Source organism: Mastigoproctus giganteus, chromosome 7, assembly GCF_048544385.1.
Source record: "Mastigoproctus giganteus isolate SK-2022 chromosome 7, ASM4854438v1, whole genome shotgun sequence".
NCBI classification, from domain to species: Eukaryota; Metazoa; Arthropoda; class Arachnida; order Uropygi; family Thelyphonidae; genus Mastigoproctus; species Mastigoproctus giganteus.
This window is the reverse complement of record NC_143581.1, coordinates 23722581-23783528: the sequence shown is the minus strand read 5'-3', so window position 1 is coordinate 23783528 and position 60948 is coordinate 23722581. Positions and strand designations below refer to the sequence as shown.

General features: G+C 37.5%; 1 protein-coding gene across 1 annotated transcript; it reads left to right on the top strand.

Moving 5' to 3' along the window:
* The first annotated feature begins 246 nt into the window (after positions 1 to 246).
* Positions 247 to 24111, top strand: LOC150082651 (cytochrome b-245 light chain-like). The gene is made up of 6 exons (XM_090378727.1): positions 247 to 464; positions 4448 to 4517; positions 7017 to 7082; positions 8734 to 8814; positions 16754 to 16835; positions 23900 to 24111. Exons 1-6 carry the CDS (start codon positions 392 to 394, stop codon positions 24029 to 24031), a joined length of 504 nt encoding a protein of 167 aa, XP_090234853.1. The 5' UTR covers positions 247 to 391; the 3' UTR covers positions 24032 to 24111.
* The last annotated feature ends 36837 nt before the right edge of the window (positions 24112 to 60948 follow it).

Here is a 60948-nt window from a genome sequence, read left to right as displayed (position 1 = left end):
GTTAGAAACAACTAATCATTCAATTATTGAAATCACTCGATTACTAATCGTGTTATTGCGCTCGCCCTAGTTGTTGCCACTGTATATTACTTTTTTTGTGGGTGCGGGTGTGTCCCCTTATAATGAAAGTTTTTTAAAGTTTGGATGTGTTATACGCATGCGCCGAGAGTTGGATCTGATACTTAATAGCATTTTCTTTACTGTGCTGTTTATTTATACTAAGATGAACTTTGTTAGATCGTTTTCGTTAAGTTTTCTTGCCACCTTTTTACAGTTGCAGTTAATGCCAGATCTGCCTGAGATACTTGCCTTTTGTTGAGATTTCTAAATTAGTGTTTAAATACCATATTAGAAAAATAAATGTTTGGGTTTAACGAATTCTTGAAATCAGATGATGGTACAGAAAATGAAAGTGATGACTTGGAGCACGTGGGCCAGTGAGCAGGCTGTAGCAAGTTCATATAGTTAGTCACTCATCTACAGTTTTTGAAATTTGTATTTTTTCTAGGCAAAATGAGCTGACAATAAGTTGCATGATATTTTGAAATAGCATGTCTACGCCTTTAAAAAAAATTAGGTAGCAGTACACAATACCTCGATTGTTATACTGTATCAGGAATGTAATAGTTTTCTGAGTTGGGCCATATTACCCCGGTTTCAAAGGGTGGCGATAAAATATCGCCAGGCATATAATTAGAGTTATTATGGGAATGAATAAGCGACGGTAATCTATGAAATATTAGTTGTTTTTATTGAAAATGTCAAAATCACAACCTGGCAATCACTGCTTTCTCCCCGCTTCTCGCCATTTTGGAGTGTGTACCGTTCTCTGTAGTCGGCCGAAATTAATTACGATGATTATTTATACAGTATATATTAAAATTACAAACAACATAAGATTAATATGACAAAACTACTGAAATTATTGCGTGAGAGGTAAAAGGAAATAACATAAGAACACCACCTATATAAATAAATTAAATACTCTACTTGTAAGACTGTGAAGAGATGGGAAATCTGGTAAGAACTGGATGTATCCATCTTCAATCACCACGGATGGACTGTGATATGCATAAAAAATGAGCTGGATATCATCATTCTTCCCTTTTTTGGTGATTCCTTTCTCTCTCTCAGGGTAACTGGGGAATTTTTTTTGGCTGGTGGAGCACAAGCCTCAGTCTTCCTTGCACCATATGGCCAATAATAATAATAAAAATATGAATACACATTGTTAAAGCAATTAAAAAAAACGAGTTCTGTTTATACTCCAGCATGGTCAGAAGAATCAGATCATACACACGTATAGCTTTCTAATCATGTTTCAGATTTCATCACATCTTTGAAATAGCTATCTGGGAGTCTTGACTTGAACCTGCTGGTTTAAATATTATAGTCAGAGTTGGTACTTATGCTGGAATGCCCAGGTACATTGGATGCTAATTAAAAATTTGCAACTCAGATCAATTCCTTGATACCTAGCTATTTGAACCTGATTTATATAACCCAAAAATGAGTGTGAAGACATCCATCTTGCTATTCTCAAAACCATGGTTTTATTCTTAAACAAATGTGAATGAAAGCTGGCATAATATAAAAAAAAAATCCAATAAACACTGTTTTTAATCATTCATTGCTGTCAAGAGCAGGTTACTTGGACACACTATGTGAATCTTCTGAATTTCACATTCTGAAATTGGTGCATGTCGAAGCTGGTGACTTATTTACCTGGTTAAGATCATAAATATATACCAACCTTAAATATATTACTATTTCCAAATTATCTGAAAATTAGCTCATAATTATCTGAACACCTTTGTTAAAATGTATACTTTAATTCTTACACTTCCATATATTTTGTTTAAAAATGGCATCAAAGTCCCTTAATAAAATACTAGGTCTAAATATTCTCTATATTCATTACATAACAATCAAAATACTGGATACAGTTTACCTATATCCAACCATGAAACTTGCTAATAGTAAATACTAATATGTAAATGCTAATAAAATTAGCAGTTACAAGTATGTGTAACTGATAAAGTATATTATTTTAGTTTTGTTGCCAAAATTCTTCAAGAATAACCTGTACAGGCCCAAAAATAAATAATTTCAGTTTTAATTGCTGCCTATTATCTTTATGATATCTAAATTTATATTAGGATTCATCCATGTGTGGGTGAATGCATATACATACAACAATATGTATATGTAATGTGCTGACAGTAAAATTTTGTAATTTAATTTTGGAATGCTGTTTTTAATGTATTTTTATTTATTCTTTTTAATATTCATTTCAATTAAAGCCTCTCTGGCCATGTGAACACTCTCTCTTCCTTGACAATGTATCATCTTTGGACAAGCAGCCAATAAACTGATATTTATTTATATTCAATCTCTCAGATACGTATTTTTTATATCACTGTATCCTGAAATGGGATATAATTCTAGAAACTCTCTCTCAGGTAACTGTTACTCATATGTTGTATTTTAGTAACAAGAAAAATAAATAAGTGCATGCATAAAACAGTACTTCAAAAATTCATGCAAATATGCTGTGCCATTAACCTGGTATTATTAAAAGTGGTTAATAATAGTGCAACACAACTGAAAAGTACAAGAGAAATGACAAAGATATTTTCAACAGAGCTCTGATCAGTAGATTCCTCAATTACCACTAAAGGACATTAATATTGGCAAAATGTTGCAAGGCACAAAGTATCAGCCAAAAAAAAAAAAAAAAAATTACTTATTTCATTTGCCCATTCGTTCTAATAATTTTGTTTGATCTTTAAATTTATTCAAACTACCCACTTCCATAACACTAGGTGAAAGCTTATTCCAATAGTTACTCTAGCTTAAAGCAAATTTCTACACATCTCTTTGTAATCCTTTTTCTTTGAATTTATACTCTTTGTGTCTGTGTGTCATCTGCAAAAGAATGCAGATTCTGTCAACATTTAGCTTATTTAACCCTTTTAAAGCCTTAAATGCTTTAATTAAATCAACATGGAGACGCTTAGTTTCCAGATGCTGTAATTTACAGAACCCTAGCTTTGTTGGTAAGAATATTCTTTTTTGCCCCAACTAATTTTATTGCCATCTGTCTGCACCCTTTCCTAAAATTAGGTTTCCAAACCTGTATGCAGTATTATAGATGTGGCCTAAACTATTGCTTTATACGTTGGATTAATCACTTTTTTGTCCTTGCTGACAAAGAATCTGTATATCATTTACAGAGCCTCCATGAACTGTTCTAGCAGCTTTTCTGCACTACCCAGAGAATTTCACATTTGGAGAGATTGAACAGTTCTTCCTAGGTGATTTTTAACACAAATAATAGTATCTAATACTACAAATATCAAGACCAAATGGTCTTTAGTTCATCACAAATGGCAAAAAAATTTAATAAATACCAATACCTCAAATATTTATATATGAGAAAAGAGTGAACCAATTTCATTGCACATGACATTACGTTGTAGCAGGAAGACTTGCTGAACACCCAATTTGATAATTTTTTCTGGGCAGTAGATATTATTGCTCTTCAGCAGTCATTGGTACTGTAGTGACTGAACTACTAGCCAAAAATAAATTAATAATCTATTCCTGATATAAGCATAGAAAACAAGTCATATGTAAAAATTTGCCATTTATGCTAGTAGATAATTAATATTAAAATCTCTAATCAGTGGTACCCTAATAATTTTAAATTTAGCAGCATGGTGCACAGGTATAACTGGAAATTGGTGAAATAACGAACACTTAAACCTGCATGGAGTGTAATCTGCCTTTAATTTCTTAAAACAATTGCAGATTATTCTCAAATGTTTGTACTTCATGTACCACATCTTCTGTGAACTCCTGAACAGATCATAATTGAGGAATATTTTAGTGTTATGATGTAGTGCTTTGTTTGTGTGAATGTGTATGAAGTATGATCAGAAAGTACCTGGATTGCAAAAGTGTCACTGTAAATTCATTTTACCACCCCTGAAGTAGCCCCCTTTGAGAATTAATACCACTTCCTGTACCATTTCTTCAGTAACTCCTGTTAAGCAGTTCACTGAAGAAGTGGTACAGGAAGTAGCTAAAAATAATCTGTAATTCTTTAAGAAATTAAAGGCAGATTACACTCCATGCAGGTTTAAGTGTTCGTTATTTCACCAATTTCCATTGCTAATGATCTGTTATGCTATTTGAATTTTACCAGGTTTATCTGTTACTACTTGGTTGTAATTGGTTACTACTTATTTAACTTTGTTGCCACCAGCATAACAGTAACATCAGCTTCCAGGATCCTTTGCCAGCTGAAAGCTAATGTTAATTTTCTCGTGATTTCAATAACAATTTGTCAAATTTTGTACTCATTAAATAGGAAAAACGGTTGCTAGGATCTGTTTTAGTTGATATTTTAGTAACTGTATATATTATCGTTTTTCTTTTTCAGTTTTGATAATTGGATCTGGAGTGGGTTTATGTGGTATATTTCGCAAATGGCCTATTGCTCTTTATGCTATGTATCCTTTTTGGCCATAACTGAGGAATATTTTAGTGTTATGATGAATATTTTAGTTTTATTTGTGCCAGTATGTGTGAGATATAATCATAAAGTACTTAGATTATATCAAAAAGCAAAGCAAAAAAGTGTCATGTACTGTAAATTCATTTTACCACCCCTAAAGTAGCCCCCCTTCAGAATTAATTGAGTAGTAAGGGATTCCACCACTGTTCATTTGTTAGTATGTCTAGAGCTCACTATTTTTTAGGCAAAGCTCGGTTTCAGGCTGTACTGAAAATAATTCATATTAACAAACATTTTTTTTGTCCATTTTCTTTATACAAACTGCTAGAGGAGTGGATTCTGGGAAAGGTAAAGCACTTTTCTGCACAACATTTCTGATGCAGAAATTACTTCTTACACTTAACAAAAGTAACTAACTTAAAAGGGCTAGTAGTTATATCCCATTTATTCAGCCAGTTAGTTTCAATGCACCCTGTAAATTTTCAAAACGCATGAAAGTGTTTTATTCCAAAAAAATTATAAAAATATTTCAACTTCATGTATATTTAAAATGGATTGCTATATCATCATTCAAAATAATGTTGTTTAATTAATGAATGAATGCATTTATCCCCATTTAATATTTTCTAACCACACCGTATATGATGAGTTCATTACATATGTTAAGATAGGTTAGGATAATTTGCAAAGCAACCAGTTAATACGGTGGTTTTCAACCGGGATGCCACGGCAACTTAGGATGCCGCAACAACATTCCAGGGGTGCCACATAATTTGGGTTTAAGTTACTTAAACTTATCTTTTTTTAAATTTATATATTTATTTCCTTATAAAAAGGTATACAGTATCTTTTTAATTTTGTAGTGATCTATAATTGATGTTTACTTATTACCTCTATATAAAGAATGAAATTATTATATACTGTATATATATAATTTGTATCATGAAATGTAATTTTCCTGAGTAAGGGTAAGGGTGCCGCAAAATAAAATAAATTACTTAGGGGTGCCGTTATCAAAAAAAGGTTGAAAACCACTGAGTTAGTAGAATACATTTTGATTTCTAAAAAAAAACTTATGGTGCAAGATAGGAGTTCTTAGGTGCTGTGGCCACCTAGTGCTTGGGATTTGTAAAGTCATAGGGATAACTAGTGGTGAGCATAATTGAATGATTAATAATCAATTTCAATAATAGAAATAATTGATTATGTGCAAATTAATCTATTATGAAATCTACAACAATAATTGAGTATGGCATTTCCGTAATCAATTATATGCAAATTAGTTGATTATGAAATCAACAACAGTAGTGATCAAATGGAACTATTTTTTGCCCATATAGTATTATTGAATGGAACTATATATAATTTTGGATTGAATATGTAACTCAGTGGTCTGTGGACTTCATTTTACCCTTCTGATAGTCATGTAAAATTATATTACTTCCAAGTGAATGGATTTTGAGTAATAAATAGCAAAAAAATATATATATATATTTGTATATATTATATTATATTATATTATATTATATTATATTATATTATATGTGTATGCATTCAGTGATCACTGAATTAAGACCACCTTCCTAATACCATGTTGGGCCACCATTCACATCGATAACAGCTGCTATTTGTGTAAGTATTGACTCCACCAGAAGTCTGAAGATACGTATAGGGACCTGCAGACACACTGTCTGTAAGGCTTTCCACAGTGTTGAAATAGATGATGGTTGCATGTCCACATGCCTCATTTCTCATTCCAAAACATCTCACAGGTGTTCAATTGGATTGAGGTCAGGTGAATTTGGAAGCCAAACAAGATGGGTGATGTTTTCACTGAGTTCCTCAAACCACTCATGCACAGTGCAAACCTAATGACACTGACACAGTGCATTATCATCATGGACTCTTATCTGGGAATGGAGTTTACTGTGATTCTACTTGGGAAATACTAAAATTTTTCTCATTTTTTTTCTGTTTGTTGAGACTATGCTCAACATGCCCCCCTCCTCAAGGGTTAAACGTTATTCTCTGTTTATGGCTACTGTATATGTGTTGCTCTGCTATTTTGCCATTTGTTGATAGCATTAGCATTTAGGTATGCTACTCTGTAACAACCAGGATAATGCAGGTTTGACCTTTGACGATGCCTTTCCATATCCCAGCCCTTGGATCTAGTGTGGTCCTGAATTTGGTTGCTCACATAGACCAAAAGCTTATATAGTTTATCATACAATTCAGAAGCCTTTTTTTTTTTCGACCTGTAGTATCATGAATTTCTGATATTTCCCTTTGGATATGGACTTTGCTTAACACCCTATATATAATTTAATTTTAACATAGTCTGGTGAATATTTGTGTTTAATTCAACTTTAACTGTATTACAGCAAAATTAAATTAATATGATTAACTGATTTAAATTGCTGATTAAAATTGTCTTTCTTACTGTCCACAGAAGCATTGTACATATTTTTGTATCTCCTTAATGATTTTGCAGTCTTGTTGGTATTGCTGTACTGATTTTGGAGTGCCTGTGTGGTCATAAAAGATTTGGTTATAACAGGTATGCAGTTTTTAATATTTTTTAGCTTTATATAATAACAATAACATTGAAGCAATGGCAAAACTTCCATATTGCCATGAATTAGCATTTAGTGTGCTACTCTGTTCACCATTGTAGGAGGATGCTTGAGGAGTCAGGGACCCAAACATGTGATTTGATGGCAAATTCATGGAAAATTATAACAAGATTGATTGATTGAATGTGCACTTTCAATTATATCTTTGAAACTTTTCAGTTTCAAAGTTGTAATAATCAAAATTGCAACTACTGCAAGTGGTGGAAAAGAAATAAACCTCAAGCAAATATATCAATATATATTTGAAATTGTGTCTCGTACAATTCAAAAAGACTGTCATCCAGGTAGTAGCAGGATTAGTGGATTAAATGACCTTTCCCTGACTATGATAGACTGTTTCTGCAGTGGTAAATGCATACTGTGTCTGGGGATATGTATTTACTGGCCAATTTTCATTGTTTTTTTAGGATGAGAAACCTGATATCTAACTCACAGTGAAAAATTAGGCATCTCTTTCTGAGATGAGCTGATTATAATCCTGAGTGAAAAGGCCTTTAACACACAAGCAATGGCATCTAGTCTGATATATCCTTCAGTGAAATATATATTTCACATTAATTTCAGTTCAAGTCCAAGTTAATAGCTCTTACACAGTCTTATAGGACTTATATATGAAAAGTATCTGATATGATGTATCAGATACCACCTTGATACCACAAAGTATCTGATACCACCTTTAATATTACTATTTTTGCTTTCACTTTTTGCTGCTCTTTTCAGTTTCAGTGTAATGTAAACAAATGGATTTTTAGTTGGATGCTTTCTGCCACTGCTATGGAAATTAGGCACTCTTCATTTTATATTTAATTATATAAAATTGGGTTCTGTCTTGATTATCATTTATATAAATGGTTTTAGTTTCAATTGTTATTATATATATATATATGTTTTGATTATTATTTATATAAAAATTTCTTGTTTTTTGATTAATTAATTAATTAATTAATTTGATAAACTGTTAATATAAGTGCATGTATAAAAACTTTTGTGCATTTAATAATTTTGTAAACTTCAAAATTGAAAAGAATGATAATTTTATGTTTATAAGGTTTTTTTTAATCAAAATTTTTCATTAAAAATACATTTAATGAAAAATTAGTACTGCTGTCCATTAGTAAAATGTCTAGCACTGATATAGAACAGACCAAATTGTAAAAAAAAAACTTTTTAGAAATAAAAAATAAAATTTGGAGTCTTCCTTTTGAGTGTGATTTTTAACTCCTTATGAGCAACATGAAAATGAATTTAAAAGTGCCATATTAAGTGGTCATGAATATTTTGAATATATTATTTAACTACTAAAGGAAAATTTTTGCAGGTGCCATCTTTTTTTTTTTTTTTTTTTTTTGTCAACCCATAAAGGATGAACATACTGGGTCTAAAATTCTGCACATTTTTAAATAAATAAAAGCCTCGTTTATAAATATATTGTTATCATATTTATTTTATTCAACTTAATTTGTCATGTTATGTTTCTGCAGTTTTATGAAGTTGTTTGTTTTTTTTTCCTAGTAGTTTTGTGTTTCATGTAGAAAATGAAATTTATTGCATCTGTTACTTAAATTCTTATTTAAGGTTCCAAAGATGTCAAGCTCTTGCTTCAAGAATGGGACCGGTTGCTAAAAATTATTATGTACGATTTGGCTTATACTTGTGGTAAGAAATTTTAATACTAATATTTTTCTGTAATGCTTTCTTTTTTTTTTCTTGCAGATACCATATAGTATTATTTGTTATGTTAAAATTTAAACTAAATAAGGTTTTTAACAAAAACTACTAATTGTTGTAAAATAATTGTTATATTATGCAATTTTTAGATTCCATTAATTATTAACCCTTTGCCCACTTCTGTATGATTACACTAGTATATATGATTTTTGCTGACTGAAAACTATGAGCACAGTTTTGCTTCCTTTCTTGTGGAATTGACAAAAATATTATCATTTTAGAGTCAAAGTTATTATTACAGCATTTGCCATAGTGCCCACAATTCACAAATAGAATATATCATGTATTGTATGTTGTATTATCTAGTAACAAAAGAAGTGTTTTGTAGGTGTTTTAAATGTTAATTTATTATCATATGTTGTGTTCTTAATTATTTTTAAGATTCCAAAGATCTCATTCTCTTATTTCATGAATGGGGCCAGTTAATAATGTAATATTTTTTCAGATAATGTTGCATTATTAGTATGCCAACAGTTCTAATTCCTACTGCTGCATATGCAGAAATTTTACAAAATGAAATCAGAGATGAAGAATTGCTGACTTTTACAAGAAAGCATATCATGTTTATTTTGGTATTAGAATGTGACTAAGACAAATCATGGATGCCACATTATGTCTGCCCTCTGTGCTTTGCATTTGGTGTACTTATGGTGTGAACTCAGTGACCACACTTCAGATTGTACTTTTTGATGTGCAGTGTTATAGAGTACAGCTTCAAGAACAAAGCCTAGTACAATATCTAAATCTCCTATCAACTGTTCATCACTGCCTCTCGTGACAATGTGTCAGTTCCTTTGGGAATTGAAGCTACCAAATAATTCAGCACAACTCTTAGGCACCAGGTTGGGTAGAAAGAATTGGTTGGCACCTGGTATTTCATTTGTTATGGGTAAAGGAAAAAAGAATTAGTTCCCATTGTAATTCCTGGAAGGTTCTAATTATGATCTATCAGAATGGTGATTTTTCAGTGACAGCTCAATGATCTTAAAAGAACTTATGTTACATACACTTTACATTCAATTCCATTTAAAGAAAATGTGACAATCTGAAATTCTTATTAGAAAAGTTGAAATATTGCATCGTGAGTAGATTGTTTGTGATGGTTTGAAGATGCTAACTATACATATTGGATCCAAAATTCCCTGCTTTCTATGTGAATTGAATAGCAAGGCTAAAGCTGATCATTTAATTAGAAAGACATGGTGAAAAAAGAACTAATTTCACACTTGGAACCAAAAATGTCATCAATGAGCCGCTTGTCTGTCCAGGCAAAGTGCTTTTGCCACTACTATATTAAAAAACTGGGACTAATGAAATAGTTTGTAAGGCCATACATAAAGAGGGTGGCTATTTTCAGTACATCATTTCAAGATTTTCTGAGATAAAAGGTGTTAAACTTCTTGCTGGTGTTTTTGACAAATCACAAATCAGTGAGCTGATGTAAGATGATAATTTCACAACTTCTGTGTCTGTAAGTTGGTTAGCATTAAGGTGTTGTTAAAAACCTTTTATGCATTTATAAATCAAAGGGCTCTGAGATGACTGTTGATAACATGTTTACTACCTTCAGGTGGCTAGGCAACAGTAAGTGCACAAGTTCATTTTATTTACAGCTATCTTGAATATTTTCTAAAGAATGGTAAAGGTGCAGTGAGTGAAGGATAAAATGAAAGGATGGCAGACTGTTGTTGATGAAAAGGGATCCATGTGATGAGCATAAAGTTTCAAAATTTACAAATTTATCCATGCACAAAAAAAAAAAAAAAACTGCATCAAACCACTAAAAAAGTATTGATTTAATGAAATGACTGAAATACTGATTTACCATTTGCTTGTAATACTCTGTGCTGAAGGTGTCTACTGAATGTTTGAAATGCATATATATTTTGTTTGAGATAGTACATGTTTTTCTTTACCATGTTACGCAAAAAACCTTCAGAGTAGAGCAAAATCAATAACAGATTTGATCAGCACCTAAAAATTATGGATTATTTTTGAATAGGGAAAATTTTATTTTTAATATATATCTATCTGTATGTTTACTGTACTGTTCAATATTTACTGTATTTTTCCACATACTTTACATCATCTTTCTTGTGAAAAAAGGCTACACTTGTACAGTATCATGTGAAATAAATTGTAGTATAGAAATGCAGGTTTGTTTTTTTTTTTTTTTTTTTTTTTTTTTGGTTACCTGAAACATGGAAAATTCCAAGATCCAGAAAGGATTGTCCCAAGATTGCTGGATTTGTGATACTCAATTGCACCATTGAAGCCAAAATACACTCTCTGACTAATGATGCAAAACACACAATTTCCAGATGCAATTAATGTATCATAAATCTTTCTTTATTTTACTTCACGTATGTATCCAATATTAGAGATAATTTCAATGGATGTGTTTTAGAGAAAAAATACCCTTGCATTGGAGGATAAAAAAAAATTAACTATTCTTAAGGAATAGTTTACAATGAGATATATGCAGCATTTATCAGTTCACTTGGAATTTCATTTTTAATAATGTTTTGTGTAGAAATTTGATTACTCTTGCATAATAACACCAAGTTTGATTTTTTTCTGTCATAACTAGCCATTCTGATGAACTGTAAGTTAAAACAAGCATGATGTTGTTTATAGGTATGTGTGTATCATACAAATATCCATATCTTGGAATATTATTTGCCTTTGTTATCCATGCAAAATATGGGTGACAATTCTCACTCTTATGCTATTGCTTATTCAGTAAACATTGTAACTTAGTGCAAAACACCTTTGCCAGGTAAGTTACAGCAATAGTGTTGTTATCTGGCACTCAGATAACTAGAAAGCTCTAGTAACCAGCATATTTAAATTTAGAACAGGGTTCACCAATTAAAGTAGTTTTCTTCATAGTCCATATTAGAAAAAGTGCAACTCATTGCAGTCATCAGGAAGATGCTGCAAAGAACGTCTGTAGCTTGTGCTGGGATTATGGCTACACTTTCTACATCCATGTGTACTAGCATTATTAATCAAGAGAGTAAACATTTAGTTTGAATTAATATGAGAGTACTGTATAATAATTACTTTTATTTTAATAAAATAAAATTAAATTTGTGTTATATCAATTGTATTATACATAATATTTTGTTGGTTACAATATGATTTAATCAGTACATATTAAAAATTTTAGTTTTCCTATTATTGTCCATTGCTTTGTCTCAAGTTGATGAGAAAACTAGAATGCTCTAATCTGCAAGCTGTTGGATAGCAAACCTTTTACAGTACCTGACTGGTCATACAGCACTTTTGTATGCTGCTGACCAGTTTACATCAGTTTTTTGTACAATTGGAAGGGGGAGAGCAAGAGAGAGAGCGAGATTACAGTTGTCACATTTTCCATTGGTTATGTGGAATTAAATATACTTATTATGCACATCAGTAAATTGCTATTTATGGAAGGGATTAATTGTTTAATCAAGCTTACTTTTTTCCAGCTATATTCCTGCTGGACAATTTCTATTTCTTCTCTCTCTCTCTCAGCTGTTTTGAAGTGACATCAAGCTGGCCACTAACCCATGCAAGTACTGTACAATTAGCCACATAGCTGTAATTTACAAGAGAGGTTTGTACTAAGTTGCAAAGTTTACTGAATAAGTAAAGCACTAAGCAGAGAAAAGTCATTGTTATGTGCATGGACTGTTAAAGACATATGATTGTAGATATGTGTAGATTGAATTATACAGAGTTTCCTGTACATCTTGGTTTTATGTAATTAGCTGCAGTCAGTCTTGACATGATGCTCTTGTAGTTTTGCCATTTATCATTTGTAGATTGTGTATTTTTTTTTTTTTTCATCCACACTGTGGCAAAGTTAGTCAGCTTGGACAAGGGTTGCAAAGAGACACATACATCTTAGCATTAATTACTTGTGTGAATTGTTATAAAACTGCTGGACTAGTGGAACAAAAATAGGCCAATTAATTAACTTTCTATAACAGCCTTATTCTCTAATGGGAAATTTGCATACTCCAAAGTAGACCTTCATTTATAATTTCAATATTTAGTAGGAAACAAGAATTGCACTTGTGTGTTTATGCCGAAAACAGTTACAAGTACTGTACTGTACTGTAGGTTAAACAATTCTCATGCTGGCAGAATGCTAGCAATAATTAAAAATGCAGACCCTTTGAAGGTCATATTCTTTTCTGTGAATATTGTATATTGCAGTTTAAGGTACTCTATTCAGATCATTAATGCATGTATAAGTGGACATATGTAAGGACTTACAGACTATTTGATGCTCTGAGCTACTCAAATTTGGTAACCTTTTGTATACTTGTACACTCTTTTAGCATCTCACAATTGCATTAATTGTTGCTAGATTACCCAATACTGTTGTGATTGTGGCTACTTATTAATTCTAATAACTGAATCTAAAGCAGATGCTTTATTAGCATTACTTTTCTGTTTTGGAAAACTTAAACTTTAAATACTCCTAGATATGCCATTGCAGTGTTGCATTTTTCTAAGAAAATTACATATATAATATAATATAGATATTTTCAGATAATGAAAATATTTTTACCAATATTTCTTGTTCCATTTTTACTGAGATACCTTTGCACTGGGAACACACACACACACACACACACACACACACACACACACACACACACACACACACACACACACACACACACACACACACACACACACACACACAAGCATTCTGCCAGTGGCGGCTCGTGACTCGGATGTATGGGGGTGCTGCTTCTTAAAGTTACATTAAATTGCCTTGGTTATAGGACATGTAGACATAGATAGTAATAATAATAAGCAAGTTAAAACTACTACAAAACATTAACTGGACACTTACCATTAATAGACTTGGGTAATCTTGTAATTTTATTTAAAAATAAAATCCATTCTTCAGTTTTTATTTGATGAAAATAGATTAACAACTTTTTCATTCAGGTTTGGTGCGTTGTTCAAATTGGCATGGCTTGCTTCACAGTTCCTTTGATTCATTTTGTCACCTCTGGAAAAGGTGTATTGGCAACCTGCCAACTAGGCATTGACTGAACCACTGGGTCCAAAATGTGGAACTGCTAGCGCACAGTTCTGCCTATGGTTAAACTTTAAAGTTGAAAACGATTTAGTGTTTTTATTCATTTAGTATTGAAATGATTATTGGAAATAAAGGATGTGTATACTATATGCGGGACCAGTTAATAAAAATATTCATTGCATTACATTGCTCTTCACAAAATTTCATATAATTCCGTTGAGTTTATATTTAGATTTAAAAAGCTGGGGGTGCTGCAGTTCCACAGTGCCTACCAATGAGCTGCCCCTGCATTCAGCACTGAAGAATGTACTGGTAAAGTGACTTCTGTGTATCAGGAGTGGATCCTCTGTGGAAGAACTATCAGCCGGAGGTCCCATGCAGGGTAGCCATGTGTTGTTGACCATAGGGGTTAGAGGGAGATCCAACATATCCAGCAGAACAAATATGCTGCAGTGGAGAAACTGAATATGCAGTAGAGCACAGAGATGACATGATCTATTTCAACATGAACCATCCATTGGATATAACACAGTTGGGCTGTTGGAGCCAGTGGTCCACCCAAGTGCCTTTACTGGCAGTCCATCACAAACAGATGCACCTACAATGGGCAAAACAACAGAGCCATTGGACTGGAAACAGGTTATGCAGTCTGATGAATTGCATTTTCAACTACACTCAGATGGATGAATGTGGTGTGGCATACTCAACCTGGGGCTTTTGAACCCCAGGGCCCAAATTGTGGGGCTTACCCAGACTTTCAGGGATAGCATAATGGTCTGGAGCATATTTGGATGGGAAACTCTTGACTTCCTGATACCTAGCAATCACCACCACATTTAGGCACCTTCGAGGTGATCTGATTGAGACGTATAAAGCCTTGAATGGTTTGAGCATACTCAGTGCTGATGGGATTCTTCCTCTTGCTCAGAATAATCACCCGAGAGGGCATAAATTCAAATTGAGGAAAGACAGTTTTAGGTACTAAAACTGTACTTTGCCTTTAGCCAGCGTGTGGTTGATTGCAGCAAACTTACATCTGTCATTGTAGAAATTGATAGCTTAAATAGATTCAAGGCAGAACTAGACAAACATTTGGAGAGAGTGGATGGGTAAAATTAAAAGATTTGTGGGGGTTTTTTTGGCTGATGCTATGTAAGCTTGCTTTCTTGCATCATGTGCCTTTGCTAATGCTAATTGCTATAGACTTGTACAGGTTCATTTCTGATCATGCATACCCATTTGTTGGCGCCTCCGTAGCCAGGTGGGCAGGAGCAGCAGTGCGTAGCACACGCTTCTTGATTAGACCGGAGTTCGAGCCCGTGACCACCAAATACACCAAATACGGAGGATGCAGAAAGATCAGGGAATGACCACCGCATATCCCCGGAGCAATATGGCCTTAGTTGCTAATGCTTCTAAAAACCAAATAACAACAACAACAACAGCATACCCATTTATGATGACTGTCTCCCCAGTCCACCAAGGCATATCTTTCACTAAGACAACATTTTATGTAATAGGGCTGTAATTGTGTTGGACTGATTCAACAAGCATTCCGGTAAATTCTCCATCTTCCCACTGCCAAGGTTCACTCAATCCCAGGCCAATTTAACATGTGAAACATCATGAAATGGGCCATTCGATACCTAGATCCAGTACCATTGATTATCTGAATGGTGATTTAGGGTCAGACCTTGTCATATTTGTGGATTCTCTCAAGCACCTTGCACATCTATGCTTACATAGCACAACCATGTGCTATGTAAGCAGACGGTTGCACTGCTATCTCAGTGTATATCAGTTAACTGATTTTATACAGGGTGTTTCTAAGTTATACTGAAAAAATTATAGGGATCGTTCTGCCTATGAAAACAAGTAAAAAAATTTATATTAACACGTGTCCTGAAATACTTCTTTTCTTGGTGCTTTTTATGTGTTTGAAAAATTATGGACAAAAATTCTTTCAAAATCACTGTAAAGCCCTACACACAAATTACTGGAAGGTGTTCCTCTCAGTATCTGCCTGGAATATGTGGTTCCAGCATGATGGTATGTAGCCATCTGACATAACACCAGGAGACACAGATTAGAAATGGTGATTCTATTTTGATTGCATGGGGCCTTGACTTGAATTTGCTAAATTGTTTTTATGCAGACAACTCAAGATCCTGTGTACAAAACACCTGAAGAATGTGAGGAAGAACTTGTCCCCCACATTTGGAATGTCTGTAATTCAATTCAGAACATGCCTAGAGTCTTTGAACATATATGTCAGTCGGTGTCACATTGATGCAGTTTGTATTGCCAAGTTCTCTCTGCCACTTCAAGCTTCTGTGATTGCTGAACATGGCAAAAGGGTATTTAAAAATTTGTATTAAAGAGAGCCAATTAAATTTGCTCTTCCATGTTGTCCTTCAGAGAGCACCTTCTAAAAATATTTTCATCCATAATTCCAAACACAAAAATTGGCTGTAACTTGAAAAAGCTTTTCTGGATACACTTTTTATGATCATTTTTGACTTGCTTTAGTATGCAGATTATCTAGTCCTATAATTTTGCTTGTGTAATTTAGAAACATCCTATATATTTTATTTTGTATTTATTTCTTTATTTTTTGATAATTTCCCTTTTGCTTTTAGTATGCTTGATTTTGAGTACAGTCTAAGTGTACATTCTGTGGTTAATCAATATTTATAGGATATGTGGTTAAGCGCTTTTTTTGTGTTATTTGATATAAATCTAAATTTCGTTCATTTTACAAATTTTTGATATTTTACAACAATAAAATTGCACAACTAATGATTATAACTGGTACAGTTTAGGAATTCCAAGTTGCTTCATGCTCCCCACACTTATGGGAGGAATGTGCCTTTTTTTAGCAGGAATCATATATTTGGTGGTAAGTTTGTTGTTTTAGCATAACTTTTTAAAAATTTTTTTTTTTGGTATTTTATTTTGAAATTATGTATAATACCAACAAAGCTGATTAATTTTTGCTTTCTTCTTTGAATTTACTTTTAGATTGAGATTTTAAACTAATGGTGTTTTCCTTGGAAAGCAGAATCACAAAGTCATTTGCTGAAATCACCTGTTACACAGGCACTTCCAGAGTTTGATCTCTCTTGATAACAAAATTGAGATCATTTCAAATTATTTTCTTCTAAAATATCAAATCCCAGTTCTTTATATCAGGGTAACACAAGCCATTAAACACATCACTTGGAATTATTCTGCACCACCTACCTTTGAATTCACATAAGAAACTACAGTCATGCCATGCAACCATGAAGCATTTTATTCTGTAAAGAAAGTTCCATGAAAATTGGAGCCATTCTAGGGGACAAAATGTGCCAGATTTGGTGTAGATGTCCAGTGTACACTGTGAAATGTTATTCTTCCAAATTCTATTGCATTACACAGATTTGGATTATGTGCTTTAAATATGTCTCTTTTGCCACTCTAGGGGGGCTCTTTTGCTGCTCTAGGGGGCTCTGTAATATGTACCAGGCTTCTCTTAATGGACAGATCATGAGATATGCTTTGGATCTGGCAAAGCTCATCTGTAGCCTACCTAAACCAAAGTAGTAACTCTTCATTGGTAGCTGCATCACTCAAAATAAACCAAACACACCACAAGCAAATTTCTATGAAAGTCATAATTACAACTTTTGTTTTACACACACACACACACACACACACACACAAGAAGAGGATATTTACCTCCTTTTGTTTTGAAATTTCAAAACAAAATATGCAGAATCCATGTAGAAAACTAAATGTCCTCCACAAGTCATATTTTTAAAACTGGTATACGGCCTCTTTTTACACACAGTTCTTCAGTGTGTCACCTCCTTTACTTGAATTATATAATTTAACAGAGCACCTTTACGAAAGGTACTCAGTTAAATCTGTTTTGTATTGCAAAAATCTTTTTGCTGTGTTTTATTCGCTATATTTGTACAGTGGTCTGCTACTACCCTTTGTAACTATCTAACCTGAATTTAAAAAAAAATAATAAATAAAAATTAAGTTTTCTATTACTTAGGAATTATACCATTATATTAAACTAATGTATAAATCTTTCATATTGTGAATTTATACAATTCTAAGTTGAATCAACCTAAGAGAATAGTAAATATGTTAGCATAAATTCAATTAAATTCATATATACTGTTACTTAATTAAAAATCTGTCATAACATTTGGCTTTTTGAACACAGTGCATTCACTTTTTTGAATAACTTCTCTCCATTTTGCCTGCCCAGTGAATAATACAGTAGACTCTCAATTTTCCGGGATAGATGGTAAAAAACAAATCCTGGATAATCGATTTCCTGGTTAATCCAAAAATACAGAAGTCCCCGACATACGTAAGAGGTACGTTCCAGGACTTCCTTACTTCATCGAGTTTTACGTAACTCAGGAATGACTAATAACACATTGTTACTATATTATTATGACAAATCTGAATTCAGCGTGATACTTGTTAGTATTTGACCATTTCGTACAATTTTATTAGTTTAATTTTCTGATCCAAATTGATCGCATTCCTTTTGTTGGTAGATTTACTAGCACTGCTGTCACTTATTTTCTTAGTCGGCATAACGGTCAAAATTAAAAAGAACTTCACAGGGTTAAGCCAAAAACTCACTATTATCACCCCATGTGAGCTCACATTTTACTAAAACACCTTTCTGGAGGTCAACAAAAAACAATAAAAACAATTTGCACTTTCCGTTTTATTGGGCATTTCTGTTAGCGCAATCTATTTATAAACAGTAGTAAACTCGATCTTATTGCATTTGCGATAATACCGATAGCTGGAATTCTGTGGGTTTTTACATTATTATGGTGAAATGTGTGTGTGTCCCCTTTCACTGAAATCTTCAGTCATATATAAAAAAAAAAAAATTATAAATAATTGTAAGAATCTTCTCTTTTTTTCCTATTTTTTTGCTTGTTACTCCGATTTCACTTGTGCAATTTGTGCATGCCGTGATCGTCGTTATTGATTGCTTATTATTATTATTTTTTGTTGTTTTAAATTTTACAATCCTAAAAAAAAAAAAAAAATTGAGTGAAAACAAATTTACATAAATCCATAGTTGCATAAGTCGAGGATTTACTGTATCGAAAAATGTTCAGTAACCTACGTAAAAAATATGGCGATAGATAAAAAAACTTACCACGTACTACTGGTGTGTCTAATACGATGCTTCCCTTTATTTTTTGCAATGTCAATTTTAAATCTAATAGCTTTTCTTTATTTTTTACAGCATGGCATATGGTTTGGTCACCAACATTATAATTGTTCATTAGAGATTTAACGGATGCACCGTTTTCAAACTTTTGAATAATTTCAAGTCTTTGTTTACCTGAAAGTGCAACTCTTTTGCATTTACCCATCATTTTCGTGATTTCTAAACAAAAAAAAATACCTACTATAAAAAAAATTTCGACATCCCTTACATAAATAACAAAACAAAATTTGTCCTTTTGCAGTGCGACGGAACACTGCAATCGAGGCAACACACTAAAACAAACTAAAAATTTGGTCTTTTTTCTTTTTTTTAATTTGGGGTCTTGAAGTGTCCCGGTTAATCCGATCCCGGTAAATCGAGAGTCTGCTGTATATTTAGCCTCAGCTCATAAAACTGGTAAAATTGGTAAATTAAAAAAAAATATATATATAGTGTGGTTGAGCAGTTTTGGAGAAGCACATTTCAATGAATATTGAGCACAAACAACTGAACTTATTTGCATTTGTAAACATTTCTAATGACTATCTTGTCCTTTCATTTGTTCTTGCAGCCAGCAGGATTTAAACTGCATATGCCTTAATTGTCATGTCCGAAAAATTTTCCCTTTTAACAAGTTGCCCTGGTATTGCACTGTTTTCAAGAGGTAGCTTTAACTATATTACAACTTTGAAAAATGATTTTGTTTACTGCATTGCAATGTCGAATAACTTTTAAAACTATGGCAACTTACAGATAAGGCAAGTTTGTTCTGCTGTAAGAATTAAGACCATTGCATTATCTGTGCATTTTCTTATAGAGTGATTGTCACTTTTTTTTTCTTTTTTTTTTTTTTCTTTTTTTTGCATAGATTCTTAAGAAAACTGAGTGCTGGTGCTTTCTTAATAATTCCAGATTTTAAAACTTTTTTTTTGTGAAATTTGCTGGATTGTACAGAGTTTACTGTATATATATATATTAGCACTTTTTGAAGGTTTTCTTTTTGTTTCACTATGGTCGAAATGGTTGACTGGGAAAAACCATAATCACTCACCAATGAACTAATTTTAGCATAATCATCATGTTTTTTCACTATTTCTTGTTTAATTTTAATTGAAATTTTCTTTTTACAACACTCTTTAGGGGCCATATTATCAGTTTACACAATGTTGTACATTCAAGAATTCAATACAGCAAATTTATGGAGAGTAAGCACAACTTGCAAAATGTGTTTCCCTTTTACCGAAATCATACAAAAAACATAAATAAATTTTCAGAATCTTCCCTTCATTCCTATTTTTTAAGCATTGTTTAATAGAATTACAATTAAATGTGCAAATGAGATCACAATGTCTCACGCTTACTATATATATCGTATAGTGAAAGGTATTTTATTATGGAAAGCCCACTGTAAAGTGATTTGATGGTACAGTGAACCCATCGTAAAGCAGGATTCCACTGTATTTAATAAAAGTTAATTAATTTAAATACAAATATGTGCAATGATTATCAATAAAATAAAAAACTCAAGGAATATGTACAATGATAATCAATAAAAAAAAATAAAATAACTCAAGGAAGCAGCCATTCTTTGCAGTGAATTTCATTTTTCCAAATTACTGGAACTGGCTACACTGACTGACTGTAGTATAGTGGACACTTTCGTCTAACCCAGTGGTGTCCACTTTGGAGAAGTGTCAATGTAATAATCATATTTCAATTATTTTTCTATTTTAATTTTATGGATATTCGTAGTGGATGAAGCAAAGAAGCAGCAAACTTATACATTATTAGCAAAAAAAAAATAATAATAACTGCCCACCTGATCTGTTCATCCCCTCCAACAATTTGTCTAATTCCTTCTTAAATTTATTCAAACTAACCTCTACCACAACACAAGATGAAAGTGTGTTCCAATAATCATTCTGGTTGAAAGGGTAGACAGGGGTGACTATCTTATAACTAAGATAGTTATATCTTAACTTAACTTAAGGTGACTATCTTAACTACATATTTGTCACTCTTTTATAAATTGTTGCATCTGTTTTGTTCCTTAGCCCTTTTTTTTTTTTTCATATGTTTTATATAATTTTGCTTTGCAAAAATCAAGATTTTTTTAAATTGAGAAATTCAAAAGAGAAAAGCAAAGTCAAGAGATTAATGGTATACTGCTACTCCCTAAATATATATATATATATATATATTTTTTTTTTTAAGAAAACATCATTGAACGTAATACTTGTTAACACAATGTTCTGTGATTGCAGTTGACTTGAAATTTCACAGGGTTGTGAAATTTCAGTGTATGTTTAAAAACAAAATGTATTATTAATTATTACAATTAATTAATTACAAAATGTATTATGCATTATTAATTCTTGTCTACATGGTATGGGATGTGATATCAGTGAATACAGATGGCAGTAAACATCTGCATTTTTAACACAAGGCAGTGTTCATCTTTAAGCTTAAAACACATTAAGAAATGGTATATAGTATGCTTTGTATTGCATTCAATGTTCTCCCTCTAAGCTGTGTACATCTGCAGCCACACACACAACGTGCAAACACCTCCACGTGCCTCAAATTGGTCTGCACACAAGGTTCTCATTATGCAACAAATGTGAAACCACGTTTGCTGCATAGTGAATTAAAACCTGTTCATGCTAACAGTACTGCTCTGCTTAATTTTTATCATCAGTACTTAAGTGGAGTTAGCAGTAATAATAAATATATATATTTGAGTGTGAACAATTTGTTTATTTTTTATTTAGAAAAAGAGTGCAGTCATAGAGACTACATATAAGTTATTGCTCACAGGGCATGATTTTTTGTGCATTTTAAAAAATTAGAGAGAACATTGATTACATTATATCAAAGATAAGCAAAGAAAGATAAATAGCCATATCACTTACCTCCCTTTCAGAAAGGTCTAAGTTATTGTTGTTTTTGGGTTTTAGGTGCATCACAGTCTAAAACACTGAGACCATATTGTGCCATTGGATGTTCAATGTGTACAATTATTCGTGGGCCAATTTGCATTTGTGCAGGCTGAAAAATCCATAATAATTCACAGGGGGAAACCCTGTTCGCTCTGCCTGAGATCACATAATTACAGCCCCAAATGAAGAGCCCTTTAGAAATTCTCCAATCATTGTTGTGACTGGAACCCAGACCTCTCTGAAGGACAAGTGGTGAACCTACTTACTGTCATGGAGGACAAAGTCTTAAGTTCATTTCCTTTAGTGACAGCAGGAACTCTTCCAAAGGGCTTTTCAAATGTTGGTTGAGAAGACATGTTTTTCAAAAGAAGTGTAAGATTTCTCTCCCAACACCTATTTTTCATTCTGTGAAACAGGTGTTGGGAGACCATAGATACACGTGGTTTATAGATGGTGTAGTGTCTTGTGGTCATGTTGAAGCGATGCTTTGCTTATCCAAAACAGTCCATTACAATCACTGTTTTTGGGTAACTCACTAAAAATATCATTGATTTCAGTAAACAAATCCCATTAAAGGTAAATTTACAGAGATCGAATAATGGCAAAGGATGGAAGTCATTGTTCTTGAAATACATTAAATTAAATGCACATATTTCTCTTACTATCCGGAGTGACAATGGAATATTGTTTAATGGAATATGGTATCAGTTGTGATGTTTGGTGGGTGGGGACAGAATAGCTGATTACTCTGATATAAAATAAATGACACAAAAGACAAGATTTGCATTTTAGAATAAAATTACATGACGTCACCAAGTGGAAAACATTTGAATAATATAAGCTCAAGTAAATTTAGACCAAAAGCCTTATGCTTTGAGAACTATAAAACATTATTATACAAGTAATGCATGTCCTTATTCTGTACATGGCAGTGAGCAAACTATGTTTGCTACTTACTTACTAAATCTCATATTGTGGCAGCACTTTCCAGTCCTTTTCCTTGGTATTGCACTACATAATTAAGCATTACATTTGCTAAGAGAAGTGTATAAAAAGTATATTACTATTTATTAAAAAGTATATGCCATTATCCATATTTAGATTTCAACCTATTTTAAGATCTTATTAGTGTATAAATAGGCACTATGAATGCCTGAACTACCAAGAAGCCAGATATATATATAGTATGTGGGATGTGAGATGGTGTGTTAAGTAAAATAAACTTAAGTAAATTTAGGGCAAAAGCCTCATGCTCATAGAATGCCTCTGCAGTGTAAGATTGCAGTAAGTAGTAATCTGAGTTTTCTCATTGCTACAGACAGAATGAGACTATGCCTTACTGGTACAATAATGTTTTATAACTCTCATAGTATGACAGATTTTCCCTGAAATTTACACAAGTATATTTTACTAATGCACCATCTCGCATCCCACATATTGTGAATATATCTTGTAACTGGCTTGTTCAGGTCTTCACAGTGCTTACTTACTCATCAATGAAACTCCAAAATGAGTTTAAACCCAGGTATGGGTAATGGCATACACTTTAAATAGTAATATACTCCTCCATTGGAACATTTCTTTTTATTTAGAGTTGCTTGATGGTGAAGCACTTCCAGAGTATGAGGTCGATGTGCTAAGTGACAAACCTAATTTGTGTATTGCTATGAGGCTACTTGTAAAATATTTGGATGTGTATATAAATGTAGTTGAAATAATTTTTATCATATAGTGATGTTGTGATGTATAATTTTTATCCTAATGCTTTCTTTGTATCATTTGCAGGCTGCCCTCCATGGTGAAGAATGGACAATGTCAAATGTTCAGAGTGACGATGATCAAAAAACTAAATCATTAGTATTAGAGAAGAGCCATAATGAAACAGTATTTCCTGTTTTGCGTGAAACTGTTTGCTAAATTGTTGCTGCGGTCATTTTTGTTATCTGTAATAGCTTTTGTATCACTTATTATTTTGCTATTGAATGAGAGTGTATAGATTGTAGTGTGCCATTTTTGATGTATTATATAAAACTTAACTGTCTCTGAAGTGTTATATAAAAATTAGCTCTGAAGTAGGAAGCACTTCACACATTATTATCAGATGTAAATAAAAAAAAAAAATTATTAACATATACAGTCATATTGTTCTATATACCAAAGAAACCTGGTATAACTTGTAGGAAACCCTACTCTTTCTCCATTGATTGCAGAAGAGATTAGGAAACCCTAATCTCTTCTGCAATCAATTAGCAAGATCTGCTAATTGATTGCAGAAGACTTTTAATCTCCAGTGTCCATTGGGATTCAAATCCAGAATTCTCCAAATGATTTTCCTCTGTGACAGAATAATGGTATCACCACTATTCTGTCACAGAGAAAACTCACTGTGAAGAACCATGGAGAATATAGAATTCTGGATTTTTAAATTGAAAGTTTGTTATAACAAAATATGCCATATTCGGCTCAGAAATGCAGATGATTTAAGTATAGATATGCTATGATTTATAGCATTTGCTGTTAGTTTTGTTGAATATAAATTAAGAGCATAATGTTTCATAATAAAGACATTTAGAATGTCACTATACGCCCGTATGACAGCAACGTGTAAAATGATATGAGTCACCATGCACCATCATGTGGTATCTGAGACCCCATGCACCTAGTGTGTGTCAAAGTCATTTGGCCGTGAGACAGGTATTGTGGCAGTCAATTGTGCAGTGCATTAACAATGGTTTTGTCATTGGAGGAGTGTATTGTTTTGGTTAAGTATGTTAATGAGCATGGAAAGTATGTGCAACATGTGTATAGTGACAGAATGTATAGGGACATTCTGACAAAACTAAGAAATTTCCAAATATTCCAGTTTCGCATTGGCTTGCTGTGCAGGCATTAATAGACAAATTTCATGAGATAGGTGCTGTATGCAACGGAGCATGGAAAGACACTGAAACTGATGGAAGAGAAACTCTTGGATCTGTCAGATTCAATGCTGCAGAAGTCACAACAGAAAAAACAGTCTTGCAACTGCACACTTAGCAGTAAGGAAGATGCCATGCCTTTTCCCTTACAAAATCACAGTTTTCTAAGAATTAAAAGCAGCAAATCATCAAAAGAGAGTACATTACTGCCACTGGTTTCAACGGTTCATCACTGAAAATATTGATGGTATTCTGAATCTTATGTCCTTCACTGAATGCTCAAAATACCTGATTACGGACATCCAAAAATCCACACCCTACATCAAACACCTCTCCAGCAGAAGGTGGTGCTTGGGTTTCGCTCTCCAGAAGAATCATTGGGCTTACCTTAAATGAAACAATCTGAATATTACTGTTCCAATATGCTCTACCAATTCATTGGTGAACTGAATGAGAATGAAATCAAGAGTGGGTGATTTCAGCAAGATTTTGCATACTGCTACACAATCAGTGACACTTCTACACGAAATTTTTGCTGCTCAAAAAAATCTATGGCTTCCTCGTTCACCAGACTTGAATTCACCTGATTTTTATCTGTGGGGACCACCAAAAAATAAAGTTTATGAAGAAAATCCATGATCACTTCCAAAGGAATTCTAAACTGCTGTAATTGCTTACATCAAAGGCATCACACAAAAATTGAAGGTTTTTTTGGAAATAAATGTGTTCAGGCCTATTTGGATGCCCATGGAGGTCATCTACTGTAATGGACTACAGTACTAATGTAAGTAAAACTGGGCAATAAATGATTTGTAATTATAACATTAGAGCTTACTTTCCTTTTAAATAGATGAATAGTGACTTTCTAAACACCTGTATATATAAAACACACCTTTGCTATTATAGTCATAGTGGTAAAAGATACAAGGAAGCAAGTTTACATATCATCATACAAAAAAATACCATCTGTTTATCCCCTTTAATAATTTATCAGTTTAAAGCCAGAAAAGTGAAATGTGGGAAATGTTGAAATTAAAATTTAAATATCTAAAAACATCCCCATTAGTGAAAAGGTACACACCTTTTTTTTTTCCAAGTTTGTAAAATTAAAAGTAGACAGTTTAATATGAAGTTAAAAAATGATGCCATAACCTTGAAGTATAATGATGCTTTTCGAACGAATCAGAATATCATCAGCTAATCAAGATCAAATGAAATATAAAGAGTAAAATGCCAACAGAGTGGGAGACAGTTATCACCTAATTGACTACGTTGTAGCTGATACGTTTGATAGACACCATACGGAACAGGCATTCAGTGTGTTATCAGACAGTCTAAAACTAATGTATCCAATATCTTTCTATTTTAGAAGATATTGAAGATGTCCGGCCTGCCTCCCTAAAATTCATTCATGTACATCTTGATGGTAAGCCCTGTTACGACACTTCATTGGCAACGAACTTGTAGATTGGTTCTCTTCGAGACACCTGGTCAGCGTGAAGAGGAAAAGACCAAACCCTGCAGCACTTTATTATATATGACAACATGAATCAAATAGCCCCCAGTGATCAGCGGCTTTCACTCTCCCTCTTAAGGCAGTGAGAGGATCAGAGTGGAAGCAGAGGGGGGGGGGCAAAGAATCTGAGTATGACCAGACTGCTATGCACGGAAACTGAACTTGGTCTGTTACAATGTAAGATCACTCATCGGTGAAAATAGGATATTAGAGCTGCAAAAGGAATTAGAAAATGCGGATTGGAATGTCAGCTTGGATGAAACAAGAAGAAAGGATCAAGTGGAAATCTGCTGTACACCAGTGGAAAGAGGAAATGTGGAGTTGGCTTTTTGTCCATAAAAGATACTAAAAACAACATTTTGTAATTGAAAAGTATATCACCAAGGGTGTCAAGACTACTACTCAGGATTTCTAAGAGGTAGAAACTAAAGGTTATAATGATATATGCACCAACGTTGAGCCAGGATGATGAAGAGGTTGAAGAAATGTACACTGAAATTGAGAGACTTCTAGATGAACAGAAAACCCACTACACCTTTATATGGGACTTCAATGCAAAGGTTGGAAAGAGAAAACAACACAAATGGAAACTAGGAAATTTTGGAATTGGCAAAAATGAAAGAGGTGAGAGACTTGTGGAATTTGCAGTCTCAAGGAACGTCAGTAATGAATACTTTTTCAAAATAAAAGGGCGAACAGAAAGTGGACATGGAAGAGCCGAAATGGATTAACAACTAATGAAATCGACTTCATTCTGACTAACAGAAGGTATATTGTGAATGACGAAAATGTCATGAATAAGGTAAATGTTTGGTGTAATCACAATGGTAAGATTCAGACTATAGCATTAGCAGAGGCATAGATGCAAGAAAGCAAGTTATGCAGCATCAGCCAAAAAAAAAAAAAACGCATTCCATTTCACCCATCCTTTGTTTCAAATGTTTGTCTAGTTCTGCCTTGAATTTATTTCAGCTGTCAACTTTAACAAGGACAGATGGAAGTTTGGTCCAGCAATCAACCAACCAACCGCTGGCTAAAGGCAAATTTTCGCACACCTATTCTACAACTGTCTTTCCTCAATTTGAATTTGTCCCCTCAGATGATTAATGCGGGCAAGAGGAAGAATCCCATCAGCATTGAGCATGCCCAAACTATTCAAGGGCTTATACACATCAATCAGATCACCTCGCAGGTGTCCAGTCTCCAGACACGGTAATTTCCAAAATTTAAGCCTTTCTTCACAGGCGCAACCGTTTGTTCCATTAACTAATCTTGTTGCCTTTCTCTGTACACGTTCCAGCAGTTCTACATCCTTCCTAAAATGAAGCCTCCAGACCTGTATACAGTACTCAAGGTGTGGCTCGATCATTGTCTTATACAAGGGGTTAATCACCTTTTCCCTGGTAGAAGAATTCCTTTATATCATTGACAAGACATCATGAGCTACTCTTTCAGGCAGTCTGTACTGCTCAGAAAACTTCATATCTCACTGCCCAATTTCTTCCAGGTTCTTTTCATTCCCTACCACCATCAGTGTAGTACCATACAGTTGATACGTTACTCTGGGCTTACTGCTACCCATATGCAGTACTTTACGTTTGTCAATGATAAACTTCAGTTGCCGCCTCTCAGTCCATCAGCTCAATTTTCTAGATCATTTTGCCGGAGTGTACTGTCATTAGTGTAATTAACAACCCTGCCAACCTTCGTATCGTCTGCAAACTTCGACATTACGTCAGATATATCATCATCAGATCATCATCAATATCATTAATAAATAGAGAAAACAACAATGGACCCAACACTGAACCCTGGGAAACTCCATTAATAGCATTAATGCAGGAAGAGTATTGTCCATTGCTTACCACTCTCTGTCTTCTCCAACTCTACCATCCCTTTATATGCAGCAGCATTTTGCCTCCGATGCCATACTGCTCCCATTTGTGCAGCAGTTTTCCATGTGCAACAGTATCAAAAGCCTTCCTAAGATCCAAGCATATGATATCAAAATTATCTTTAAATTCCGTTCCTTTGTGACCACATCATAGTATCAAATCAAATTGTCCATGTTTGATGATCCTACAGTGCTTCTTTAACCAGTGCCTATATCGTTGGCAATGGTTAAAGCACTATTAATTGATAATACTGTTGTATTATAAATTAATTGATATCGTAGTTGTTGTATTAATTGATAATACAACAGTATTATCGATTAATTGATAATACTGTTGTATTATCAATTAATCAATAAAATTGATTAATCTTATTAATTATTAACTCTCACTGTTGAATTGTATAGCCTGCACGGGTAACACAGTGTTATCGTCACAGCCCTCCCCACACCAGGTGGAAAAGCCCTGGGTTTTAGCATTAGCATTAGTAGAGGCATATGATGCAAGAAAGCAAGCTTATGTAGCATCAGCAAAAAAAAAAAAAAACCAAAAACCCACTCCTCCGTTCGTTCGAAATACCTGTCCAGCTGAGATTTAAATTTATTTAGGCTATCAACTTCCACAACAAGGGATGGAAGTCCCACCAACCAACAACCCGCTGGCTAAAGGCAAATTTACGCACATCTGTCCTACATCTGTCTTTCCTCAATTTGAATTTATGCCCTCTCAGGTGATTATTCTGAGCAAGAGGAAGAATCACATTGACATTGAGCATGCTCAAACCATTCAAAGCTTTATATATCTCTATCAGATCACCTCGCCGGTGCCTAGTCTCCAGACACTGTAATTTGCAAGACTTAATCCTTTGTTCGTAAGGGAAACCGTTTGTTCCATTCACTAATCTTGTTGCCCTTCTCTGTACTCGTTCCAGCAGCTCTACATCCTTCTTGAAATGAGGCCTCCACACCTGTATACAGTACAAAAGGTGTGGTCTCACCATTGCCTTATACAAGGGAATAATCACCTCCTTATCCCTGCTAGAAAATTCCTGTATATCATTGACAAGACAACATGAGCTACTCTTCATATCTGCCTGCACAATTCCCCCAGGTCCTTTTCATTCTCTACCACTGTCAGTGTAGTACCACAGAGTTGATACGTTGCCCTGGGGTTACTGATTCCCATATGTAGTACTTTGCATTTGTCAATGTTAAACTTCATTTGCCACCTCTCAAGCCATCTGCTCAACCTTTCCAGATCCTGTTGCAGCAGCATAGCGTCAGTAGTGTCCTTAACAACCCTGCCAACCTTTGTATCGTCTGCAAACTTGGACATTGAGCTTGATATGCCATCATCAATATCATTTATAAATACAGAAAACAACAATGGACCCAACACTGAACCCTGAGGGACTCCATTAATAACATTAGTCCACGATGAGCAGTATTCATTGATTATCACCCTCTGTCTTTTCCCCCTCAACCATCCCTTTATCCCTAGCAGCAATTTGACTCCAATGCCACACTGCTCCAATTTGTGCAGCAGTCTTCCATATGCAATAGTACCAACAGCCTTTCTAACATCCAATTATATAATATCAAAGTTATTCCCTTCATCCAGTTGTTTTGTGACTGCATCATAGTATCCAATCAAATTGGTCAGGCAAGACTTCCCCTTAACAAAACCATGCTGTGTCCGAGCTATAACTAAAGTCTTGTATAGATGGTCCTGCAGTGCTTCTTTAACCAGTGCCTCCATTAATTTAATTTTCCTGGAACAGAAGTTAAACACACAGGTATATAATTACTTGTGTCAGCCTTAGATCCTCCTTTGTGAATTGGGGTCACATTTGCACGTGTCCAGGCTATCGGTACCTCCCCTGAGTTCAAGGAAGCTCTCATAATTATGGCTAAGGGTTTGCTTACTTCCTTTACTGCCTCCTTTAATATAACTGGATAGATCCCATCCACCCCAGGTGCTTGTGTTTATCTTCAACAATTTCTCCTCCACTTTACTCTCAGTTATAACAAGATTATCTAGCTTACTGCCAGAGTTGAATACACCTCTGGCATTCCCCTCGCTGAATAACTCCTCGTGTGAATTTTCGATTCAAAATATTCATTTAGTTTGTTAGCTACCTGAGCAGGATCATCAACAGTTGAACCATCGATATCAAGTGGACCAATCGGATTCATCCCCTTCCTTCTAGAGTTTACATAAGTAAAGAACTTCTTGCTGTTTTTCTTTGCATCCCTTGCCAAAGATTTCTCGTAATCTGCCTTCGCCTGCCTAACCTCCTTTGTAACTTGGTTACAGATCAACTTATATCTATCATAGGCTTCCATGTCACCCATTAATTTATATGTATCCCATGCATTTTTCTTCTCTGCCATATGCCTCATTAGTTCATCTGACATCCATTTTGGCCTAAACCTTAGTTGTTATGTTCACACTGGTATAAACAGGTTCCAAGTAGGTTCCAAGATAAGTTCTTTGAATGCTTCCCATGTTGAATTTGCTGTTGGTAACATCATCAGTTGGTCCCAGACCCACTGTATAGAATTTAGTCCCACAGTTGGTCCCACTGTATAGAATTTAAATACTGTCTCAGACCATCGTAGTCGCCTTTACGAAAGCAATAACCCTTCCCTTTACCCTTGATGGTAGTTACCTCTTTGAATAAATCCCACTTCAGCACACTGTGATCACTGCCACCTAGTGGTTCCTCTATCTGCAGATTCTTAATGCATGAAGAATCACTACTGATAATCAAATCAAGAGTATTACTCCTTCTAGTTGTCTCCCGAACATGCTGATGTATAAAACAATCATCCGATAAATCCACAGAAGCCTTGCTAGTGTGTGAGTGACCAACCCACAAATTCCAGTCAATGTCTGGGAAATTAAAATCCCCCATTATAAGACTCTCTGATTTACTGGCCCACTCTATTTCCTTGTGCAGTTTCTTATTATACTCATCAGAGTCATTAGGCTTATAGCACACTCCTACTCTCAATTTTGATCTCCCAGTGCTTATGTCACAGCAAATGACTCGACACTGCACTGTCCAGCAATGTCGACTGGCTTCACTTCCTAGGATTTTATATGTTTCTTAACTAATAGCATAACCCCTACTCCCTTCCTATCCTTTCTGTAGACGTTGTACTCTCCAAATTCCAGTTCAGCATTCCTTATATCTGTGTGACACCACGTCTCTGATATCCCAGCAATATCCGCCTTTGATGCTTTGAGCAATACCTCAAATTTATCAAATTTATTTACCGAACTCCTAGCATTGGTGTACACGAAAGTATCCATGCACCTGTTCCTATTCTTAGCTACCCTAACACAACCCATGTATTTTCTTGTACCGCAATGACTCCCAGCAGTCTCTAAAATATCTTGCATCTTATTTACCAGGCAGCTGCTCATTCCAATAGAAGCAGTGCAAGAATCACTTTCACCTCTGCCAGTGGCTACTGTTAATCTGTTAGTCCTTGTATCCCCACAAGCTAGCAGTTTTCCGACCCACCTAACACTGCCTCGATAGCATCAGCAAATATTCTTGCACCCTTTCTATTTAAGTGTATCCCATTCCTGTAGAAGAAGTCTCTCCTGTTAACAATTTTTGAATCCCGTCGATGACGCAAGGAACTTTAGCGGCCTTTTTTCACTCAATGGCTCAGTTAGTCGGTCTCAGTCATAGGTAGCAAGGTTTTTTCAAGAAACTGATGTTTTTTCGTCCAGCAAAACAAGCAAATCTACCAGACAACAGATTAAAATTTACAAACAATAAATATATTGGTTGATGTAAATATTTACGGATGACCCATAATATGTTAAATTGTATTTAAACGGAAATCATGAAGCAGACTGGAGCTGCGAAACAAAGATCACACTATCGCAGAAGGGCTGTGGCTCGGGGGAGAAACGAAGGGGGCAATTCTCCAACGCATGTCAGTCTCAAAAAATGTGTGCAATGTGAAATGTTTCGGACATTCTGGAACAGGACATGAATTAGCCAAGGAGGATGTCTTTGTGTGTGCTAGGTGCCTAGAGTGCCAAGAAATTAGGTGCCAACTCAACGTTCTGATGGGCATCTATCAGAACTGAACCATGGTATTTGAGCACCCTGAGCATTTTTCGGAAGGATATATATATATTTCTTGCCTCATTGTTATGCTGTTTTTGGTTCCCGTTTAAGAACGGCGCCCCAGGCAAGGGCCCTACTAGCCCATGCCCTAATCTGGCACTGACGCCTATGAGAGTTTGAGGTGTAGGCTACATGCCCTCGAAGAAATTAATATCAGGGGCAATCAAGCTCTCAGCTGCTCAACTCAATGGCAGGGCTCACTCCTGTGCAGAAGGCAAAACAGAGGCATTCTCCAAGGCAGAATGTGCTGGTACCGCAGGAATTAGTAATTTATGGTGACTGTTTCCAGGGAGAGGAATATATTATGCAAAATGAATAGGTGGAACAGGACCAGGGTGTGTCTGCCAGTGGCAAAAGTTGATGACGTTGTAGAGCAGATAGCTTTTAAGGGCACAAAAGATGATATTGTTGTACACGTTGGCACTAATGACCTTAAGAATAAGAGATCTACAGATTTAATTAGCAAGTAGAGGTCAGTGTTGAAAAAAAGTCACGAGCTAGGGTTGAATTTGAAATTGTCTGCAATTCTGCCCAGACACGATAGGAGGGGGTATATGATGAGAGCCTTCTCAATCAATTCGGCCCTGGAGAGACCGTGTAAGGCTCATGGGTAGAATTTTTTTCAGCATGGTCTGTGCTTGTTAACCGGAGAGACTGCTTCTACAGGGATGGGGTATATTTAAATAGAAAGGATATAAGAATATTTGCTGATTCTATCGAGGCAGTGATGGGTGGGTTCGGAAAACTGCTAGCCTTGGGGGAATAGAGACGAAAAGATTAACAGTGGCCACAGGCATAGGTGGATGTAATTCTTGCACTGCTCCTATTGGAATGAGCAGCAGTCTGGAAAGTAATTTGCTGAGCTGAATGAGTATTTTACATCTACATTCACACATGAGGAGAGCATTTTTTTTTTTTTTTTTTTTTTGATTTGGTAGTTGTTGGCGCATCGGCTTCTGTGGCCATATTGCACCTCCCAAGGTTTTTGCAGTACTTTGATCCAAGCCCGAGGCGGGAATCGAACCCGCGACCTTTGGGTTGCCGGGCAGGTACTTTACCCACTCGGCTAGCCCGGTCGGCCAGGAGAGCATTGACAGAAGCTTATCAAACTCTAATAGGGAGCTAAGTGATTTTGTAATAACTGAGAGCAAATTGGAGGAAAAATTGTTGAAGTTAAATATAAGGAAGGCACCTGGAGTGGATGGGATCTATACAGTTGTATTAGTGTAGCCAGCAAAGGAAATGAGCAAACCATTAGCCATAATTATGAAAGCTTCCTTAGACTCGGGGGAGGTTCCATGTACTGGAAGTGTGCAAATGTATCCCCAATTCACAAAGGGGATTATAATCCCAGGGGCTCACATGTGGTGAGAATGGGTTTGACACACCCGAGGTCCTGAGCTAGATATCATCATTCTTCTTTTTCTTGGTGATTCCCTTCTCTCTCTCTCTCTCTGGGTAATTAAGAATTTTTTTTTTTTGGCTGGTGCACCATAATCCCCAGGCTTCCTGGCACCATATGGCTAATAATAATAATCAAAAAAAGGTGATACAAGTAACTATAGACCTGTTAGTTTAACTTGTGTTGTGGGGAAAATAATGGAGTCACTAGTAAAAGAAGCATTACAGGATAATTTAGGGAAGACTACAGTAGTAGTTAAGACGCAGAATGGGTTTATTAAAGGGAGGTCTTGTCTGACCAATTTTATTGAATACTATGATGTGGTTACAAAGGAACTGGATGCAAAAAAATAATTTTGATATCATATACTTGGATTTCAGGAAAGCTTTTGACACTGTTGCACATGAAAGACAGCTGTACAAATTGGAGCACTATACCATTAAGGACCAGTTGCTGCAATGGATAAAGAGATGATCGAGTGGGAGACGACAGAGATTGGCAATCAATAAACATTGCTCTTCGTAGATTAATGTTATTAGTGGAGTTCCCCAGAGTTCTGTGCTGGGCCCGTTGTTGTTTTGTGTATTCATCCATGATATTGATGAGGGTATATCAGGCTTATTGTCCAAGTTTGCAGATGATACAAAGGTTGGCAGGGTTGGTAATAACTGTAATGACAATATGCTACTGCAACTGGATCTGGATAAGTTGGGCAAATGGGCTGAGAAGGGGCAACTGAAATTTAACATTGACTAATGCAAAATACTGCATATGGGTAGCAGAACCCAAGAGAAATGTACTAACTGTGTGGTATGGAGGTCATGGAGTCTTGTCAATGATATATAGGAATTTTGCTAGCAGAGAGAAAGAGGTGATTATCCCGTTGTACAAGGCAATGGTCAGGCAACACCTTCAATACTGTGTACAAGTCTGGAGGCCTCATTTTAGGAAGGATGTGGTGTTGCTTGAACGAGTACAAAGAAGGGCGACAAGATTGGTGAGAGGAACAAATGGGTGCGCTTACCAAGATAGGCTTAAGTTCTGCAAATTGCAGTGGTTGGTGACTAGGCACATGCGAGGTGATCGGATTGAAGCGTATAAGGCCTTGAACGGGTTGAGCAAGCTCATTGCTGATGGGATTCTTCCTCTTGCTCAGATTAAGAACCTGAGGGGGCATAAATTCAAACTGAGGAAAGACAGTTGTAGAATAGATGTGCAGAATTTTGCATTTAGCCAGTGTGTAGTTGGTTGCAGGAAGAGACTTACATCTCTTGTTGTGGACGTTGATAGCTAAAATAAATTTAAGACTGAGCTGGGCAAGCATTTTGATTGAAATGGGAGATTATTTATTTTTTTTTTTTTTTTTTTGGGTGATACTGCATAAGCTTACTTATGCAGTATCAGCCAAACTAGCTGCAAAATTGGTAGTTATTTATCCCTTTAGAATGTCAGGTTAACAAAAATTGGGAATGCAATTGATTCAGCCAGGTTACTGACTCGTATCCTCACTGATGATTACAAACAATGGCCCGCTCTTTCATGCGATAATCTTCATAAACATGCTGCTGCCAACCCACACGTTGTTTCTTTGATCATTACTGGTACCCCGTCCAGTTCCATTTCCCTACTTCTCTTGTCTAATCCTCCTTTTCCTCTATGTACATCTTCTGAGATTTTAGCATTAGCATTTGCATTAGTAGAGGCATATGATGCAAGAAAGCAAACTTATGTGCATCAGCCAAAAAAAAAAAAAAAAAAAAACTTCCACTGAACCCCCCCGTTCGTTCGAAATACCTGTCCAGCTGAGCCTTAAATTTATTTAGGCTATCAACTTCCACAACAAGGGATGCAAGTCTGTTCCACCAACCAACTACCCGCTGGCTAAAGGCAAATTTCCGCACATCTATCCTACATCTCTCTTTCCTCAATTTGAATTTAAGCCCTCTCAGGTGATTATTCTGAACGGGAGGAAGAATCCCATGAGCATTCAGCATGCTCAAACCATTCAAGACTTTATACACCTCTATAAGATCACACCGCCGGTGCCTAGTCTCCAGACATTGTAATTTGCAAAATTTAAGCCTTTCTTTGTAAGAGCACCCCTTTGTTCCCTTCAACAGTCTTGTTGCCCTTCTCTGTACTCGTTCCAGCAGCTCTACATCCTTCTTGAAATGAGGCCTCCAAACCTGTATACAGTACTCAAGGTGTGGCCTGGCCATTACCTTATACAAGGGAATAATCACCTCCTTATCCCTGCTAGAAAAATTCCTGTATATCATTGACAAGACACCATGAGCTACTCTTGCAGCCGGTCTATACTGTCAGAAAACTTCATATCTGCCTGCAAAATTCCCCCCAGGTCCTTTTCATTCTCTACCACTGTCAGTATAGTACCACAGAGTAAATCCATAGCAACGTATCAACTCTGTGTAGTACCACAGAGTTGATACGTTGATATGGAGTTACTGTTTCCCATATGTAGTTCTTTACATTTGTCAATGTTAAACTTCATTTGCCACCTCTCAGCCCATCTGCTCAACCTTTCCAGATCCTGTTGAGCAGCATAGTGTCAGTAGTGCCCTTAACAACCCTGCCAACCTTTGTATCGTCTGCAAACTTGGACATTAAGCTTGATATACCATCATCAATATTATTTATAAATACAGAAAACAACAATGGACTCAACAGTGAACTTTGAGGGACTCCACTCATAACATTAGTCCACGATGAGCAGTGTCCATTGATTACCACTCTCTGTCTTCTCCCCCCTTAACCATCCCTTTATCCATAGCAGCAATTTGCCTCCAATGTCACACTGCTCCAATTTGGGCAGCAGTCTTCCATGTGCAACAGTATCAAAAGCCTTTCTAAGATCCAAATATATCATATCAAAGTTATTCACTGTATCCAGTTCTTTTGTGACTGCATCATAGTATCCAATTAAAATTGGTCAGGCAAGACTTCCCCTTAACAAAACCATGCTGTGTCCGAGCTATAACTGAAGTCTTGTCTGGATGATCCTGCAGTGCTTCTTTAATAAGTGCCTCCATTAATTTTCCTGGAACAGAAGTTGAACTCACAGGTCTATAATTACTTGTGTCAGCCTTTGGTCCTCCTTTGTGAATTTGGGTCACATATGCACATCTCCAGTCTATGAGTACCTCCCCTAAGTCCAAGGAAGCTCTCATAATTATGGCTAAGGGTTTACTTACTTCCTTTGCTGTTTCCTTTAATATAACTGGATAGACCCATCCACCCTAGGTGCCTTTCTTGTGCTTATCTTCAACAATTTCTCCTCCACTTTACTCTCAGTTATTACAAGATTATCAAGCTTACTGTCAGAGTTGAATACACCTCTGGCATTCACATCGCTGAATAACTCCTCATGTGTGAATGTTGATGCAAAATATTCATTTAGTTTGTTAGCTACCTGAGCAGGATCATCAACAATGGAACCATCGATATCAAGTGGACCAATCTGATTCATCCCCTTCCTTCTTGAGTTTACATAAGTAAAGTACTCTTTGCTGTTTTTCTTTGCATCCTTTGCCAAATATTTCTCGTAATCTGCCTTCGCCTGCCTAACCTCCTTTGTAACTTTGTTACAGATCAACTTGTATCTATCATAGGCTTCTGTGTCATGTGTTAATTTGTAAGTATCCCATGCATTTTTCTTCTCTGCCATATGCCTCATCAGTTCATCTGACATCCATTTTGGCCTAAACCTTGAACAATATTTCTTAGTTGGTATGTAAAGCCTAGTAGCTTCCAAGATAAGTTCTTTGAATGCTTCCCATTTAGAATTCACTGTTGGTAACATCATCAGTTGGTCCCACTGTATAGAATTTAAATACTGTCTCAGACCATCGTAGTCACCTTTACGAAAGCAATAACCCTTCCCTTTACCCCTGATGGTAGTTACCTCCTTGAGTAACTCCCACTTCAGCACACTGTGATCACTGCCACCTAGTGGTTCATTTATCTGCAGATTCTTAATGCATGAAGTATCACTACTGATAATCAAATAAAGAGTATTACTCCCTCTAGTTGCCTCCCGAATATGCTGATGTAGAATAGAATCATCCAATAAATCCACAAAAGCATTGCTAGCGTGTAAGTGACCAACCCACAAATTCTAGTCAATATCTGAGAAATTATAATCCCCCATTATAAGACTTTCTGATTAATTGGCCCACTCTATTTCCCTGTACTGTTTCTTATGGAAGTTTCTTATACAATGGAAGACTCCTTCTTCTCTAATACCCAAAAATGCAAGACAATCTTCATCAAATGTAAAGATCATGCTAATCGTATTTTTTGATTCACAGGAAATTGTTCAAATGAATTTGTCCTGCATGATACGAACACTGAACTGACTTACAAAACAGTTTAAAGTCAATTTTGTGATGCTGGTTTAAGAAGAGCCGGAAAACTGCGCTTCAGAGATATAGCGTTTGCGTAGACAATGTCTCTGTACACTTGGCGCTTTCTGTCCAAGACATTCTTGCGAAGTACTCCATCACAGTGGTTCCCCCATCTACCATAAAGATTTAAACCCCCAGTGTCCTTCCTCTTAAGAGCCTTTTGCTTTCTATTGCCACACGGTCTCATGCTGTTATCTTGCTTGGGGTTTCGTGCAACTTAAAGCTGTTGCAGTTGTCAGGTATTCTGTTAAAACCTACAAATATGGTCTAAGGCTTGCCAGGGGAAAGAGTTGGAACGAATAATTCAGTTTAAAATCTGTATCTTTAATCCAAAGAAAAGCAGATATTCAGGTAATTCAGGCCCTGAACGCGCCTAAAGTGTACGCAGTGAGTTTCATTCCAGGCGCATTAGCAAATAGAAATAATTCAAAATGTACAAAAAGCCGTACTTTTATACCCATACCTAGAAAATTTCGTTTTCTGTGCATTTGTCACATTGCCATTCATACCTCCAGAAACACATGACAACAAACATATGTTTCATCTGTATGGGGAAAAAATAATAAATTCTAAATTCCTATTGGTTCTAATTTGTTGAAATTTTAGGAGCGTCGACAAATCGTTTTAAAGAGTAAAATATAAAATTTCATTCACAGGAAGTCGAGTTATTAGATGAAGACATAAAGAAAAAATAAATAACAATTGCTGGATTTGAATTGATGGATTGATCCCATTTTAATGAAATTTGGTATGACTTAACAAATCTTTCTCTAAACTGTTTAGAAACGAAATTGTCATCAGTTTGCGAAATAACGCTCACACCTTATGTTTTTTTGTTTGTAATGCTAGAGGAAAATGTTGTTCCACCTGCAACAGTGACAGAACTTGGGTTAAGACTGTTTAGAAACGACTACGTTATCTAGGACTTTTAACTAAAGTTGGATAGTTGTTATTGGATGATGGAACTAAATTAGTGATGTGACTAGGGTTGGTGGCGCCCAGGGCAAATAAAAAAATGGCGCCCCTTGGAAAATTCAAAAATTGGAATTTTTGCATTTTTTTAACCATAAAAATGGCGCCCTTCAAATTTGGCGCTCAGAGAACGTGGCCCATCTGCCTCACCCTAGTTACGTCACTAAACTAAATAGTTCCGAAACCTGTGACACAGTGCCTTCGAGTGTTTAATGAATAATAGATTCACCTACTAGATGATGTAATTCGATTAAAAACTATATTAGTTACCTCAGGCCAACTGGTGGATAACTTAGTCGTTTCTGAAAAGTCTACTCCCAACTTCTTTCACTGTCACAGGAAAACACGATCCTCCTGACAGTATAGACAGAAAAAGGAACACAGTGTGAGCGTTATTTCTCAAAATATTTCAATAGCACCTCCTTTCTCCACTTTATTAGCTGCGTTATCAGAAGCATCTAACATGGCATGAAGAGAAAGACAAAATAAGATTCCTAAGGTCGCATCGATGAAATATGGTGCAAGCATTTTGAATCAGAGAACAAGTTGAGTATGCAGTGAAAATATCAGTCCTTACCATGGCCGAAGAAATACGAAACTTTCTAAAGCACTTGACAGGTTAATGAATAATAGATTCACCATCCATGCTGTTCTAAGATTCATAGAGTGCTTGCTGTGGCATTTATTACAAAGAGGTGAAATAAACTCACAAGAATCTTCAAAGTTGATTTTTGACATTTCATCAATGGCAAAGATACCCAAACGTTTCAGTGAGGTGCCATTTTTTTCCAGGACAAAGCGTGATCACACAGCTAAATACTCTTTAACAGACATTCACAAAGAGCACTGAAAAATGAATGAGCATTTAATGTACAGTTCGGCTTTCTCACTTTGCGATTTTCACATTTTTTGGAAAACTGAAAATTGATCTGGTAAATAAAGAGAAGGAATTCATCAAGCAATGGTATTAATACACTGTCCTACCATTAATATCCGGACAACTGCCTTTAGACAAAAAAAAAAAGAGCTTTTATTGTGTCATTTGATATTTTGTGGTGAAACCTTTTGCTTTTATGACGGACTTCAATCTTCGCGGCATACTCTCAACCAGCTTTTTATAAATGTCAGGTGATATGTTTCTCCACTCGGCCTTTAACGCAGCCAGTTCGGCCTTCTTCTTTGGGCGATCTCGACGTGCACGTACCCGACGATGCTCGATAGGGTTCAGATCAAGCTCTGGGCTAGCCAATTCAACTTTTCTACACCAATGGCCTCAAACCACTCTGTTACGACCCGAACGGTATGGCATGACGCGTTGTCTTGCTGATAGAGGAAAGGGCTTTCCCCGAAGTATTGTCATGATGTTGGAAGTGCATAATTGTCCAGGCTGTCCTGGTATTGCACAGCATTCGTGGTTTTGTCGATAACGACTAATGAGCTCAAACCAAACCATGAAAGGAACCCCATACCATAACACTGCCACCAAACTTTATTGTTGGGAGGATACAATCAAGAAGGAACTGCTCCCCTGGCATTCTCCACAACTAGGAACGACCATCAGACTGGTAGAGTGCAAACCTCGACTTGTCTGTCCATAGGACTGTTTTCCACTGCTCTGCAGTCCAGGATTCCCTCTCCTTACACCATGTAAATCGGCGTCTAGCATTTGTTGAGGTGATCAATGGCTTGCACGACCATTGTAACCCATATCATGGAGTGTTCTTCGTATTGTATTAGTGCTTAAATTAGTTCCAATACTCTCACAGAGGGTTTGTGTGACTTGAGACAATGGCAAATTACGATTTGGCGAACAGTTCTTCGCAGAATTATCTTATGCCGTTTTGTTAGTTTTCTGGGTTTACCAGACCGTTTTTTGTTTGGCAGATTCAGTCCCATTCCTCTGTCATTTGCATATAACGTCACTAACCGTTGACCTAGGGTTCTCCAGAGTGACTGCGATGTCTCGTATAGAACGCTTGCTTATGTCGCATCCTACTATCATTCCGCGTCGGAAGTCTGTTAATTCTGTTGAACATGTCATCTTGCATGTCCACTTTTGCAGTTGTCCGTTCGAAGCCCAGTGTGCATATTTATAGCAGGTTCTGTGACGTGTTGCATGCATAGGACCTGTTTCCCCATCCACGGTGTGGTGTCCGATTATTAATGGTAGGGCAGTACAAACTGAGCCACCATTAATATCTGTACATCTAAAATTTGTACTGATAACCTTGTACTAAAAAGTTGTACTAAAAACCAAAAATTTGCTACAAGTAGGCAAAAATCACCAGGAAAGTTGCTTTCCATTACCCGTCCATATCAAGAGACAGCGGACCACGGCTATTCATGTACAGTACTCTCCTTAGTGGACTAAATCCTGACCCATAGGTAGTTAGTGGTGGCAAATGATGCAAAAAAGTAATCATACAGAATCAACAACAACAAAAACATTCCATTAGTCCCTTTCATTTAATAATTGGTCGAATTTCTCCTCATATTTATTCAAACTACCAACCTCCACAACATCAGATGGAAGTTTTTTTTTGTTTTTTTTCCAACATTCAGTTTTTTTTCAGGCTGAAAGTAAATTTTCGCACATCTATACTATACTCATCCTTTCTCATTTCACGTTTGTCCCCTTATGTGTGTTTACCGAAAAAGAGTAAAGATTCTATTAGCATTTAGTTTCCAAGCTTAGTTTCCAAGTAGAGTGCTGAAATTTGCATAACTGAAATTTTTCGTGGTAAAAGTACCCGTTTATGTCACTTGATTAATTTGGTTGCTCTTCACTGAACCACTTCTAAGAGATCCACATATTTCTTAAAACGATGCTGCACCTGTGTACAGTACTCATGGTGCACATAACCATTGCCTTATAGAATTGGACTATCATTTCCTTGTCCAAAATTACTGTATTTCTTTAACAAAACCAATACTTGTCCTAGCACCTGTCTGCACTGCTCAGAAAACTTTAAGTCGGACTGTACATTACGCCTTTGTAATTGCAGGTGATACTACCTAATTGGTATGTTATTCTGGGATTACTGCTGCCCATACGCAGAATATTGCATTTATAATTTTTAAACCTCATTTCCCACTTCTCAGCTCACCTGCGTAAATTTGCTACAGAGAGTTGAATCAAATTTCGATTTTGGCCCTTTCCTGTTTCAACGCAGTGGCCAGTTCGGCTACTGACTGTGGCAGTACCTCGCCAAATTTCACACTTGGGTTGAACGGTACACTCCAGTAGCATGCTCTATACTGAATGTTTTTCTTCCTGTAGTAGCACCATGAAATCTCCAACTTTTTTCTGCAATGGCAGAGAGCGATTGAAAGATACGTAATTTGGCATCCAATTAAGACTCCCAGTTGAGAGCCACCATCAGAAGCTCAAAAATACTTCCCATCAGAGTGGAGGAGAAACTCTATGGGTTGTTTCCAGACGGCAAGAAAATCTCAATGATATTGGTGGAGACCGACTAACTCAGCCACGTTGTGAAAAAGCCCATAAAAATTCCTCCTTTCATCGATGGGACTCGAACTCAGGACTTTTCCAACCGGTGTGGGCAGAACAGTGATCCTACCCACTGTGCTACTGACGAGGGCATCAGCGATATTGTGTCCACTTATATTACCAGAGGACTACAGCCGATGCTGAAAAGAAAAATTGAATTTAAATATTTTGTCGAGACTGCATATTTATAACCCTGAGTACATCTAATTATATAAAAAATATATTTATTGGTTTATATTTGGAGTATTCCATGTTTGACGATTAAAATAAAAGAAGGTATTAAAAAAAAACAAAAAAAAAACCCTGTTTATGTTGTGACGATAGTAGCAGCTTTCACTTAACCAGAAGTGCACGTTGACCTAGAATCATGAGCAAAAGTTGCTACGAAAGGACACTGTACACGTACAGGTAGGAGGATCTGCGGGCAGTCACATTTCATCCTACTTTCACTCTTCAAAATGTACATGTAACAGGACAACGACATCTGCAAAGAGTACTGACCCTTTTCGTAAGGTCAGTATCCTCGCAGCTGGTGGTGGTAAAGGACGATGCCTTAACGTTCCATTTTCCTTAACCTCACTTATTCTTACCTGTACATGAGATAAAGCCGGTCAAGGTCAAGAGAGAAAGAGGGATAAACGGAAATCGGTTAATATTCAATTTCAAAGCAGTAATTTGACCAAAATATTAGTCTTTAAAGAGTAAAAGTTAGTATAAAGTGTCTACTTTGAATACAAATAAAACTAATTTTGAACTCCTTCACTTTGTGAAGTGAAGAATTACTTGTTTTTGTATATAACTTTCTGCATTTTTAATATTTTTTATGAATAAAAGTAGTTTAGTTAATGAGCTTTAATAACATTAACAATTATCATTATTATTATTAGCTGTATGGTGCAAGGAAGCCTGAGGCTTATGCTGCACCAGCCAAAAAAAAAAAAAAAAAAAAAAAAATTCCCGAGTTATCCTAAGAGAGAGAGAGAGAGAGAGAGAGAAGTAGAAGGGAATCACCAAGAAAGAGAAGAATGATGATATCCAGCTCAGTACCCTGGGTGTGCCAAGCCCATACTCACCAGATGTGAGCCCATGGGGTTAATTATATATATAATATACATAATTAAAATTGCATAATAGCGCAAAGAGGAAAAATCATTTTATGTCTGCTGAATGACTTCTTCTATCATCAAAAAGTGCCTGTTCAATTCTTCTTTGAATTTTGGCAAGATATCCGCCAAGGCCACCCTTGCAGGCAACTTATTCCAACGTTCCATGGCGTTCAATGGAATCACTGCATTTCGAAAGTTAACCAAATCAATGCATCACCGCAACTGACGAATGAACTAATCAGCACAGCGATGAACATTTGAATAATGGTTGCCTTATGCAGTAAGAAATTAAACCAACAGCTGAGAGCGCTCATATCACAATGCCAAACCCCAAGAGAAAATTGTCTTCGAGTGTCGCATAGTGGTTTCAGTCGCCGTCCTCCCCACAACGAATGGAAGAGGCCCGGGTTCGAATTCCTTCAATGATGCTAGGAATATTCATGGGCTTTTTTTCTCTTCGTGGGTGAGTTAGCAAAAAGGTAGCAATTGTTTTCCCCCTAAACTCGGGTTTTTCGTTCAGAAAAAATAGACAAACTGACCAAAGAACTCAAGCAATTTACTGACTCAATACACACATGAAGGCATTCTTGGATGACCTTAATATGGCAGGTTTTTTTCTTGTTTATTTTTTTTTAACAAGCAAATCAAACATATATATAAACTAACTTTATATTCATGCCAAAACACTTCGAGTGGCCACTGGATCAGTTTATTCAAGGGCTTCGTTTAATAGAAGCACCAACCCGATATGCGCTTCCTGTAATAAGAAACCTTAATATGAAGGTCCCTCTCCCGAACTCAACACAGTCTTCATTGGCCCCACTTTAATAGCTTCCTCTCTCGAACTCAACGCAATCTTCAAGGGTTACTTTTTGCTTTTTCAACCAATCTATCGACTGTATACCTCGTCCTGCTGAAGAAGTATTTTTGAAACGTGTATCATGATCTAAGTTTTAATTTCCCATTAGCTGTATCATGATCTAACTGCTCTAAAAATAAAGTTCGGTTTGTTACGCAGAGATGCATCTTTATATCTTTCAAAAGCTTGTTTTATCAAAGTACAGTTGTTTGATAAACGCTGAAACATATGAATGGATTTTTGTATTCACGTTCAACGTACTCGTTCTTTAACGCCAGTGTCATCACCTTTTCCTGTCCAAGGCTGTTGACCCCCTTTCACAAGACTGACCTTGAATGGGGTAGACGCATCTGCAGGACCTTGAGATTATGCTTTAAAGTCATGATAAACTCTAGTTCGTCCTTCATTCACCCTCAGCTGACCCGTATTGCAGACACAACAGTAACCAAGCTGTCCTAGAGGACGCAGAAGTACATTTACTTGTGGGGTTAACGTAACAAGGATACTCACACCTGAGGAGGTGAATGTTCGTTATGTTAGATTCACGGTCGCACTCAGGGGTTACGACATTTTACTATGTCGTTGGCACGCTCTCTCACGTACATACCAACGCTTCCTGGTTGAATGAAAGTTTGTTGTTAGAAAATACCAGATGGCTGATAATGAAATAGTTGAAAAACAACTTAGATGACATATGTATTTTCATATGTGTTAAATGCACATAAGAAAGTGAGAGTGAATTTTCCATCTACCTCTTTATAGACCACAGAAAGCTAATTTTTTTATTCCTATATGATGTAAATATTTCAAGTGTATACACTAGTTAGTGTAAATTAATAAGATAATCAGACAGACTGTAAAAGTGCACATACCACTATTTTCTAACCTACCTTGGTGCAATCTGATTACATTTTATCTTTCCTTAGAAGTCAACAGAGTTGTTTGGAAGAATTGAACAATGGACTGGTGATTGATCTGCCATCACCCTACCAAAGGATATCCATACCTTCACACCGGGTGCAAAAGACTTGAATTCGAGGGTAGCTTGGTTTTTTCACCTGAAATTCGGAGATTTCGTCTAGCAAAACAGAAAATCGACCACAGAACACACGCAATTTACAGACAATATAGATGGAGCAATATGGCACTAGTCTCTGATACTTCTAAAAAACTCTACATCCCATCAACATCAGGAAGGTCCTAAGACTTTCCCAAAGTGAGATGGTCAGAACTTTAAAAGTGTCAAGAATTATGGAAACAACATTGAGATAGATATCTCTAGAAGGAAAGATCAAGTAAATTTGGAGGACGGTTAAGCGTTGCCTTGTGCTAACAGCGAGACGCCACAGGAAGATAATGAAAACCAGGCAGTTTTGTCTTGAGTTTTCAGAAGTCCTTGTGGATAAAAGTTATAACCGCCATACTCCGGCATTTTGTGGAAAATCCTGATTTCGAATTCCATCAATGACTCTAGGAACTTTTATGAGGTTTTTAGCTCAACACAGATGAGTTAGTCCGTCAAGGTTTTTTTTTACCCAAAAACTGTTTTTTTTTTTCGAAAAACAGGCAAACGAACTAGAGAACACGCAATTTGTGCACAAATTACACTTGTGATGTATGAGTTCGGGCAAACCATAACTTAAAACGTTTATTGTTTGCATTTTCAGCGGTCAAAGGACAACAACAATCCCAAGGAAAAATACACAAAGGATTCAAAAAAACAGGAGTATACAAATGACCCGTTCTGTTTTCTGTTCATTCTCTTTCCCATTTCACTTAGTGCAGACAATTGGTAACTTTAGAGCTGACAGGTTTAAGTGATCTCGAGACAGATTCATATTAAACGAGAAATCACGAGAGAGAGAGCTAAAAGTAAATAGTAAATCAGGCGAGCCCTCTCCTTAAAAGATCGAAATTGTGGAATCATGGACAATCGAGACAAAGTAGAAGAAAAGTGGAACAGGTGTAGAATGTTAATTTGGAATACATATTATATTTAAAACACAGTTATACACACACTGGCCAGAAATGTGAACCTTTGTTAAAGGTCGAATCGAGCCGTCTTTGTTTCGAATAACATAGGGCCGCATTGATTCTACAAGGTGTTTTAGTGCACTTTGGTCTAATTGTAACCATTCTTCCAGCAAAAGATAACGTAGCTACAACAAAGATCGAAGGAAGGAAGAAGACTATGTTGCGAGATAGCTCTCTCCAGCAGAGGCGGATTGGCCATAAGCCTTACCGGGGAAACCCAGGTGGGCCGGAAGCCGATGGAGGCCGGTGTGACTTTGGCCATAAACACTAGTATGAGGCCACTACAAGTTTTTCCCGGTAAGAATTTTTGACCCAGTCCCCCTCTGCTCTCCACATTCTCAACAGGACTAGAATCAGATGAATGTGGGGGCCAGGGAAGATGATGGAAATCCGTGCCATGTTCTCCAAACCATTCTTGCACGATGCACTGTTGCATTGTCATTCATAAACTGGCCATCACTTTCGGGATATGAGTATAACGTTGAAGGGTGCAGTAGATTTGATAAATAATTTCAGGTACTCCACTGGATGATATTCGACAATCCACCGGTATCAACGGAACCAGTCTGTGCCAACAAAACATTTCATATACCATGATACCACCTCCAGATGTTTGGGTTGTCTCAATAGGGCAAGTAGGGTCCATCGCTTCCTGAGGGGTCTCATCAGACTCTTTACTTGCCATCAGTGCAAAACAAAGTGTATTGTGATTCATCTGGCCACATGACTTTCTTTCATTGTTCTACTGTCCAATCACGCCTTTCTCGGAACCACTGCAAGTGAATTTTTATGTTTTCTGTTTTTCTCTGAAACAAGTGGCTTTCGAATAGGTATTCAACTGCCAATACCCAATTTTTTCGATTTCCTATCATGGGTCGAGTTTAAATAGGGCAGTTCTGGACTTGGTTCAATTGAGATGCCATTTTCTGCAACTGGATGTCCTTTTTTTTCCATAGAATCCTTCTTAGCGTACGACAGCTTCGCTCTTTTTCAGCTTCGTACCGAGTATAAATGGTCATTAATCGATTTCCTTCAAGATTTGTGGGAAGATTTCAAGTACGAATATTGAACACTAGAAAACTTACAAGTTAAGAATAATATATTAAGCTTTCAATCAAGAATGGGAAGATTTAGAAGGAGATGTATAAAAAGGCTAAAACTAGAAAAACTCCTAGGGTAGATAAAATAAATAAGGTATTAATCATATATGCTGGATATAATTTTAAAATTAACATTTATTTTCTGCTTAACCAAATTTAGAAAGAAGTAAAACGGGCTCTTGTAATTCCTGTATACAAAAGAGGAGGTAAACAAGATTATAATAATTATAGCCGAATTAGTCTTTTCCTGTAAGAATGTAAAATTTTTGCAATTATTTTAAAAGGTTTTTTATTCAATTTTGTTTCTATTCTCTTGTTTAATTTAAAATTTTTAAAATTAGAAAACAAAACTGAAAGCAAATTGTTAAATGAACAAAATAATTTCGAAAACGAAGGGCTTGTATTGACCCTTTGCAGGACGGGCGTTAACGTTTGTGGCGACTCAAGTAAAGGACATTCTTATCAAAACTAAAGAACTAAAATGGTCTTGGGCAGGACACATAGCTCGAAGACATAATGACAGATGGACTAAGAAAATAACAGAATGGTATCCAAGAGGAGCTAGAAGAAAACCTGGAAGACAAAGGCGGAGATGGATAGATGAAATTCATGAGTTTTTGAGTAGTAAATGGATGGCCAGTGCTCAAAACAGAAGGAACTGGAAAGTTGCTGGAGAGGCCTTCATCCTGCAGTGGATTGAAAATGGCTGATGATGATGATGATGATGAGGCAAATTTACCTGCGCCCCCACAGAAAAGCGTGTGAACTTTGCAGAACTATTAAAAGAAAACACTTAACAAACTAGTTTAACAATTCCTAAATTTAGACGTATTTTCAAAATTTTGAGTTGTAAAACGAGTAAAAAGATTTGTGGTAGAGAGAAAGTAGAAATTTAATATTGAATGTTAAATGTAAAACATATTTTATTAATGGCGCGGTGCCTATTTTTAACGGGTCTGTGGCAAGTACAGGGCGTTGCAGTCTGCGCCTTCTAAACTTCACATGGACATCGATTAGTAGCTCTTACCAATCTCGTTATTCTTCATTCAACCCTTTCTAGAAACTCTATGCTTTTCTTTAAGTGTGGTTTCTAGGGCTAAATATGATATTCTATTCGAGAACCGACTAATCAGGCACGTCGTGAAAATTGTTATTAAATATTCCGACTTGATAGATTTCGAACCAAGGCGTTTTTCACAAGGTGTGGGCAGATTACTTATATCCCCTTGGCTGCTTAATCTACTTGATCTGTGGGGGCTGTTTTTGGAACGACCAAATAGTGCATGAAAGCTTATACAGCATCAGGAACAAAAAAACTACCATCTTACTGTATATTCCTTATAATAATTAGGCCAATCGTTCTTGAAATTTATAAAAACCTACATCTTAAACTCCAGATGGAAGTTTGTTCCAATAATTAACTACACTCGGAGTGAGAGCAAATTTTCGCATATCCGTCCTATAACCATGGCTTTTCAATTTAAATTTATGCCCTCTTATTTGCCTCATACAGGAAAGAGTATGGATGCGATCAGCAATTAATTTTATCAACCATTCAGAGTGTTAAACAATTCAATCAGGTCTACCAGTAGGTGCTTAGTTTTCAGAAATCAAGCCCTTCTTGTTAGTAGCTCCAAAATTAGTCAAAGACACATTTTGTGTCCTTGGCTAATTTTTTTGCTCACCTCCTTCCAACCTATCCAACAGTCCAGATCCTTCTTAAAATGAGTCTTCCAAAACTGATTAATCAAGGTGTTTCCTAAAAGTTGCGTTATACAACAGGATACTTCCTTGCCTCTTCCGGAAAAAAAAATAATTCTGCCCATTGCTCTACAGAACTTCATGAGCTGTTCCTGGCAGCTCATCCGCACTGCTCCAAAAACTTCACCTCGGACTACACAACTGACCCTACGTCTTTTTCATTCTCCATTGTTTTGAGTGTGGTATTACCGAATTGGTATGTTATTCTGTGATTACTGCAATCCAAATGCAGTGCATTACATTTATTAATGTTAAACCTCCATTGCCACTTTTCAACACGTCTGCCCAATTATTTCAAACCTTGTTGGAGTATTACGTCTTGATTACTATCATTAACCAACCACCCTATTAACATCTGAATCATCAACAAAGTTAGAAATTAAACTTGATATGCTTTAGTGACAAATGGGCCTGGAGTACTGGGGTCCATAGTTTAACAAATAGATATTTATTTAAAGTATACCCAGTATAAAATAAAATGAAAATAAAATATTTCAGAAGCTTTCGGAACTCGTGTCCCTTCGTCAACTGACAAATTTGAATACATTACAAGCAGAGTGTGGCACGTTACTCATTCGTCATTGTTGTAGCACGGACGTGTGCTGCCTTGCGCCAGTGATCATCCATCAATAAAATGGTTGTCTCCAGGATTGGATGTATACGCATGCCTTTCTGGCGATTTAATGCCTTAGGGTTGTTCATTATGTTTAGTGACTCTAGCCATAGGCGGTGGCGAAAGTGTCGCGCGTGGTCCACTATCTCAAAGTCGCGCTTGGGGTCAAGATCGTGGTTGGTAGCCCAAAAATGTTCTGCAAGCGCGGACTGGTCAGTTTCGGCAAGCCGGATTGCTCTGTCGTGTTCCGTGAGGCGATCCTGGAGACGTCTCGATGTCTCACCTACGTAGCAACTGTTACAGGCCCTACAGGTGATACGGTACACTACATTGCTGCGTAAGACAGGTGTGACAGGGGTCTTCACACTGGAGACAAGTGAACGTAGGTTCCTACCTGGTAATTGTACACATTTGATGTTGTAACTTCTCAGGATCTTCGAGATACGTCCTGACACTCCTGGATAGTACGGAATGTAGGCGGATGATATGCCGACTTGCTTCGGAGGTCTTGGGTTGGAAGTAAGTTCTTGTGCCTGTAACAAGCATCTGTTTAGTACATGGGATGGATAACCGCATCTGGTTAGGTCCGCCTTCACACGGGAGATCTCGTTACGTCTAATTGTGTCGGTGCTGGAATGGCTCCAGGCCCTGGAGAACAGGGTGCGGGCAGTGCTATTGAGATGGCTTGGAGCGTGGCCGGACCCGTAGTTGGTGAATTGACCGCACCACATGGGTTTGCGGTATACTGAGGTCTCTAGATGTGGGCCTACGCGATGCACTAGCACGTCCAGAAACGGGAGCGAACCGTCCACCTCTGATTCTACGGTAAACTTGATGAAATTGGATAGAGAGTTGAGGTATTCTAGTAGTACGGTTTCAGAACCACGTGGTATTATGGTAAAAATATCGTCGACGTATCTACACCACGTTGTAATAGGTGTAGGTGGGTTCTGGTGTATCTGCTTCTCCAGATCTTCCATGGCGATGTTAGCTACTACGGAACTGACAGGGGCACCCATAGCAGTGCCATGTACTTGTTTGTAGAGTGAGTCTTCAAAGGTGAAGATGCTGCTAGAGAGGCATAGGTTGAGGGCGGTACAGATGTCATCAGTGGATAGTGACGTCCTGGATTGGAGGCTTAAGTCGCTCTCAAGGAGCCTTCTGGCGCAGTGCACGGCCTGTTGGACGGGAATCGAGGTGAATAAAGAAACCACGTCAAATGATGCCATGACAGAGTTATCAGGGATTGAAATGTCCTTAATGGTGTTCTTAAACACATCGCGAGCCTCCTCTCGCCTCTTATAGGTAATACATCTCACACCGTTAAAAACAGCAGTGAATTCATTAACACCATTAAGGACATTTCAATCCCTGATAACTCTGTCATGGCATCATTTGACGTGGTTTCTTTATTCACCTCGATTCCCGTCCAACAGGCCGTGCACTGCGCCAGAAGGCTCCTTGAGAGCGACTTAAGCCTCCAATCCAGGACGTCACTATCCACTGATGACATCTGTACCGCCCTCAACCTATGCCTCTCTAGCAGCATCTTCACCTTTGAAGACTCACTCTACAAACAAGTACATGGCACTGCTATGGGTGCCCCTGTCAGTTCCGTAGTAGCTAACATCGCCATGGAAGATCTGGAGAAGCAGATACACCAGAACCCACCTACACCTATTACAACGTGGTGTAGATACGTCGACGATATTTTTACCATAATACCACGTGGTTCTGAAACCGTACTACTAGAATACCTCAACTCTCTATCCAATTTCATCAAGTTTACCGTAGAATCAGAGGTGGACGGTTCGCTCCCGTTTCTGGACGTGCTAGTGCATCGCGTAGGCCCACATCTAGAGACCTCAGTATACCGCAAACCCATGTGGTGCGGTCAATTCACCAACTACGGGTCCGGCCACGCTCCAAGCCATCTCAATAGCACTGCCCGCACCCTGTTCTCCAGGGCCTGGAGCCATTCCAGCACCGACACAATTAGACGTAACGAGATCTCCCGTGTGAAGGCGGACCTAACCAGATGCGGTTATCCATCCCATGTACTAAACAGATGCTTGTTACAGGCACAAGAACTTACTTCCAACCCAAGACCTCCGAAGCAAGTCGGCATATCATCCGCCTACATTCCGTACTATCCAGGAGTGTCAGGACGTATCTCGAAGATCCTGAGAAGTTACAACATCAAATGTGTACAATTACCAGGTAGGAACCTACGTTCACTTGTCTCCAGTGTGAAGACCCCTGTCACACCTGTCTTACGCAGCAATGTAGTGTACCGTATCACCTGTAGGGCCTGTAACAGTTGCTACGTAGGTGAGACATCGAGACGTCTCCAGGATCGCCTCACGGAACACGACAGAGCAATCCGGCTTGCCGAAACTGACCAGTCCGCGCTTGCAGAACATTTTTGGGCTACCAACCACGATCTTGACCCCAAGCGCGACTTTGAGATAGTGGACCACGCGCGACACTTTCGCCACCGCCTATGGCTAGAGTCACTAAACATAATGAACAACCCTAAGGCATTAAATCGCCAGAAAGGCATGCGTATACATCCAATCCTGGAGACAACCATTTTATTGATGGATGATCACTGGCGCAAGGCAGCACACGTCCGTGCTACAACAATGACGAATGAGTAACGTGCCACACTCTGCTTGTAATGTATTCAAATTTGTCAGTTGACGAAGGGACACGAGTTCCGAAAGCTTCTGAAATATTTTATTTTCATTTTATTTTATACTGGGTATACTTTAAATAAATATCTATTTGTTGATATGCTTTATCGATATTGTTAAAAATATTGAAAAAGATTCTGAACGCTGTTGGACTCGAATATTTATTAATGGCCCCTGATCCTCATTGACATTAGTCAATGAGGAGCAGGTGCTATTAATAAATATTTTGTCTCTTACTGTTGATGTGGGATTTAGCACATCAGCAACTTAGGTTAAATATTGTGCCATATTTCATGTCTGAAAATCGTGTGTGTTCTGTGGTTGATATGCTGTTTGCTGGATGAAAAACCCGATTTTCTCAAAGAAAATCGCTGTCCTCCCCTGAGACCGACTAATTCAGCCACGTTGTGAAAATGGCCCACACAAATTCCTCGCGTCATTAACGGGATTCGAACTTAGGTCTTTTCCACGCTGTGTGAGAAGGACGCTGATTATACCGACTGTGCTACCCACTAGGCTGTCTCCTGCAACTTAAATATTGTAACGTTTATATGTGTAGCGTCGCTTCCCCTTGTTCCTCTGGTCATTTAGCCTCTGGGCCTCTAATGGGACCCAACGTTGCCCGCACTCCGCCCAGGGGACGAAGACCAGGTGCACCAGTATTATAGTTATTTATTTATTCTAGAAGATCCTGCCACCTAATTTCCCGAGATTTCAGTGGCTAGGATCTAAAAAAAAAAAAAAAAAAAACATGCTATAGATAGGGGTCAGCCAAAAGGAGTATTGTATGCGATTTGATGTTGTTAAGTTTCTGGGTGTGGTGCTCAAGCAATTTAGAGATTATTCGGACGCTAGTTATAAGTTAGAGAGGGAGGAGACTGAAGGCTGGGGGGAAAAGACAGAGATACGTGGTCCATAGAGAAGATGACCACCAAATCAGTGGAGCAGGCCTATGCCCCACCAAAGGGAAAAGAGGGGCGGTGAGAGGGAGAGGAGATCAGGGGTTACTTCCCCTCCCACCCGGGGATTGGAGGGAAAGGACCATTCAAGGAAGCATGGCTAGGAAGACCTAATGGTAGCAGCTGAGCTGTGCTGGTGGAGTGCTACACCTGGGACAAAGGTCCCATCCTGTTTTCTTTGTCAGTCTGGTGAGTCTAATATATCAGTTCTTGTGGTCACACTTGGGACTGTACATCATGTGTCTCGCCTGATGTGTACTGGCCACTACGAGTTCAGAGCTTTCAGGTCTGGTCGTTAGGTGTGTGGTTATCACTGGACTGTGTCACTAGAAGGGGTTCTCCTGGGATTATGTTCCCGTCTGGTGAGTCAAAATTCGGGATGTACGTTCAGTGCAGCCTGACTTGGGAGCGGTTTCAGAGCTGCCATCCATTTAGTCGCTGGGTCAGCAGAGCTGCATATTATCAGAGATCGTGAAGAGTCTAAATCAGGAAGTTCCAAAACGGTGTTAAGTCATTCATGGGAAAGAGGTCCCGTCCAAATATTGATGGCAGTCAGGTTGACCGTCCTGTTTGAATTTTGGCAAGACGAGTTAGTCAGGTGTATGTTGTCGTTCCAGTGGTAGGGATCTTCTTGAGCTCTCCTGGCAGTATTGCGAGAAGGCCTTCTACTCTCAGTCGCTGTCCAACAAGTAGTGCTCCTGGTATTTTGGAGTGAAGTTAATTCTGGTAACCAGAATGCATTCGAAGGTCCTCATACAAAGGGCAGTCATACATTAGGTGACTTCAACTCTTCAGCTGTCCACAGTGGCAGAGGGGATCCTCAATAATTCCAAGACTTAAGAGCTTGGCTCTGATGGATCCGTGTCCTGTTAGCCTGAAAGTTGCATGCAGGCCGGGGGGGGGAAACCATGAAGGAGACCTGGGATATACCTTGTTGAAATTTCCTAGTGATGTTTCCTTTAGTGGAGTTAGCTCATTTACCTTGCCAAGTCTGTTGTAAATGGAGGTTAAGGCCCTTCTTTTCAGCCTTCAAGTTGTTAGTGGGATCAATGGTGCATTCCAGGACAGTTACCAATGTGCCTTTTGATAGGTTGTAGAGGAACCCGCATCGTATCACCTCCAGGTCCAAGGGAGGGCGCCTGCCAGCACCTGAAAGGCATGGGTGCTGACAGTATGGAAGGCTCAGGTAATAGTAAGGAGGATAAATCTTTGAATAGTTTCGAATGATTACATCTATCCATATATTTATTTTGTCAGTAAATTGTGCGTTCTCTGGTCGATTTCCCTGTTTTCTGAACGAAAATCCCCCAGTTTCTGGGGGGGGACCTTGCTATCTGCGCTTGAAACAGACTAACTCAGCCACGGAATGAAAAGAGGCCACTAAACTTTCTCGCATCATCGACGGGGTTCGAATCAGGGCCTTTGCTACCCGGTGTGGAGAGACGGTGACGATACCACTGTGCTACCGCCCAGACTGCTCTCGGATACCAAAAAAAAAAAAAAAAAAAAATTATGATATTAGGGACCTCTGTAAATGATTGCACCTATCCGTATATTTATTTCGTCTGTAAATTTCGTGTATTCTCTGGTCGATTAGCCTGTTTGCTGGACAGAAAAATCCCATTTTCTGGGGGGGAAAACCTTGCTATCTATGCCTGAGACCGACTAACTTGCTGTCGGATATATCCCTGCAGCGTATGTAATCGCCGGTAGAAATGCTGTTCTGTAGAACAGCGAGAGAGTGGGCGTTTGATGCCCCAATCCCGCCGCGTAACTCTGGCGACCAAGGCAGTATAGTTCCTTAACTTCCTCTGCAAGTGTTTCAAATGTGGGAGGAATGTAAATCCTGAGTCGAGGATTATTCGTAGATATTTCAATTCAGTAGGGAAACGTTTTGTGGTCTCGTCTATCTTAATTCTGGGCGTCGTCTGAGGCACCCTTTGCGTAAGTTGGAATTAGTCTTCATTGGAGAGATTTGAAGATTATGATCCCTTGCCCAGATTCGTATATCAAGAGAGCCTGATTTGCAGAATTTTCTAGTCGTGCTGTGATCCTGGCAGACACAGCCAGGATCAGATCATCTGCATAGGCCTGGGAGATAACTTCATTCAGGTTAGTGGTGAGGAAGTCATAAGTACGACATTCCAAAGGAGCGGCGCCAATACCGAACCTGTGGGACAGCCCCTGTAAACCTGGCGTTTGACTATGCAGTTTGGTGCATTGCCATTTATTTCTCTGTCCGTGAAGTAGCCTCTTATGGAGTTAGAGGTTTTCGAGAAGACAGGCACGTCGTAGACGGCTGAGGACACTCGGCCACCAGAGTGAGTCGAACGCCCTAGCAAAGTCTGTGGAAATAATCAGGAAATATTTTTTATTGGAGTTTGTGGCAGATTTAAGGATTCATGGGGTTCGAACTTGGGGCTTTTCCATAAGGTGCACGGAGATTATACCAACTGTGCTATCCGTGAGGGCATTCTAACAGTAGCTTGACCACGTACAGTATTTTAATATAATCTTATGTGATATTAATTTTCCTTTTTGCAACTATTTCCAAAAAAAATTGGTATGTTAAGGTTACCTGAAAACCTTATCAATTCATGGTGTTTCTGAATGTACTTTTAGCGCTAATTCTAAAAATCCAAACCATTTTTACCTTTCAGGTACAGCTTTTTTACAAACAGAATTGTTTTCTTAGATACACGTTCCATGTACACGCGGTATACGGGCTACAGCATTTTTGTCTGACGAGTATCGACATTTCCAGAAGTGTTTAGACATGTCGAGACCTGCAAGGTAACTATGACTATATAAACCTGCGAAGTGTTTCTTTCCCATTGACCTGAACTATTGGTACCACTCCACCAATTTTTCTTGAACGTATGCTGTTAGATCTCTATTAGAACTATTTGGATTCTATTAGAACATATGCTATTAGATTCTAATTATCACTTTTGTGATGTAGAAGATGATATAAACCAGTGGGACGAAGGAATTCACAACCGTGGACCACAACTGATTATAAAGTAAACTCGGCGATCTCAAGAAATATTTAAATCGACGTGAAAGATCTGCAAAGATTTTAGGATAAGGACTGAAATCCAAGAATCGGTTGGCCAGTGGGTTCCCATTTTTCAGAACAAGACTCAATTGTAACAACATTCCTGTAGTTACGAACTTTTGTTGGAATTTTCTACCAACCAACAGTGTGGAGGTTATTTATTGATTCATCACAGCAAAGCCTGAAAGGAATTCTCCTTCATAATGGAAACATTCTTGTAGCCCTTTCAGCACACTTAAAGGTATTGAAAATTAGATTGAAACACTTCAAGGGCTTAAGTCTCAGGCTGCGAGAGAATTAAACAACGTGCAAGTTAGTACAAACGCATCATCAACCGAAGAAGGGCTAAATATCCCTGAAACGGTGTCGTCTGGGTGGTGGTGGTATCTGCTGAGAATAAGTAACCACAATCTTCTCCTTTGGTGAAGCATTACTTATTCGAAGTAGTGCAATTTCGTGGCAACTTGTTGTGGAGGTATTCACATTATGAGATTTAACTAAAACGATGCCGTTTTTGCTAATTCAGTGTTTGCTGCGTACTAATATGATGCGTTTGCACTAACTTGTACGTAGGTATTGAAAATGTAAGCTTCTTTTGGAAAAATTTCAGTACAAGAGTCATGGTTGGCTAGAGTGTGGAGATTTTAAAGTTATTGGTCTACTATTCAGCCAACGATTTGGTTAGAGTGAGTGGGACATTCGAGCAAGAAGTGAACATCTGGAAAGGAAAGTGTGGCCATCAAGACAGTCTCTAACTCTAGGTTCAAAAAACATTAAAGACAAATCACTAATAGATCGAAACAAAACTTCCTCTTTATATAATGCTAAGTTTAATGACACAGCTGATCCATGTTCTGAATAAAGAAAGAATTTGTTTCGACCACGTTCTCGTTAAATTCCCATATGTTCAGTAAATTATTATTATTATTATTATTATTAGCCATGGGATGCAACGAAGCCTGAGGCTTATGATGCACCAGCCAAAAAAAATTCCCGAGTGACCCTGAGAGAGAGAGAGAGAGAGAGAGAGAGAGAGAGAGAGAGAGAGAGAGAGAGAGAGAGAGAGAGGAATCACCAAGAAAAAGAAGAATGATGATATCCAGCTCAGGACCCTGGGTTTACCAAGCTCATACTCACCAGATGTGACCCCCTCAGGTGTTTTCACTAAATTCCCACATACACAAAAATCAAAGAAGGAATTTTTGTTAAACTTCAAATCTGCAAGCCGCTTCTAATATTTTAAGAATTCTAGCAGCAGCTTTAAAGAATTCTGTTTTTGAAGAATACGTTACCACCACCTGAAAGAGGAGTTTGCACTGGCTTTAAGAACGTAGTATGCAATTTTTTGGAAAACGATAAACACCCAGATAATGACACGATTGTGAATGACATACTGGAGATCAGAAAACTAGACGGTAATTTGAGTGTTAAGATAACTTCTTGCAATCCCATCTCAACTATTTCTGAGAAAATTTAGACAGTTTAAGCGAAGAGCAGGGGAAAGATTCCCTCAGGATATAAAAGAAATAGAAAAACGTACAAAGGGAGTTGGAATGTTAGTACAACCCAGGGGCTCACATCTGGTGAGTATGGGCTTTGCAAACCCAGAGTCCTTAGCTGGATATCATCATTCTTCTCTTTCTTGGCGATTCCTTTCTACTTCCGACTCTCTCTCGCTCCTCAGGGTAACTCGGGGAATTTTTTTTTTTTTTGGCTGGTGCAGCATAAACCTCAGGCTTCCTTGCACCATATAGCTAATAATAATAATCATAAAAAGGTGATACAAGTAAATATAAACCTGTTAGTTTAACTTGTGTTGTGGGGGAAATAATGGAGTCACTAGTTAAAGAAGCATTACAGGATAATTTAGGCAAGACTACAGTATTAGTTAAGACGCAGCATGGGTTTGTTAAAGGGAGGTCTTGTCTGACCAATTTTATTGGATACTATGATGTAGTCACAAAGGAACTGGATGCAAAGAATAATTTTGATTAATTATTATTGATTAATTTCAATATTATTATTATTATTATTATTATTGTTCTTTTTTATATTATTTCTCCCTGATTGGGGGATTCCACTCCGTGACAGGTACTGCTACCAAGTACAAAATGTGGTTCTAGTGTCTGGTATTACTGTTAGTCGAGAAACTCTCTGACTATTCTACAGGTGTTCAGGATTGCAACTTTTTGGAATTCTTTGTAGGTGTTCTCTGGGAGACCTATTGCTGCTAGGCTGCTATGTAGGGTCTTTGGCACCATACTGGTGGTTGAGACGATGATCGGGATGGTCATTACTTCTTGCATATGTCACATCTCCTTGACCTTATGTCTCAGGTTCGTGTACTTCCTAATATTTTCCTAATGGGTTTTCTAGACATTGCTAGCGTTGGGCACCACTATGTCAATCAGGTAGGTTGCTTTTTCCATCTTGTCCACAAGGGTTATGTCCGGTCTGTTGTGCAGGATGGTCTTATCCGCTATTATGGCGCGGTCCCAGTACAGCTTGTAGGTTCGGGTTTCTAGTACTGCCTGAGGTTCGTATGTGTAGTATGGTACACTTTCTTTGGTCAACTGGTATTTCCTCGCTAGCTTCTGATGTATTATCCTGGCTACCTGGTCATATCTATGAGTGTACTCAGTTTGGGTGATAACTTTGCACCCCGCGTTGATGTGTTGGATCGTTTCTGAGGCCAGGTGGCATCGTCGACATGTGTCATCTGAAATTCCGGGCTCCTTGGAGATGTACTTTCTATAGTTTCTGGTGTTGATTATCTGGTCTTGGATGGCCAGCATGAATCCTTCAGTCTCGGGGAAGAGCGTCCCGCTTGTGAGCCATGCGTTGCAAGCAATGTTATCGATGTGATCTTGATGAAGGTCACGGTAGTGTCTGCTTATTACTATTATTATTTCTCCCTGTGTAAGGCTTCCACCTCTTGACGGTTATTGCTATCAATTACACAGGGTGGTTGTTGTTATGTCAGGTATTATTGTTGGTCGAGGAACTCTCTGACTGTCCTACAGGTGTTCAGGATTGCAACTTTCTGGAGTTCCTTGTAGGTGTTCGCTGGAAGACTTATTGCTGCTAGGCTGTAATATAGTGTCTTTGGCACCATACCTGTGGTTGACACGATGATCGGGATGGTCGTTACTTGTTGCATATGCCACATCTCTTTGATCTCTTGTCTTCGGTTCATGTACTTCCTGATTTTTTCACCATGGGTTTTCTGCAGGTTGCCAGTGTTCAGTACCGCTATGTCAATCAGATAGGTAGCCTTTTCCTTCTTGTCCACAAGGGTTATATCCGGTCTGTTGTGCGGGATTGTCCTATCCGTTATTATGGGGCAGTACCAGTATAGGTTGTGGGTTGGGATCTCTAGTACTGCTTGTGGGTTGGGGTCTCTAGTACAGCTTGTGGTTTGGGGTCTCTAGTACTGCTTGTTGGTTGGGGCCTCCAGTGCTGCTTGGGGTTCTACTTGTAGTACGGTACACTTTCTTCGATCAGCTGATATTTCCTTGATAGATTCTGATGTATTATCCTGGCTACGTGGTCATGTTTATGAGTACACTCAGTCCTGGTGATCACCTTGCACCCCGCGATGATGTGTTGGATCGTTTCTGAGGCCAGTTGGCATCGTCAACATGTGTCTTTTTTTTTATTTTTATTTGGTAGTTGTTGGCGCATCGGCTTCTGTGGCCATAATGCACCTCCCAAGATTTTTGCAGTACTTTGATCCAAGCCCGACGCGGGAATCGAACCCGCGACTTTTGGGTTGCTAGGCAGGCACTTTACCCACCCGACTTAGCCCGGTCGGCGTCGACATGTGTCATAGGACACTCCGGCTCCTTGGCGATGTATTT

Excerpts from the sequence above, each read along its gene's own strand:
- LOC150082651 (XM_090378727.1), top strand. The coding sequence starts at position 392 with ATGATGGTACAGAAAATGAAAGTGATGACTTGGAGCACGTGGGCCAGT. Across the intron at positions 4,518-7,016 it reads CCTATTGCTCTTTATGCTAT|TCTTGTTGGTATTGCTGTAC; the intron begins GTATCCTTTTTG and ends ATGATTTTGCAG. Across the intron at positions 8,815-16,753 it reads CGATTTGGCTTATACTTGTG|TTTAGGAATTCCAAGTTGCT; the intron begins GTAAGAAATTTT and ends TAACTGGTACAG.